General features: G+C 35.4%; 3 protein-coding genes, 1 long non-coding RNA gene and 1 other non-coding gene across 11 annotated transcripts; 2 read left to right on the top strand and 3 right to left on the bottom strand.

Annotated features, from left to right (window-relative positions):
* Positions 1 to 9,239: 9,239 nt before the first annotated feature.
* LOC128017312 (transcription factor E2F8) lies at positions 9,240 to 20,474 on the top strand. 4 transcript variants are annotated; one of them, XM_052602642.1, is made up of 15 exons: positions 9,240 to 9,511; positions 10,306 to 10,396; positions 11,386 to 11,622; positions 11,708 to 11,864; positions 11,943 to 12,254; positions 12,658 to 12,819; positions 14,239 to 14,382; positions 14,493 to 14,696; positions 14,963 to 15,047; positions 15,700 to 15,845; positions 15,948 to 16,156; positions 16,348 to 16,665; positions 16,815 to 16,950; positions 18,592 to 18,914; positions 19,698 to 20,474. In XM_052602642.1, the coding sequence occupies exons 2-15, from the start codon at positions 10,313 to 10,315 to the stop codon at positions 19,845 to 19,847; spliced, it is 2,667 nt and encodes an 888-aa protein (XP_052458602.1). In that variant the 5' UTR covers positions 9,240 to 9,511; positions 10,306 to 10,312; the 3' UTR covers positions 19,848 to 20,474. The 4 variants fall into 4 exon arrangements, with proteins under 4 accessions (XP_052458602.1, XP_052458600.1, XP_052458601.1 ...); XM_052602640.1 differs by having other exon boundaries at positions 15,700 to 16,156; XM_052602641.1 differs by having other exon boundaries at positions 14,239 to 14,376; positions 15,700 to 16,156.
* A 577-nt stretch (positions 20,475 to 21,051) lies between these two features.
* On the bottom strand, positions 21,052 to 21,124 carry trnar-ucg (transfer RNA arginine (anticodon UCG)). Its single transcript has one exon. It is a non-coding gene; the product is annotated as a tRNA-Arg (tRNA).
* Positions 21,125 to 22,313: 1,189 nt separating this feature from the next.
* LOC128017314 (cysteine and glycine-rich protein 3-like) lies at positions 22,314 to 27,867 on the top strand. 2 transcript variants are annotated; one of them, XM_052602645.1, is made up of 6 exons: positions 22,314 to 22,451; positions 23,867 to 23,998; positions 25,496 to 25,664; positions 26,320 to 26,452; positions 26,676 to 26,769; positions 27,621 to 27,867. In XM_052602645.1, exons 2-6 carry the CDS (start codon positions 23,887 to 23,889, stop codon positions 27,692 to 27,694), a joined length of 582 nt encoding a protein of 193 aa, XP_052458605.1. In that variant the 5' UTR covers positions 22,314 to 22,451; positions 23,867 to 23,886; the 3' UTR covers positions 27,695 to 27,867. The 2 variants fall into 2 exon arrangements, with proteins under 2 accessions (XP_052458605.1, XP_052458604.1); XM_052602644.1 differs by having other exon boundaries at positions 22,320 to 22,451; positions 23,814 to 23,998.
* A 766-nt stretch (positions 27,868 to 28,633) lies between these two features.
* On the bottom strand, positions 28,634 to 41,727 carry LOC128017315 (putative palmitoyltransferase ZDHHC13). Of its 2 annotated transcripts, none has more exons than XM_052602646.1 (17): positions 41,568 to 41,727; positions 39,901 to 40,112; positions 39,204 to 39,326; positions 38,338 to 38,415; positions 37,979 to 38,123; positions 37,817 to 37,881; positions 35,288 to 35,450; positions 34,312 to 34,437; positions 33,452 to 33,585; positions 32,279 to 32,381; positions 32,020 to 32,142; positions 31,846 to 31,908; positions 31,498 to 31,591; positions 31,288 to 31,371; positions 30,748 to 30,905; positions 29,984 to 30,081; positions 28,634 to 29,570 (listed from the first exon to the last, which is right to left on the bottom strand). In XM_052602646.1, the coding sequence occupies exons 1-17, from the start codon at positions 41,589 to 41,591 to the stop codon at positions 29,429 to 29,431; spliced, it is 1,935 nt and encodes a 644-aa protein (XP_052458606.1). In that variant the 5' UTR covers positions 41,592 to 41,727; the 3' UTR covers positions 28,634 to 29,428. The 2 variants fall into 2 exon arrangements, with proteins under 2 accessions (XP_052458606.1, XP_052458607.1); XM_052602647.1 differs by having other exon boundaries at positions 32,020 to 32,139; positions 32,276 to 32,381.
* A 21,549-nt stretch (positions 41,728 to 63,276) lies between these two features.
* On the bottom strand, positions 63,277 to 67,748 carry LOC128017316 (uncharacterized). 2 transcript variants are annotated; one of them, XR_008184421.1, is made up of 5 exons: positions 67,286 to 67,748; positions 66,933 to 67,032; positions 66,466 to 66,573; positions 64,027 to 64,489; positions 63,277 to 63,866 (listed from the first exon to the last, which is right to left on the bottom strand). It is a non-coding gene; the product is annotated as an uncharacterized LOC128017316 (long non-coding RNA). The 2 variants fall into 2 exon arrangements; XR_008184420.1 differs by having other exon boundaries at positions 63,277 to 64,489.
* Between the last annotated feature and the right edge of the window lie 4,341 nt (positions 67,749 to 72,089).

Raw genomic sequence — 72,089 nt, forward strand, 5'->3', positions numbered from 1 at the left:
AAAAAGATGTGTTTTGTGGTTAAAATGTATACATGTCTTTAATTTATTTTCGCCTAAGACCTCTATTCCTCGGGTGGGATCATGTAGAGCTCTTTGAAGCTGCAGTGAAAATTCAATTTGAACTTTCAACCGATTAGCTTCCATTTCAGTCCATTATATGGAGAAAATTTATGGAATTAAAAAGCTAACAGCAAATTGATTTCTAAATGAAATTCACAAGGCATGTTTAGCAAAAGTAAAGTTGTTGTTTTGTTTTTTTGTTGTTGTTTTTTTTTTGTACTGGAATTGTATTATCATCGAAGCTCAACAAGTATGCAATATCAACCATGACTGAATAGACAGTCATAGCACAAATCTTAATGAGCTACAATATGGACTTACTGGTTAAACGCCAATCAACATTTGTCCAAGTACTTCCTGACATTTACTACCATTCAGAAGTTAACAATCAGTCAAATTTGAATTGCAATTAATACTTTATTTAGCATTAAATTGATCATAAGTGATAGTAAAGACATAATGTTACAAAATGTTTATATTTCAAACAAATGCTGTTTCTTACTATTCACTAAATAAAGCTGAATAATTATCATGGTGTCCACAAATATATTACAAATTTGAATATTATCATCATTTTAATATTGATATTAAGAGAACTGAATATCGAAACAGCAAATTAGACTGAAGACTGGAGTAATGGAATAAACCACATGAATAAATTAAATTGTTAAATATATTAAAAATAAATAACTGCATATTTACTTATATATTAAAGTAAAAAATAGAAAACATTTATTGTAAAATGTAATAATACTTCACAATTAGGGATGCCAAAATTATCAATATATAGTACAACATCCACGGTTCAATAAGAACTTTGATTTTTCCTTTTTTTCCTTGTTTTGCGTCTGAATCATTTCCATACATCAAATTTTATAAGCACGGACTTATAACATACATTTGAAAAAGCATCACATGCAAAACATTTTCTCTTCTGATTACTTGCAATGAGAAGCGTTTCTACCTGCTGTCAACATCATGACATACTCCACAACATCAGTCGAGAGTTTTAAATGAACTTGCTGATATTGTGGCTTCTTACCACAGAATGAGACAGAAAATATATCACATAATGTAATAAAAGCTATGTCGAATAGCAATGGATTCTAAATCTACTTTTTTTATTATGAAAATACCCAAGAAGGCTTGAAGACCACAGATAAATCATATCCTGTTGCAGTCGTGTGAATATTGTCTTCCTGTTTCATCATTCAAAACATTTATATTAAATTTATTCCAGTCACAGCAAGAGCTGGATGCCTTTGTGCATAAGGATTTCCTGGAATGACATGAATTCTATTTCTTCTGTGATTCTGTGACATGTTTTCTAAATGTGGTTTCTTAGTGTCCCAAGTAAAAATAGTTCACAAACAAGTTCAAATTCATAACATCAAACAATACTTGTTTTAGCAAACAATAGTAATAGTATAATAATGATGATCTATACAAAAAACTATAGGACTACACATAATTTCTGTGTATGACACCCAAGAGAGGGACAAAAGCATGTAATGCCAACTAAAGTCCATTCACACCATCTCTTTTAAATTTTACATGGATTCTCTGTAAGTGGTTCATGCCATCTTAAAGGTACTGTGATGTGCAGACTATGCACATACAGATGGCATATGATAATCTAATTAATCCTGTAAGAACGTGCATAGCTTGTCAAGTCCATTATGTGCCTCCAGTATCCAGTATGTCCAAACGATGGCTCAAATCAGAGGCTTATAGCAGCACAGCGAGACTCTTGTAGGGTTGTATCCAAGGTTTAGGTGCAATTGGAGTTTAATTAAAAGACATGAATGAAACCTACAGATCCAAAACTGGTCATATATTCAGCTTCAACCTTCAAACTGGGCCTCCCCACCTGTCCCTTCGTGAGAAAGAAGAGGGGACTGACAGATGGTGCAAGTAAGAAGATGGTTTTTCTACTCTCCATCCTCATGTCACATTCATGGGCTCATCAGTACCACCTGCCCTGACCAACAAAAACACTTTCCCTCGACTGACATTGTTCATGGGGAATCCAACAGGCCAGGATGAAAGGATGAAAATTTTAAAAAGAAAAAAGCCCCTGCATGAGGTTTTTCCCTTATACATCATATGATGTATGTCACACAAGAAAAAGTGCTGTTTTTCTCAAATTGATTGCAATAGCAAATGTGATACTGATTTTATAAAACAATTGTTATTATTGTGAGTTAGATTTTAGAATGTTAAACTAATAAATGTGCATTTCTACAGAGCAAAGATGGATTTTACTGATACTGATTTCATTTGATTGGTAACAAACTTATAGTGTCTTCTAACTGAATTTATTGATTAAATGTAAGAATTTGACTTAAAATAAAAAATATTAAAAAATCCTTGTAAATTTAAAAATATCCTTGGAAATAAATTTTAGATTGATTTGAGAAATCAATTTAAGAGGGAAAATATTGCTTCTTAATGGAAAAGTAGCCTACATTTCTGTCACTGCTGTAAACTAACCACCACACAGAGTATGACAAATATGGAAAGCTTTGGGAGTCAATCGCTTTATCTGCAAAATCCTAGAAAAAATAAAAAGTTTGGACACACCTTCTCATTCAAAGAGTTTTCTTTATTTTCATGACTATGAAAATTGTAGATTCACACTGAAGACATCAAGGGCTATTTGACCAAGAAGGAGAGTGATGTGGTGCTGCGCCAGATGACCTGGCCTCCACAGTCACCGGACCTGAACCCAATCGAGATGGTTTAGGGGTGAGCTGGACCGCAGACATAAGGCAAAAGGGCCAACAAATGCTAAGCATCTCTCGGGGAACTCCTTCAAGACTGTTGGAAGACCATTTCAGGTGACTACCTCTTGAAGCTCATCAAGAGAATGCCAAGAGTGTGCAAAGCAGTAATCAAAGCAAAAGGTGGCTACTTTGAAGAACCTACAATATGACATATTTTCAGTTGTTTCACACTTTTTTGATATGTATATAATTCGATATATAATTCCACATGTGTTCATTCATAGTTTTGATGCCTTCAGTGTGAATCTACTATTTTCATAGTCATGAAAATAAAGAAAACTCTTTGAATGAGAAGGTGTGTCCAAACTTTTGGTCTGTACTGTATATATATATATATATATATATATATATATATATATATATATATATATATATATATATATATATGCTTTACTTTAAATTTTTACAATACAGCTGAACTACACTGTACAATGCTATATTAAACAATATACTGTAGTATACTAAATGTTCTATTATACTATACATAGCATTGCACTACTATGATCATAATACAGTGAACTGTACGGACTCATCATCAGTCAGAAACCTTATGTTTCCGCTCATATCTCTGCCGGCAGAGAGTAAGACCTTCCTCTGCGGATGAACAGTTCCTCACAGGGGTTACTGAGATGAATTGTCAAAGAGGTGTAAAGAGAGAGCCAAGCACACACTTCCTCTCATCTCCAGTGGAGAAACCATGGCGGGGGGGAGGGGAGGAAAACCTGATTCCAGTGATAATGGCTGGCTGTAAATAAAGAGGCTGTGCCAGTCACTTTTCAATGAGCTTTCCTGCCTCACTGATATTATGTTCAATTAGGCTCAGATATTTCTAGAATGGGCCAGAGGCAAATGATCAATCAGGGCTGTCAGCGGTCTCGCTCGCTCTCTTTGCATCTCTGGGAAGGAAGCCAGCATTACTAAATAAAGGTGCTCCGAGATATACTGTTCAAAATGGCAATTAACATCATTGATGCAGCTTTAGCACTCCAGTTAAATGTGTAACAGCCAGAACATTAATTGGAAATAGACTTCAATTAATTACAGAACAGTGAGGAAAAAGATAATGCTTGTTTGGCATATCCCATGCAATACAATATAACACCATGCATCACCAACATGGATTTTTTACAGTTGCAAATGTTTGTGTGTTAAATAAATCCTAAATTACATTTGAATTAATGTAATATATTATATGTTTAATCAACTAATAATATTAATATTTCATTAAGGACAAATGGGTCGGTATAAATAAAAAATGTAATGCATAGTTGCCGTTATCATCATGTTTGAGGTTATTTGGCATCAAAAGTTTTAAAAGCATGCCATCATTCTCTCTTTACTGTCAAAATGATCCCAAAGAGATTCAATCAAAGGAAAAGCAGTGGGCTTAAAAAGTCAAAACACATGCACTTTAACACCAGCACTTCACACAATATGACTCAAAGTGAAGAAGATCAAAACAAGCAGTCTTTCAGCTCAAGCACACACACACACACACACGCGCTTCTCATCCTGTTGAGAGAAATCTGATGTCCGAGATTTCACAGCCAAACAGTTTGATTTACAATTAGTGTCACTCTCCCATTCCCAATAGCACAAGGAATCTCTCCAAACAGGTTTCAGAAGAAACCACATGCAACTGCTGATCTGTGTCAAAGCTTTTGCCCTGATCTAGAACCTCCCATAGCAAAGAAGAACAACTGAAATACAATTAAAAACACATTTATTCATCATCATTTTTTCACCTGTTAACATTTCACAACATGTTTAAGCAGCATTTTGTTCCTTTAAAATGTGAGATATTCAACTGTGTCTTCAGTCAAAATACTGAAGGAAATATACAGTAATAGGGCTGGTAGGCTCTGTCTGTTTCAACTGTGTGTGTGGTCTTAATAAACACTTTGGTCTAGTGTACACTTCTGACACATTTGCCATGTCAGCCGAAAAGAGTTCAAATTCCAAAAGCAGACAAATTCAACATATTTAAAACTCTGCTCTTTTTATGCAAACATCAACAAAAGACCACAGTTTTTCATGGTGGCTTTTAAAATGGATAGGTTATGAATCAAAAGGGCAGAAATGGTGAAAAGAATAAAAACATTCTTCTGAGAACTGTCTGTTTGTGTGAATAACTGACCATCGCTTACGAAAAGAACCCAGGTTCATCAGTGGTCAGAGAGTCGGTAGGTTACAGCAGTAGATAAAACAAGCAAAAGATGAACATGAGATTTTGAAAAACCTATAATTTCACAGAGCTTGTTTGCTTTGCTTTCTAAATTATGAAATAAAAGTAAGAGGAAAAATAAAAAGTGGGTAAGCATGAATACATTAAGGCATGATCTGTTATTTAGCTAGGTTTATGCAAAAAGGCTTGGGGGTCTGAAAAATGCATATCCTTTTCTCAAAGCTTTCAAATGACATTTCAGTAACCACTAAAGTAAGATTACAAGAACGCTGAATAGATGCTGTGTTCACTTAATGTATGGTAAACAGAGTCTTTAGTGTATTATTCATTGACTCACCCTTCCTTCTGTCAATGAAGGGACTTCTATAGGCCCTAATCTAAAATTCATAGCCTCAGACTGGAAAAAAATTGTGTACATCAACGAACAATTCCACAGTGAAGTGCATTACCTGTGCCTCTCCCAGGAAATGTCATTTGATGAACACACATAATCAAACAATCAGGCCGAATACTGGGAGAAAATCCAATTACCCAAAGCAGGAGCAGCTCTCTCGGGAAAATCTATATAGCATGAGGTAATTGGGAAACACCTAGCGTCAGATCCAAGGAGACCCCTGTTATTCCACAAACAATGGACCGTAGCGGATGGATAGACCTATTCAAACCCACTGCTTGTGGTTAACAGAGACTATTGTGCAATATAAAATACAGTGCCATGTTAATATTGAACAAATTACTGATTCGTATCACCCTTTTGATAACTTGAATACGCAGTTAGTTACTTGTATTCTGTTTTTTAAAGCCAACGATCTTCTTTATGTCGCGGTGTGTTCATCTCGGTGAAGGCATAGTGTCCTAACAAGAGTTCACCATGCTGGAAAATTGGAAAACAGCAGCTGTGCTTTTTGCTACTTTAATTAATTCATGTTCTACTAGAATCCCAGGTGATCCGTTTTGCATATCTAATCGAGTCAAACCAAGAGGATGATGAAAAAAAAAAACCCATCCACCAAGAATTTCAGCAAAATGATTCTGTATATTTTAATAGCCCTCCAAAACTCTCCTTTAAAGTCTGGGTGGGAACCCAAAATGCCCCTGAAGGATCCAGCTGGGCAACCAGGAAGCCCAAGCCTCATCTATTCGCTGCACGCTAGGATTTACACCAAGCAAAAATTGTCATACTTGGACAGGCAAGCAAACGGATATCTGTTTACATGTAAAATCAGATTCCCAAAGACGGAAGTGAAACACGGGCGTTAAGGAATCTCTAAGCCAATTAGTTCAGCTCTTGATAGCAGGACGCGCCTGAAACTGAATCGGATGCAAAGAAGGCTTAGGTTTGTATGCCTTATTGTCATTTATTGTGCTGTTTATTCTAGCATAAAACTTGCATGAGTGGTAATCTGCACTGAGAGGCTTTGCTTTCAAATAAAACTAAACAAAGCAAATCACATTCTTCCAAAGCTCTGGCATTTTTCAAATGCTTCATTGCTATAAAGACTAAAATTATCCTCAAGCTTTGTGGTCAGCACATGCATTTGCACGCGGTCATAAAGTAGACACACAAATCTCAGCACAAGTCAATTAAGCAGCCATTGCACCTGGTGCTATGTTATTGGGCCATATGCCAGGGGACGTGCATGGCCTCAGCTGACCATAAATCACTGGATAATGTGCAGCATGGCTAAGGTGAAAGTGATCCAAGTTTCTACTTTAGCATGAAAATATACCTCTAAAAACATTATAGAGCTGCAAACAGCTAGTGAAGAATCAAACAGACACAGTCCTGTTTGAAAACTGAAATATTTGAAAGCAAATAAGGGGTGTTTAGGAGAAGATCAAGTACCTTTACATTTCGGAAACACTGTAGTCATGCATAAGACATTATGTTATCTGTCACCTCAAGTCAAAGCACCAACCTGTTTCTGATCTTCCAGACCGTGAATCACCTGCTTCCGCTTTTGGGGCTGAGTTGTAGACGCCTCAGCTCCCTTCTCAGACATCTTCCAAAAACACTCCTTGAAGTATCTGCTGCACTTCTTCAAAAAAAAATCCAGCGCTCTCTGACCGGTTCCAGTATTCCCAAATCCAAAGTCCCTATGCAAGCAAGCTAATTCCCTTTGCCACAGTAATGTCCGTTCATTGGTGCGATTCATTGAGTCTGGGGTAGGACAGACGTGTGCTCACACCATGGTGCATCCCTTCAGATGAAGCCCAGCATGGCTGCTCTGTGACAGGCATCGAGAAGGGGGGAAGGTTACCCCAACTTCATAATTACACATTTCTGTATTCATCTTCCTGATGATTTGAAAACTTCCAGATGACACAGTGGCATGTTCTTGCAGCTTTACATTGCGGTCTTGTAAAATCCTCAAAAATCACAAATCCAAAGAAGGTATTTTTGCTCCAGAATGGGTCTTTTTTTTACGTAAACAGGTGCACGTGGGTCAGAAGGAAATGAAACAAAGCAAATTACATTTCATTATGTGAAGGCAAAATAACTTTCACTTCAAAAGTAACTAAAAGTAGTACAGGCAACTTGTCATGTTGTCAGATACACATATGCAAATGCATTATATTTTGTTATAACTACAACTTGAATGAGAAAGACTGAGATGGTGCTAAACAAGCGTAACTGCATGCATTGATATTTATTCATTATACATTATATCAGAATTGATCTTAAAACATACAATAAACAGCTAATAAACAAAGGGGAAGCCGTCTAAATATAGTTTTCACTCTAAAATACAAATTCAACATTTGAGATCTTGTGCAAGTTTGATTTCCATAAATATTTGCTCCTAAGCGCCACACAAACAAATAATCTGAAGATTTGTTTTAAAGTACCTGAAAACATTATTCTGACGTTTGCCATTTTTATGCATGGATATGGATAAATACTCTTAATGTAAGTAGTCATGTATCTGCCATGCAGCCCTCCTTCATCCTAATACTCGAATTGTAGTCGAGATCCTTAGGTTCTTAAGTGATTCAATATAACAATGTAACATTGCACAACAATTCAGACCGTAGCAATTATAGATCAGAAGCAGCTATTTAATGACGACAGACCAGAGGATAAAAGAGACAACTCACCCTAAACAAGAGCGCAGAGTGTCCGCTGAGGGATGCGGAGCAGCAGAGGCAGGCAGTGCACGAAGAACCGGCGCTACAGCGGCTTCAGTCCATCACATTACGTCATTCCGCGCACACTAGTCTTTTCTCGGCGCCTCGTGCTTCTGAAAGACTCCATGGAAACGTCCTCAGCGAACGCGCACGCGCACAGCGCCACCTGGCGGCAGACAAGGGAGGAGTCGCTAGAGATATCTGATGCAGCAATACCGTGCTGCAAAAATGACATGATCAACAGTAACAACTCATACACTTTAACAGATCCCATATAGTTTAACGCTTAAAAATAAAGACCCTTGCTAGAAAGTCAATGCATCAAAACAATGTGTAGAAAAATATATAAAAAGTGATATATTTTAAAATGCATTTTATCTCTGTGATGAGGCTATTTTAGATTTTAATATTTCACTATATATATATATATATATATATATATATATATATATATATATATATATATATATATATATATATATATATATATATATATATATATATATATATATACCGTATATGCACATTTACTTAGACATTACAAATACTATTGTTTTTATATACAGATAGTTATACATTTTTAACCTAAACCCACCCCTAACCCTACCCTAAAACTTTTTGCACTTTTGGGGAGCTTGTGAAATAAAATATATGAAAAATAAATAAATAATAAAACTGTTTATTTTTTTATACCAGGTTTACACATGAAACTTTTCTATTTTTTTATTTTTTTTATTAGTTTTTTTTTTATTTTTTTCAGGTTTTGCTAACTTTTGGATTTAAAATATGGTTATATTTACATTACATAATACTTTTCTCTTATTTGAGTGCATTTGTCTTCAGAAATGAGAAGGAAGTCAAGAGGTATCCCAGCCCACACAACAGCTCGGTTCACGGAGTTTTCAACAAAGAGGAAGCTGATAATTTAAGTTAAATAAGTAGTCTATTATTTCTTAAGTTGATGGTTTTTACCTCCCGTGACCTGCTGAGTCTGACTCCGCCTCTTGTCTGGCTCCTGCAGCTGTGATTGGTGGACAGGAGAGGGGAGGCGGGGCGGCTGCAGCGCGCTGTGTCGAGGCGGGACAAATGGTCAGACTGATCAAATAAACTTTTTTTACTCTCTAGGAAACGACCACGTACAACTTTTCCTCCGCTATGCATCAAAACCTGTTTGTGTTCTATCGGTATTCGTTTTTTGGTTTTATTAGTGTGACTTTTAATTATTAAGAGTTAATGTACAGAAGTGCTGGATCCGATATTTTTGGAGAACTTACCTGTGCAGTGTTTCTACGGATTTAGGGGCACGACTGATATCGAGTAGCATGTGAAAGTGGTTTATTTCTCTTTTCGGGTGAGTATAGCTTTTAAATTTTTAATCATGTTCATCAGGCTCTTGGTAACAGTTTCAAATCCGCGCTAACTGGCTGTGAAAGCCCTATTTTGCAGTGTTATGAGCCAACGTGACTACAATATTGATCTAAGTACTCACGTACATTTATATAATTAGCTCTGGAGCGATAATAATGTACTTTATGCTCAAGAAACGCATTATACAGCACGTAACGTTAGCAAATGAGTTATTAGCTACCTCTGCTGGTACTCTGGTCATTTTAAAAACTACTCAATAGTTTCTATAGACTGTTGGAATTGTTCAAAGGGCACGACCATCGCGCAGCTAAACGATTTCTTTATAGTTGTATTAAAGTTAGCAACTTCCGGATTAACTCTTTTGCAGTCGGACACATTCCGCGCCAAGATTTCAAAGTGTGGAGGCGCGCGGGACGCACTGAAGTCCCGCCTCCCTGCGCCGCACATATTGGCTGATGTCAGCTGGGGGCGTGTTTTCGCACGAGTGCTGCGTAGCCATTCGATGGAACGTTTGTCAGTTATTGTTAAGCGCAAAAAAACAACACTGTAATTTGAAATAATAATACTTTTTTTAATTTATGCACATTATTCACATCATTTAAGTTTTTAAAAATAAGTTTTAGCTGTTGAACGTTATACCCGGTCTGATCTTCACAATGTTGTCTCCAAGAATGTATAATGCTGTTAAGAAACGGTAGGACTGCTTTATTAAATGTAAATAATAAAAAGTGAACGTTATTATTATTGTAACGTTGCCTCGTGTGTTCTTTTCTTTAGGTGGAAAATGTCCAGTACATTATCAGAAGGTCAAAAACTAATCAGCAAACCTTTAAGAAGTCCATTCAAGGAAAGATCAGCAAAAGACAAGGTCAGTTATAAATATTTTGACCTGGCAGATTTTATTGTCAGCAAAAGAATGATTTGAAAACCCTGTGCAATTAACACGTCATACTCTAGATTAGGGCTCTCCAAACTTGGTCCTGGAGGGCCACCGTCCTGCAGAGCTTAGCTCCAACTCTAATCAAACACACCTGAACTAGTTAATCAAGGTCTTACTAGGTAAGCTATACTTGAAACGAATAGGCAGATGTGTTGAGATAAACTCTGCAGGACACAGGCCCACCAGGATCAAGTTTGGAGACACTTGCTCTAGTGCAAACATGCCCAAACAAGGGCCTGCAGGACAAAGTTAGTCTGTGTTGACCTTTGCTTTGTCCTGCCATATCATATCATAAGAGGAGAGGAAAAATAGGCAGAAGAAAAAAAGCCATCAGTGCACATCTTCAACTTTCTCTGTTAATATTTTTTATATAATTTTTACACTGAAATGTAGAGACTAAAAATATCTTAAAGGGTTAGTTCACCCAAAAATGAAAATGATGTCATTAATGATGTCGTTCCAAACCCGTGAGACCTCCATTCATCTTCGGAACACAGTTTAAGATATTTTAGATTTAGTCCGAGAGCTTTCTGTCCCTCCATTGAAACTGTGTGTACGGTCTACTGTCCATGTCCAGAAAAGTAATAAAAACATCATCAAAGTAGTCCATGTGACATCAGAGGGTCAGTTAGAATTTGTTGAAGCATCGAAAATACATTTTGGTCCAAAAATGACGATCAATGGTCATTAATGACATAATTTTCATTTTTGGGCAAACTAACCCTTTAATGTAATATAGCTGAATATACTGCAACAGTTATTTTTGCCCCACAACGCTCATTCTAGTTTGGTTTCTGGCCCTTTGTAGTAAAAGGTTTGGGTTTAACTCTACTCCAGAAGTATTTATTCTAAAAAAAAAAATAAAAATAAAAAAGTGATTATGATCATCAAGACCTCATGTGTTTTCTATGAAATAGGGGCATGTTTTTGTGGAACCACAAACACCACTAAAAAACACAAGTAAGGCTTCAGAAGCTGCGTTACTGGAGAACATGGGGCCCCTAACAACACCTACTAAGGGTCTTGAGGCTCCGTCAAGCGAACCCTGGACACCCACCTCCAACCTGAAGATGCTCATCAGTGCAGCCAGCCCTGAGATTCGCAACCGCGAGAAAGAACGAGCCATAAACAGCAGTGAATCAGAGAACTCGCAGGTATCAGTAAAATCTGTGCATGACATGCATCGCCCACTGTATAGCTCAGATGTTTTGATATGTTTCTCGTTGTCGTGCCACACAGGAGCCTGAACAAGGAGAAGAAGTAGAAAAGCTCCAGATAAGTCGTAAAGACAAAAGTCTGGGTTTGCTGTGTTACAAATTTCTTGCAAGGTACCCAAACTACCCCAATCCCGCTGTAAACAACGACATCAGCCTCGACGATGTGGCGGGAGAACTAAGTAAGTCGTTCAGTGATCAAACAAATCTACCGATTTCAGTCATCAAGCCGTGTTTCATCAATCTCAATTGCTTCTCAGAAGTGGAACGACGCCGCATCTATGACATCATGAACGTTCTCGAGAGCCTAAACATGGTCAGCCGGCTGGCTAAGAACCGCTACACGTGGCATGGACGGGTGAAACTTGCGCAAACACTTGCCATGCTCAAGCGAGCTGGCAAAGAGAACTGCTACGGCCAACTGATGCAGCAGATCCGTCAAAGGAGCCTAGAGCGAGAAGACAGAGAGTTCGATTTGGACGGAGAGGAGAAGGAGAATGAAGAAATGTCTAGTTTTGAAACGGACGGAGACTCTGGTCAAGCAGAGCTTTCCGGAGCAGATCCTAAAGCTGGTAACATAATGTCCAACCATGTGCTTTAGCAAATACTGTGTTATTTCATCTATCTATCTATGCATGATAGAAAGCCGTTAGGTCTCATTTACAAATATAATTGGGTGGATTATTTTGCATTTGTACAAATTAGCAAAATTCCTAATTCATTGCATTCATGCATATGTTCTTAATTGCATCGTAATGTTTTATTCTTGAAACAAAAAAAAAAACAGTTGCATACAAGTAACATTTTATTAGACTGTCCAGAAATAATGTAAAATTGTGTGTTTTGCAAGCTTGACGCTAATTGCATCATTATATAAGTCACTTTGCAATGTAATTGCTTTCTCGTTTTATTTACAAAACATTTCATTATGAAAGAGACCCACTGATTCCCACTGACCTTGCTTTTTGTCTGCAGCTTCTGGGAACAGCCGTAAAGACAAATCTCTGAGAGTGATGAGTCAGAAGTTCGTCATGTTGTTCCTGGTGTCCAGCCCTCCTGTGGTCAGTCTCGAAATAGCCGCCAAGATCCTCATCGGTGAAGATCACGTGGTGGATCAGGACAAAAACAAGTTCAAAAGTGAGTGCTGCTCTCATTATACGTATAAAAACACTTTGAATTAGGGCTGCACGATTCTGGATAAATTGAGAATCACGATTTTTTGATCTCATATAGAGATCACGATTCTCCTACGATTCTTTATTATTATTATTACTATTAACATTATCATTATCACAAGTATATAAATTAATTATTTTATTTTGCAAGGATTCTTTAAATTGATCAAGTGTGACAAAGACATTTATAACAAAATATTTCTATTACACACAATTATTGTTCTTCTGAACTTTCTATAAAAGAAACCTGAAAAAAAATCTACTCATCTGTTTTCAACATAATAATAATAATAATAATAATAATAATAATAATGTTTTTTTTGAACGGCAAAACAGCATATTAGAATGATTTCTGAAGATCATGTGACACTGAAGACTGGAGTAATGATGCTGAAAATACAGCTGCACACCACAGACATAAATTACATTTTAAAATACATTCAAGTGAAAGCAGTTATTTTAAATGGTAAATATTTCAAAACTTTACTGTTTTTGCTGTACTTTGGATCAGATAAATATAGTTTGGTGAGCAGAAGAGACTTTAAAAAAACATTACACATCTTATGGTTCAAAAACTTTTGACTGGTAGTGTATATATAATATATTTAGAACCCCAGTTTTTTTAATATTAGAATGATGAAAAAGTTGTTTAGATCACTGATTCAACGACTCACTCATAAACCTACTACACTTGTTTCATTTCTGGATGAATCAGCGTTTTTGAACGATTCTCTTGAATGAAAAATTAATTCATTGACAAATAAATTAAGACACTTGTCGCCACCTATTGGTGAAACAATGCAATCGACACAAACGTTATTTAAAGCGCAGTACTTTCAAAAGGGGATTTGTTATATTTTGATCGCTGCCATATAGACATCAATGTTTATATTTAAACTATAAACTTTATCCCAGTATTTCTGTGATAATATAAATGACTGTAAGACAGATATAATACTGTGTAGTTGAAAAGACTGTTTGTGAAGATGTTTCTTAACCAAACATGGTAAGAGCTCTCTCTGTGTCAGCGGCAGTGCGCGCACGGATTTGAATGATCCGGTAAGACTTTGTCAAAGGTTTAACAGACTCGGGGAATCGTTGTCTTTTAGAAATGAGATCGAGAGGGTGTCTGAATCGAGATCGCGATCTTTTAACGATTAATCGTGCAGCTCTACTTTGAATCATTATTTAAAGTGGATGGCACGTATGTTATCCATTTCATTTGGTGGTTGAAAACAGATATAGATTTTGCAAAATGCATTATCAAGTGAAATAAACCGCTATGAAGAAACCTATTAATTAACACTCGAGTCTAAAACTCATCAGTGTCTGTACATTGAAGATGGAATTGATTATCTGATTCTCTCTTTTCTGATGGCAGCTAAGATCCGCAGACTTTATGACATTGCAAATGTTCTAAGCAGCCTAGAGCTGATAAAGAAAGTGCATGTGACTGAGGATAGAGGAAGAAAGCCTGCTTTCAAGTGGACTGGGCCAGACGACTTACCATCTCCAAAGAGTGAGGGTACCATGTTTCCCATGAAATCTTTCATGATCCTACTTGTAGTGGTTATTTTAAGCAGTCTGCATATGTTCTTATGTAATTTATTGCTATTAGTTATGTTTGTTTTACAGACCTGGGGACCTCAACTTTATCATCAGCATCACAACCTCTGGAGTCTCGTTCCTCTGTTGAAAACTGTGCTAAAAATCTCTTTTCCTCACCCGGAACAAAGCGAGGTTTTACTCGACATAATTCCTTAGTCAAGCTGGTAAAGAGCATACAAGATGACCGCAGAAAAATCAACTCTGCACCTTCTAGTCCAGTTAAAATGACAGGTGAGCCATAAATGTTTCATGGGGAGCAAGCAGCCAACTAATAGTCTTTTCGACTTTCAGATTTCATCTGGTTGAAATCTCAAGTCTGAAGTTTGCCAATATATATATATATTTTTGTATTTTAGATTAAATAAATGCTTTAGAATGAATTTACATGGACAAATGCAGTCTTTGTGAGCATAAGAGACTCCAAACCTTTATTAATTTTAGTAACATCCCTAGACCTTTACTGCACCTGAAAACTAATGTCTTATCTCGTGTTATAGGTGATTCTGCAAATGGTAACTTCTACACAAACAAAATGGCTCATCTGGCTGCTATCTGCAAAAAGCATCTAGATGAACAATCAACGTAAGAAAACTTGTGTTGCTTAAGGTTGGGACACATCAGGCCGATGGTTGGCCGACGTCAGGCCTCGGCGAGCATCTGTAATGCTAGTTTTTTCACATCATCAGCTTATGTTAGCGGCAGTCAGTGAAAGTGAGATCTCTGATTGAATGCTAGGTTTAGCAAATGTATCAATTTCTGTAATTAAAGTGAAAGTGAAGAAAACAAGCAAGTAAATGAAGGCAGTAATGTTAATGTTATTTAATGTTACGTGATCTTACCCAAGCATTCCAATATGCACATTTTTTCTTTACAACATGAACCATTTAAAATGAAGCAAGTTATCAATATGAATGATATTCAAAATGGTAAGCAAATACTGCTTTGTTTACATTTTATATATCTGCATATGTCTCGTATATTCTTGTTTTGGTTTATGACGAATATATGCTATTGATAGCTGCTGATATAGACAGTTAATTCCTCTCATGCAGGCAGAGAACGCCTGAGTTAGTTAGTTTGCAGTCGGCTGAAGTCTGAGCATTTTTATTTATTTTTTTGGTCTAGTCGCCACATGTTCTTCGAAGTCGGCTTGGTGTGTCCCGACCCTTAGAACAGTAAAAAAAGGCAATTAAATATCCATTTCAGACATAACACCTTTGTATTGGTCTTCCAGGGTCCATCGTATTCAGCCTAAGAATGAGGTTTCACTCGCTTTGAGTGGACGCACTTCACAAGTATCTGAACTACCTGACTCCACGTCTGCTAGCAATCATCAGTCTCACGGACCTTCGGGAATGCAGATCCCAGTTCTTCCCGCAGGTGCAATTCCATATCTTTCTACCAAGTGCTCCCCGATCATCCCGGTTCTGATACCTCGACACCAGGCAGGCGGGTCATATGCTGTTTACATGCACCCCTCAGCTCTCAGACCGCAGCCCACTAGCCTAGCAGTTCGTTCGATGACATTTGAGAGTCCAGGAAGTGCAAACACAAAGACATCTAGCAGTAACCAAACCAACCAACCATCATCAGACAGTAAAGAGCCGACGAGTCCCTCAACCCTTAAACGGGGATGTGGAGAAAAGAGCTTAGCAGGAAGTCCATCTAAATTACAGCGGACAGAGCCAAAGGTAAGATTACTTGTTTTTATTTATAGTCATATTTAATGATAAAAATAAGCATGATCACATAATGAATTAATTATTCGAACTGGCATTTTAAGTCTGAAATGTCTTAAAGGAACTGCCCAATACCTGCATTTAATGTGCTGATGTTACACGGAGAAACAGTTTTAACCTTCTGGTGTGCATTTGCTTTTAAGAGTGTTTCTCCAAAACTGTGTGAGATCCTACAAGCCCGCCTGAAGGCCCGTAGAGGGGATTTTGCCTCCACCCGGCCTTCCCCGAGAGCCCTGCACCTGGAGTTCTCCAAACCCTCTGAGAATCAGCCTCCCTCACTAATCACCGGCACAGCGTCTCTGGAGCACAGCTTGGAGACCTTCCTGGAGAAGGAGGAGAAGGTTCAGACCTCCGACAATGAGGCCAGACTGACGCCTGTCAGACCACCACAATCACCGGCCCAGAAGCCCAGCGTTCCCTTTCAGGATGTGGTCCGGCCATCTGGACCCATACACACAGAGGTAAGAGTGCTACATACTACACTCTGTGTGCACAGGAACACTACACGTGTGTAGGTCTGATCTTCAAAACTCCATCATGCTTGAATGTTTTTTGTTTTGTTTTTTCACATGAGTTGGGTCTTGACCCTAATTTCTCTCATTTGCATCAGACTTTGATCCCCGCGGGTTATTTGATTCCGATCTCCCAGCAGTCCTTTGTGAACTTCATAGATCCACAATACTCCACTGGAGAAAGCTCTAAAGCCTCCACACAAACGTACAACATCTATCACACCCCAACAGCAGGTATGCAAGCAACCAAGGTAACACATACGTGTATATATACTATAGGAGGAGAAAAGGTGCATTTTTCTAGCTCTCTTTTGTAGTTATATATCCTTTGGCTAAATATTGATTTTGGGTAGAGTAAACCCTATTTTTGAGATTCGATTTGTGAGTTTTAGGGGGTGTTTGCTTGACACCATTTTCAATTAAAAACTTTTTTTTTTTATGTGTTTCAGCAGTGTATTACTCATTAACAGTGTTTTGGGGGCCTGAAAACAGAAACTTTTGAAAACAGGTTTCAAAGTGCATGAAAACGGTACTGTTATTGTCTCTGTGTAAACTACTAAAATGTGAATTTGGGAATTACGGCAATGTCAAGTGTATGTGTATTACCAGGGGAAAATGTTTTTGTTGTATTTTGTATTTCTTTTTACAAAGTGACGACTACTGGCTCAGCATGCAAAATACAGTTTGTTTGGGGTTTTTTGTTTGTGTTTGTTTATTTTTTACTAGTTTTCGATGATCTGTGTGAACACGGATCTTTTGACAATGTTGTCATCTGTACATGAAACTTTTCAAAAATGTGAAAAAAAAATGTATTGCCAAAGCAGTTTATCTCAATGATTAGTTTCGTGAATCAGTCTGAATAAAAATTAAATATAAAATAAAATAACTAATAAAATAAAATAAAATAACTAATAACCAAACATCTGGAAATATCAGGGATATTCTCAAAAGTTTTGGAGACCTGTGAGAAGTCAATTCCAAAATGTTTTACAAAAATGCGTAAAAAAAATGTATGCAACTGACCACAATAAGCCCAAATGGAGAAAAAAAAAAAAAACAATAATAATAATTTTTGGCTTTTGACAAAATTGTTTTGAAGGACCAACAACATAGACCGAAAGTAACATTTAATGAAGTGATGCTCTGATGGTGTGCTTTTTTTTTTTTTTAGCAATATGTAAAATTTGTTCAGCTGAAATAACTTTAAACACGACTAGTTTAATCGATCACCTAAGATAATGACAACCTGAACCTGAAAAAATTATGGTGCATCACTTTGGTTCATTCATTACTATTCGTTGGTTACTATTATCAGTAAGTTGTACAGAGTGTGAGATTTCATCCAAAGTGAGTGCTGCACATGCTTGTTAGGTTTGTTAGCTTATGACCGTTTTCATGCACATTTTAAAGTATCACATCAGAAATGGATTATTGAAATGGCAAATTTCGAGAAAGAAAAAATTCCTTAATTCATAAAAAAAATTATTATTTTTTTGTTTGGTTGTTTGCTTGTGAACAATGGGAGATTGAAACGCATTTGCCGAATAAATTCTGAAGTAGCGAACATTAAACCCAAATGACTAATTGTTTGTTTTCAGTTAGTCTGATTGGATGGTGTATTTCTGTTTCGTTTAGATTTATTTACTGTTAGTTACATGGCTACTAATACCACCGTCAGCCACTCGCTCAATGTGAATGGAAATGGACCTAATTCACATTTGTTTGTTTGTTTTTCACATTTGGATGGAAATCCAGCTAGTGAGCATTAGTCGAGTCGCGAGGTTCCTGTGCGGAGCACTATTCGTGTGTCAGTGAATTGCAGGTAAACTTGCATGTGATGAATTGAATAATCACAGATGCATCCGTTCTTCCCAGGTTCCAGGCCTCCTCTTCCTCAAGAAATCACCCCCACCCGGCTCCCTCTAAACCGGATACCGTGCATCTCTCCCTTCCCTTCTCAAGGGCGTCACATCCACGGCCCCAGTCCTGCCATTCTCAACTTCACCCTGCAGAACCTGGGCCTTATCCCCGGCAGCACCACACCAAACTCCACTCCTGATCAGGCCAGCACGCTCCCGTCTCCCCACTCAGGGCTCCCTCCACAGGGCATGGTCTTTGTGAAGCCCATCTCACCTGCCCGAACTCTGCAGTCGGCCTCCATACACGGGCAGCACGTCACCCTCATCAGCATACCACAGGTACAGCCCCTGCCAACTATTCAACAATATGGAAAAAAGTATTGCGTCATGGGATAATGCAAAGCCAGCAATCCACTGTTGTAAAAACAAAACAAAAAAACACGGTTGTTCTTAACTGTTTTTAGGAAAATTGGAATAGAAAAAGACTTTTTTTTTGGCTTTGAAAAACACCAGTATTGGCCGATGATAAAATAACAAGGATTTCTTAAAAAAACAAACATTTTATTATGTTTGTAGTATATGCCCATTCAAGTCACATTAAAGTTAGTTTTCCTATAGCTTAAAAATTAAATTTAGTTTGACCTACATTTTCGTACAAAAGATTGGTGTAGGATTTTTTATTTCATGAATTTTTGAAGACATTAATACTTTTATTCAGTAAAACTGAATTAAAAGTGATTTGTATAATCTTACAAAAGATTGCTGTTTCACATAAAGACTGTTCTTTTCATGCACTTTTCTTTTAATCAAAGTATCCTGATGTATTGTGGTTTTCACTAAAATATTAAGCAGCAACACTGATAACAACTAAAATGTTTCTTAATCAGCAAATCAGCATAATAGAATGATTCCTAAAGGTGACACTGAAGACTGAAGAGTAATGATGCTGAAAATACAGCTTAGCTTCACAGGAATAAATTACATTTGAAAATATATTCAAATAACATTTCTTTAAACTGGTCTTTGAAACTGTAATAAGGAGCCTCCCAGGGTTTGTGTGAGTAGTTCTTTGTTGTTTACCCTCTCTCTCTCGCTCTCTTTCTCTCTCTCTCTCTCCTGCAGCCGTTAGTAGACACACCTAAAGGCGGTCAACACCTCCAGCAGAGTTTCTTTCACACCCCGGTCTCCTTCCCTACTGTAACCAGCAGCGCAGCTCCCAGAAACATCTACATCCCTCAGAGAAAGCTTGATGTGAGTCCAGAGGACAGCTAAGACCTTCAGACTGACGCTGCTAAAAACCACTGTTCTGTTTGAGCCATTGTGTGTGCTTGTTATTTGTCTTTGAGCGGTTTAATGTTTTTCTCTTTTTATATTGTTACTTTACTGTACGGTCTGCATTGAATTCATATGAATCTGTGGTGCTTCATTCTTTTTACTGCCGAGGCTCTCAAAGAAGGCAGGACAGTGGACATGGTGCTGTTTGACAAGACAGTTGAGGGTTTATTTACAAAATAAAAGCACAATGCAGGTTTTTTTTTTATTGTTTGTTTGTTTTAAATATGCTGTAAATCTAGGGTTAAGAATAAACAAACAAAAAAATGGTCAAAGACTGTATGAAATGTTAACAGGAAATCTGATTTCAGGGATTATAGGAATTGCCAAATTTGTAAGATTTTTTTTAATTATTATTAGTGTTGCTTTGGGCATTGCCTTTGAGTGTTGAAATACCACAGTATATGAAATTACCATAACTTGGCATTGTGTCATGATGTATTAATATGGGAGAATGTAAGATTAATGGTGTTATTCAGTATTGTAGATAATATTACTATCTGCACATCATTTATTTAAACTGCCTTTACAATCTGATTTCTATGTAATAAAGATAAATGAAGGCGCTCCACACTTGTTTTTACTCAGTAAACTGAATTGTTTACGGGAATTGCCTTCTAGTATTCGAATGTGCTTTTAGAAGTACTTTAGACTGGCACTTTATAATCTTAATCTATTTAGTTACAGAAATGCATTTTTTCATGTGTTTAACGGTATATACATATCGTATTGTCATATCAAAGTCAGTGGAATAACTAAGATTAAACTCGCCATCATCACTTTAACTACCTTTAAATATAATCAAGTAAATTTAAATAAATTTCAACAAAAATTTTTTTATCCAGCTTTAAATGAAGTGTTGGTCAATAATATAGTAACATCTATTATATGTATTATAATTTAGTAACATTTTGCAGTGTAAAAAAAAAACAGGGCAGTTAAAATTTGATATATATAGTATCTCTGCATGTATGTGTACTGCATGCCTGCCGGTAAATACTATATGATTTTTACTTTATATAGAGAGCTGTGCGATCCGAGTCAACAAGCTCATGTGAGTTAGATGTGTGTTGGGGATAAACTGCAGTAACGTCATTCTCCAGTTGGCTGTTTATATCGGCATTTAGCAATGTCCATAAAGATGCGACCCCGGCAGGACTCGAACCTGCAATCTTCTGATCCGAAGTCAGACGCCTTATCCATTAGGCCACGAGGCCAGTTGATGCAAATACAACTTCACAGAATCCAATCCATTTTCAGTCTTGCAATTGAATAATTTTTTTTTTTCATGTTTATATTTTTGACTAGACGGTCTTGTAATTGAAACAAAAAGTTCTGAAAAATAATTTTTGAAAATAATCTATTAAAACTTTTTTATTGAATTATAAAATGTCACAAAAAAAAAAAAAAATCCCACAAAGCATCCAAAAAGCATTTACCAAATAAAGTAAACAAAATAAGGAAGTGCAAGAACATAAAGCCCCTAATCATCACTAACTTCAGCATTTTGCGCCGTTTCTCCTCCCCCTTCTTCTCCTTATTTGGTATCAAGTGCGCTGCACTTCCGGCTGTTTGTAAATAAATTTACTTTTTTTTTTTTTCATCATCATCAGTTTTTTTAATTCAGTCACCCAGAACATTTAGTGTATATGCACATTATGCAGCAGCCCATGAAATTTCACAGTATTTCGGCTGTACAGCGAGTGAACTCACATTGTGAGTAGAGCCCCAGATACAGATCCCCTGTAAAGACCTCGTCTCAGAGGACCACCAGGACAAGACCACAGGAAACAGATGATTCTTCTGCACAATCTGACTTTGCTGCAGCCTGAAATTGAACTACTGGTTTCGTCTGGTCAGAGGAGAACTGGCCCCCCGACTGAGCCTGGTTTCTCCCAATGTTTTTTTCTCCATTCTGTCACCGATGGAGTTTCGGTTCTTTGCCGCTGTTGCCTCTGGCTTGCTTAGTTGGGGTCACTTCATCTACAGTGATATCATTGACTTGATTGCAAATAAATGCACAGACACTATTTAACTCAACAGAGATGACATCACTGAATTCAATGATGAACTGCCTTTAACTATCATTTTGCATTATTGAGACACTGTTTTCCTAATGAATGTTGTTCAGTTGCTTTGACGCAATGCATTTTGTTTAAAGCGCTATATAAATAAAGGTGAGTTGACTTGACTTGTGAACAGTTGTTAAACTGAGCTGAACACTCAAGCCTTTAAAGTGCTGAACAAATGTTGTGGTGCTTGTAGAATATCTGAGCTCAGGATCGGAGGCTGCTGCAACTACATTGCATTTGTGTATTGTCAGCAGTTAATTTAGGAGGATGCACTCATTTAAATGCCAGCCGGACCTCTTGGTCCTCTTGAAATTATGAGTGAGTGTGAGTGTGTGTGGAGGTGGGGGAGTGATGCCCACAATATAAAGACCCGCCAAAGAGGCTCAGAAATGGACATCATCAGGACCCTGAGCTGGACAGATGTTAAAGCAACATTTCCAGAAAAAAAATATATATATTTTATTTAACCTATGTAAGTACAATTCAAACATTTGCATTTTTATGTCTATCCGTGGCTTGATAATCTGTGTTGTAATGTAAATATTTTACATACTAGCATTCGTTGGAAATAGGCCTGTTTGCATTGTGATTTTAGAGGAATTATTTATTTATTTTTTTAAATAGGTATAAGTTTTATTTTATTTATTGAGTAATGGTGATGGGTAATTCTTATGGCTTTCATCAAGAAAAACAACAAAAATGAAATTACACCATTTACTAATTTCTAATATGAAAACATAATACTAAAAAATTCTAGTTCTAACATTCTAGAAAGATCATGAAATAATCTGATTGTACAGTGGTTATCTGATACACATGATCCCTGTTAATGACTTTTTAATAAGAGTGTATTTGAAATTGAAAGAGTTATTAATTAATATTTCTGGAATAGTCATGAAATTACTAAACCTGTCCTTCTTATATGTGTATAATAGATTATCAACATAAGATTAATAAAGTTACATGTCCAGTCAAATGTGTGGGCTTTTATTATTTAAAATAAATTACTATTATAAAAAAAAAAAAAAAACATTCCATTCATCAAAGAATCATGAAAAACTGTTTCATGGATTTCACAAAAAATATTAAGCAGCACAGCTGTTTTCAACATTGCTGATTCAATTCAATTCAAGTTTATTTGTATAGCGCTTTTTACGATACGAATCGTTACAAAGCAACTCTACAGAAAATTATGTTTCTACAATATTTAGTAGTAGCTTATGGTGGTGACTGTCAGTTTATGCACGTTTGACAGGATTTTTAGAAGCAATTAATACAAGACGCTGATAAAAATAACACTTAATGTTTCTTGAGCAGCAAATCAGCATATTAAAATGATTTCTGAAGGATCATGTGACACTGAAGACTGGAGGAATGATGCTGAAAATTCACAGGAATAAATTTAGTTTTAAAATAAATAAATTGTAGTGATATTCACAATATAATGCATTTAAAAATTACATAAATGCAGCCTTGGTGAACATAAGAAACATTTTACACCCAAATGAATGGTAATGTAAATATTCAAATAGATCTGACAGAATTGGTATATTTTAGTCACACTACAAAGCAGTCACTTCTTGTAAGCTGGCAGTGGCATGAATAAAAACCTATTTCTGGACCCTTATCATTGCATTCCACACTAGTGAGGTGATATTCTGCTGCCCAAAGAGATTAGATAGAAAAACACATATTACTTTGAGATCTATTTTTATATCTGACCTCTCACATACCATATTAACAAAGGAAGTCAGCTTTTCTCTCAGTGTTCAACAGATGCTAAAGATAAGACTGCGTTAGTTACTTAACCGATTTGAACACTCATTCTTTCTAGTCAGTGCTTTTGACAGTCCTGGTTAGATTGTCTCTCTTCTCTGCGAACGTCAGAGTCTCTGCCTGAGCTGAAGATGCCAAACTGGGGTGGAGGAGCCAAATGTGCGGCCTGTGAGAAGACAGTTTACCATGCTGAGGAGATCCAGTGCAACAGCCGCAGCTTCCACAAAACCTGCTTCATCTGCAGTAAGTCCACAAAACACCTGAAAGAAGAGAAGGGGGTATATTAAATATCAGAAGCAATAAGCTCAGAAAGGGTTAAGGTTTTCCATTTCTTACCAAATAATAAAAATAAGTGCATTATGAATAGAGCTGTTTTAGCTTGTTTAAGGTATGTTAAACAAACAATGCATAACAATGTAAAAAAAATACATAAAAAAATAGCAAATGAAAAACCATACTTAACTAAACAAAAGAATACATAAAAATAAATGATGAAAAAATATAATTTATAATCTGTGGTCCTTGGTTCCATTAGTATATTTGTCAATAATATCTACTCTTTAGCTGTATATGCTCTGTTCAATAGCATCAGTATATATTAGGACGAAGCAATAAGATCCAATGAGTGTTGTTTTATTATTTCAACTATTATACATTTTACATTAGATTTGAATTTAGTTAGTTTTAGATATTTGAGTACTTCAACTTAAACTAATGAAAATTAGAAATGCTGTCTTATGTTTTTAATTTTTATTAAAAATAGTTCATGTTTATTTTTTTATTTTTAAAAGTAATGTGTTTTTTTTAATAGTTAATACATGCCAATGGGGGGGCTAAACTAAAATGCCATCAAATGCAAAAGTACTGTTTGAAATGTTTCCCAGGGAGCAGACCGCATTCAGTGGCACAGCAATAACTCTTAAACACTTGAGTCGTGCCAGGAAGGGCAGTAATAGTCAGGCTGAGACACCCCTGCGGTTCGACACCATTCAAGGGCCTGTTTCCATCTGCTGCGGATGACATTGGCCGGGATGCTTCGGTCTCCCAGAGCCTCTGGTTCATCCAGGCCAAAATTAGACACAAAGACAAGCCCCCGTGAGTCTCTTGAGCCGCCCTGGCTAAAAGTGCAGCAGCTGACGAGCGCAGACAGGAGATGACAGACCTCTGGAGGAGCAATGAGATCACGCTCCAACTCTAGACTCCCTCTGTCTCTCACAACAAACTCAGCAGTACCAGAATTTATATTGCAAAACAAATTCCATTTCAAATAAATGCGGTTCTTTTGAACTTTTTTTGAACAAAGAATCTTAAATAACCAAATTGATCACAGTTTTTATAAGGAGTCCAACTGGTTTCATCACTGATAATAAGAAATGTTTCTTGAGCATCAATTCAGCATATAAGAATGATTTCTGAAGGATCATGTGACACTGAAGACTGAAGAGTAATGCTGAAAATACAGCTTTGCATCACAGGAATAAATTACAATTTAAAATATATTTCAATTGAATATATATATATATATATATATATATATATATATATATATATATATATATATATATATATATTTTTTTTTTTTTTTTTACATTGTAATAATACTTAAAAACATGACAGCTTTTACTGATTTTACTTTTACTTATTTCAAAAACAAATGTTTGAATTGTGTCTATTTAGTGTTTCATGCTTTTTCGATGTCTTTATTCTGTCATGTTTTACTGTCAACTTTCTGTTCTCTAGTGGCTTGCCGAAAAGGTTTAGACAGCACAACAGTCGCAGCACACGAGTCTGAGATTTACTGCAAATCCTGCTATGGCAAGAAATATGGCCCAAAAGGTTATGGGTATGGCCAGGGAGCTGGAGCGTTGAGTTCTGACCCCGTTAATAATGAAGAACGTCAGCCTCAGGAGTATGTCCTTAAAATATCTGTCAAATATATTCTTAAAGGAACAGTTCCCCCACAATGAACATTTGCTGAAAAAGTACTCGCCCTCAGGCCATTTAAGTTGCAGATGAGTTTGTTTCTTCATCAGAACAGATTTGGAGAAACTCCAGTTCAACAATTAACGTCTTTATGCAGTGAAAGGCTTCGGCGTGTTTGCTAATATAAATATAAATAACATGTTTAGAACTGTTTTTGGTTAGAAACTGTGCTTGATCTGTGCATATTTCTCTCCTAATATAGAGGAGATGACATTTTAATTGGAAAACGCAATATTAAGAGGACTCTTAAATTAGCCAGAAGCAATGGTTTAAAGTTAAAAACCCTTAGTGATTGATTTGTTTCTTACAAACACACAGATTTACATGACTTTTTTTTTTAATTCTGACGGCACCCATTCACTGCAGAGGATTAAACAGCGAGCATGTAATGTAATGCAAAATTTCCCAAAATCAGTTCTGTTGAAGAAGCTCATCTACATCATAAAAGGCCGGAGGGTGGTAAATTTCCAGCAGGTTTTCATTTTTGGGTGAACTATTCCTTTAAAGATAGCATTAAGAAGAATGTTATTATTATTGTTGTTGTTTTGTGATGCTTATGTGTATGTTTTTAACATGTTAAGGCCCAAAACTCCCCATCCTGCATCTGCTAACTCAAACCCAAGCAAGTTTGCACAGAAGTTTGGGAGTACGGATCGCTGTCCTCGCTGCTCCAAAGCCGTTTACGCAGCGGAGAAAGTCATGGGTGCTGGAAAGGTAAAATTAAAGCAAGAAGCTGACTCAAAAGTTTTAACACATTATACTGTGTTATGACATGAACTATATTAATATGAAACCATTCAAACACAAATATAAGCATATTTTGAGAAAGTCTTCCCTTCTCAGCATTTTTGCAGCATGCTGCTGTCACAGGTCAGCGCTGTGTAAAGCACATTTCACTGTAGTAATTTATCAGATGTGACTGGTTCTGATCCAACAGCCCTGGCACAAAACCTGCTTCCGCTGTTTACTGTGTGGGAAGAGCCTGGAGTCCACCACAGTGACGGATAAAGATGGAGAGCTCTACTGTAAAGGTAGAAACAATCACGAGGCTGCAATTGTTATTTGTTCAACAGCCATTAAAGCCCAACTGATGCAATCAATAGGAGAAATATTGAAGCGATTAAAGCATAATTGATGTCTATTTATTCTATTATGCTGAGCATTTTTGATCATGTTAACAGAAATGTTTGGAAGCTTGTTTCCACCAGGAGATAAAAAGAAAAAAGGAGATTATGACTCGAATCTTGCAGTTCTGAGATTTAATTTTTTTCTCAAAATTGCATGATGTAAACTCAGAATTCTAAGATAAAAAGCCATAACTCACTTTATTTTATTTAGTGCTGAACAAAAAAAGAAAAAACAAGATGTAAACTTAGAATTCGGAGGGAAAAAAGAATTGGAAAAAATAAACTTAGAGAGTTGTTAAATGTATACTCAGAGTTCCAAGAAGAAGAAGAGTAAAAAAGAAGTCGATACGTAAAAAAATACGTAAAAAAAAAAGGTCAGAATTTGTGCGATAAAACGTTGCAAGTACATTTTTTAGTCCCACGGAAGAAATGGGCTTCCATAGAAATTTGCATCAATTGTTCAAATAAAAATAAAATAAATAACACTAACTTTCTAAAATATCTCTGAATACTACACTATCAGAAAAAAAAAGAAAGAAAGAAGTACAAAGCTGTCACTGGGGTGGTATCGTAAAAGTTGAAAAAGCTAAAAGGTGCATATTTGTACCTTCTTTACCTCTTGATGGTATCGCCCCAGTGACAGTTTTGTACCTTTTATCCTGAGTGTGCAATTTAATATTAGCGGTGACATATTTTATTATCCAGAATTCACATTTGTCAACAGATTCCTCCAATTTTCTTTTTCTTTTTTTCAGTTTGCTATGCCAAAAACTTTGGTCCAAAGGGGCGTGGCCTGGGGAACCTGGGTGTGGTTGAGGACAATGAATGACAAGCTTAGAACAACCCATGGCACACAACAACCGAGTATGACTGTCAGAATTTGCCCCCTAGTGGCAGTCCTGATTCATTTCTTGCAGGTTCAGTAAAGGAGCGCAATAGCAAGAGCATTTAACCTCTAAACATTCCCCAAAGTGGAATAAATAAAAGTGTGCAAAAATGAAATGTTTCCTCAGTTAACTAAATGAACAATGTATTTCTTGTTTAGCAATAACTATGCATTTTGACAATGCATCCACATATCAATTTGGATCTGAAAAGCTGAAGTGTGTAAGTTCACATTTCATTTATTCATAACAGAATAAAAAACTCGGGTGCGGTTGAGCAGTATAATGGTGTAAAATATTTACACTTTTTGAGAACCTCAACCAACTGCTGACTTATCTCTTCATGAGAAGTTGGGAAGGGGGAAAGTATTTTAGGAAAAAAGTAATGTACACACTTCAGCTTTAAACATGATCTTATGTTAATTTTATGCTGCATAAAAGAAATGTATTACAATTATATGAATCCTAACTACTGTTACTGTATATCTTATGCCATTGCATAAAAACATAAATAAAGGATACAATTTGTGTTATTCAACAGACGATCTATTATTAGTCAAATTGTTTTAAAAATTCAGCCTTATAAATTCTGATTATTAAAATGGTTTCTGAAGGATCATGTGACACAAGACTGGAATAATGATGCTGGAAATTCAGCTTTGCATCACAGGAGTACATCATTTTATGAAAAAAATTAATAGAACAGAAAACTGCTATTGTAAATTGAAATTATATTTCACAATTATTCTGTTTTTACTGCATTTTTGATCAAGTAAATGCAGCCCTGTAATATAAGTTACTATTTTTTTTTGTTACCTAGGTTTGTATTTTGTTAGATCTGCAACAAATATACACTGAGCAGGAAAAATACTCTGACCAGCAAATTACAAAAGTCATCTGGTTTATTCCAAAGCAAAGAGCAGGATTCCAAAACAGCACTTTTCCCTTATAATGACATACTGCGCAATAAAGTAGAAAGAATAGAATTGAGATAAGGAGCAAGCTGATGCTATCAGACACAGCCCTGTACTAGTTTTTATTCAAGGCATACATAAAAGAACAACTGCCTTTGAAAACATTACTGATGAAAGGTAACGATACTAATGGCTTATGACATCTATTAATCATGACTCGTTCTGCATGTATAATGCTGTGGCTGTGCTACATCTGACAGTTGCGTAAAATGCATTTTGACACATCAAGGGATTTACGGTTCTCAAAATGACAAGAAATCTGATTCTGTGTTCAATATCAGCTCCTAAATTTGCTATTTTTGTAGAAATAAAATTGCTCTGATTTACAAATCTTTTCATGAAGACTATACATATAGTGGTCACTTCCTGTAAAAGGACTTAAAAACCAAAAACGTCATCTTACCGTACCTTACAAAACATTTCTGTTCAAAATATAGCAGTATGCTTATAAACACGTATTCCTCCTTATGTACAACTTAAGCTGCAAGGCAAAATCGAACCTTGAACGCACAGCACTTATATATATATATATATATATTTGCTCAAATAGAAAATGTGGATGTTCTTGCAAACAGAACAAAAGATTATCCAAACAAGCATTCAGTCAGTTCCTCATGTCCTTCACTAAAAAGGCATTCAAATCAAAACAATGGCTTCATAACTGGGGATGTCGCTCTCCCTGAGAGGGTGACTGATCGCTGGGGGTCAAACAGCATCGGGACCGCTGAACATGGGATGGTCTCGGACACCCATGGGATTCTGTTGAGTCCAGTCCAGCACCACTGGCTTACAGAGACCACAGCAGCGCCACTGGAAGAAGTTCACCAGGTTCCTCACCACTCCAAGACTGAGAGAAGAAACGAGGTTCAAAAAGAAGAACTTTATGAGTTTTACCGTCATTTTCGGACTATAAGTCGCACCTGAGTATAAGTTGCATCAGTCTAAAAATAGTCATGAAAAGGAAAAAACATATATAAGTCACATTTATTTGGCTGTAGACATTATCGTCTACAGCCACGAGAGGGCGCTCTATGTTTTCAGTGTAGGCTACAGGAGCACAGAGCAACCTAGATCGCCCTCTGGCGGCTGGAGACGGTAATGTTTTCTATTGGTTCATTTCTCTTGGTTCATGTCAAATTAATTTTGATAAATAAGTCGCACCTGATTATAAGTCGCAGGACCAGCCAAACTATGAAAAAAAGTGCAACTTATAGTCCGGAAAATACGGTAGTAACCCTAAACTAGTGAAAGCATCCTTACTTGAACGGGTTTTGTCTGAGAGAGAAGGCTTGAGGGAGTTTTCTCTGTCTGTGCATCAGGTTCGCTCTCTCTGCCGTCGTCAGCCCGAGGAACGTGATCTGTGAGGAAACAAAGCAAACTATTAAGGCTCTGCACACATTTTTTTTTTTTTTTTTTTTTTTACTAATATAGCTTTAATAAGTATATGCATTTATTAATGTTTTAATTTTTTATTTTTAGCATAAGTTTTAGTCATTTTGTTCTGTGATTTTTATAATATTTAACTTTATTTTTAATTCAGCTTTAGTTTTAACTTTCATTTAAAAAAATTAGAAACCTTGCCGACTAACTGAAATAAAGAGCGTTTAGTTTTATTTTAATTCAGAATTATTTCAATTTACCAACATTTTTTATTTTAATTATTTTTTTAAAGATTTTTAGAGTTTTAGTTCACAATACTGTAGTTAACAACATTTTATTCATAATTATTAATCATTTTAATATAAATGTGTTATTAAGACCGCTTATCAGTGTTTGCTTTTTCTCTATATGACAGGTCTTAAGTTTATATTAGGCAAATATAATATCATGGCATAATTCAAAAAGCATACTAGTTTTCACTGCAATATTCAACATTTTCCATTATATATTATACTAATATTTGTGTTATGCAAAATTCTAGGTAAAAGTGTAGGATATGCCATTGTATTTGTCAGCAGCCACCACAACAAAAATTATTTACTCTGGTTCTTATGTCCTAATAAGTGTTAATAATCATCACTCACCTGGTAGAGCTGCACCAAAAGCAGGATGAAGGCCCAGGAAGCGTTTAAGAAAGCAAAGCAGAAGATGTAGAGCACCCAGGGAGAGCAGCCCATCAGAGCGGTCGTCGCCCCCCAGACGCCCTCCTCTGTGTAGTGCAGCGGACAGTGTTTGGACCAGTCTACACACACAGAAACACACACATATGTTTTTAATGAACATTTTCTTGTAGAGTGACTAAAAATGCAAGATGTTGTATTTTAAAGGCATCAACTCTTAATATATACTGTACACTACCATGCATTTATCAGAGAATCATGTTTTTCACTATAATAAGCAGAATAACTGTTTTCAGCATGTGACATTGAAGACTGGAGTAATGATGCTGAAAATTCAGCTTTGCACCACAGGAATACATTTCATTTTAGCAGTAATGTAAATTTAAAAAAAAGTTTATTTAAAATAAAGATAAAATTTCACAAAATTATGTTACATTTTCAACCAAATCAATGCAGCGTTGGTGCGCTTAAAAGACGTACATAAGACTTAAAGTTGTGACTTACACGTGATACTGCCGTAGAACATCCACATGCACAAAAAGCTCAGAGCAACCAGGAAAAGCACAAAGTATGGGTGATTTCTGGCCCCTGTAAAATGAAAAAAAAAAAAAAAAAAAAAAAAAAAGAGGTTAGCATGAGTGATTTATAATTAGAGCAAAATCTGTGAGAGAAAGAAAGTCTATGCTATAAAGCATCTTAGTTTGTGCACGTTACCAATGCAGCCGTTGATCCAAATGGAGTGGTGGTCCTGTTTAGCCACACAGGCATTACAGGAAAAGCAGTGATTAGCTCTCATTGGCTTTCTCATCTGCAAAACAAGGTTTTGAAATAATGTGATTTTTAGGAAACCTTGTAGAATGTTTACAATATGTGGTCCTCCTGTCAGGGCAATATTATACCAGACTACATGAAGACTGTATGTTTCCAAACTCTGGCCTTGTGGAATCAGTCAGTCATAAGTCTCAAACAAGTCTGAATTTATCTTGTACAATTTCCCAACCTGGTTCTCATCTCTTTTCGGTGTCTTCTGTCACCCATCACTGAAAAGAGATAATAACTTACCATACAAGAGGTGCAAAATATCCTGGGATCCAGACAGCCCGCCTCTGCCAGGACCACGATATTCTACAGAGACAGATGAACCTGTTAAGGTCGTCAGACTAGAAAGTGTGTCACAGAACCTAAAAGAATCATTAGGTCAAGTAATCCTAAACAGACTCATCCGTCAGTTCTTACCTTCTTCTTCTCCTCCTCAGTTGCCTTGATGATGCCAGGGTCTGTCCTGCAGGAGCGGAGGTAGTAATACAGTAAGGCTGTGATGTTGACTGTGAACAGGATCTGAACCGTAGCGCTCGGGTCATGTGAACGACGCACGTTAAGGTCTCTACAAACACTCAAGACACATACAACTATAATAACTAGAGCATCAGGTGGATTCATAAAAGCCATCACGGCTGGTATAAACACATCTGCATGAAAGTTATATGTCAAGGATATCGGGCAGAAACCACAGGACCCAGGTGACCACCATCCAGAAGACAGAAGCCATGAGACCTGTGCAGGGAATCAAAGACCGCACCGCCACCGTCGCCAGCTGCCTACAGAAACAAACCACATCAACGGGACAGCATTGTTAAAACAGGATCAACAACTCTTCCACTAAATTCCATCTTTCTGTTCTAATCTCTTCCTGTGCCTATTCACCAGAGATATTTAAGTGGCACTCTCTGGCTGAATCAGTGGTTCTCAAACCTGGTCCCGGGGACCCACCGCTCTTATCTGAGAGACATACAGAAGAGTAGTGGGTGCCCGGGACCAGGATTGAAAACCATTGGGCTAAGCATGCTAATGTTTTACTGATCTTACAGTGCCCTCGTGAGGAACTCAGTATTATTGCACACACAGTAATTCTGTTCACATATTCGCATATTGCATTGCAAATTATATACAGTCATACAGTCTCTAGATCTATTTCTTTGCTTTTCTTTAAAATGTTTCATTACCAAACAATTCATTAAGCATTTGTTTCTGAGAATGTGCAGTATTCTGAATTATTTACTTAAAAATCTGAAATTATAAAAAATGTAAAATTTTATATTGACATACATAATTGTATTTTTAAATGCAAACATATTTATATTAGAGCAATCTTTAATCAGGGCAAATTAAAATCAGTACTACATATACATATACATATACATAAATATATATATATACACACACACACAAAGTGAAAAAAAGATATCATATTTTATGTATGAAAAAAAACATTATATATATATATATATATATATGTGTGAGTGTGTGTATATATATATATATATATCTCTATATCTATATTATCTATCTATATCTATATATCTATATATCTATATCTATATATCTATATCTATATCTATATATATATCTATATATATATATATACACACATATACACACACACACACACACACACACACACACACACACACACATATATATATATATATATATACACACACATATAAACAAATATGAAATGTTTCTTTTTTCACTTTAGACAGACAAACTGTCACATAATATACAAAGCAATAATTTGTTGTAGAAATGATTAGAGTGATATTGTAAATTTTAAATCCATTTGTTTAAGTCAGTAAAGTCAGAGTGTTTGTTGATGCTCAAACAGCACCTTGAAGTGAGGTTGATCAGAGCTGTGACGCAGACCAGCAGCACACCCTTCAATAACCAGGACTCTGTCTTCATGTCTAATATAGAACCGATGGCTCCCACCACAACAACACTGAAGACACACAGCAGAAAGACCTGGAACACACAATGAACTCTTTTCAACTGTGCTGAAAAATCAGGGTTACAGTAGAGGAATGTGTGTCAGAGAATAAGTGGAATGTTATTTGCTTGTTTAATAAAAGCCTAAAAATGGTGAATTCTCCAGGGCCAAACGCACATTATGTGAGAAATTAGCTGCTTTTGTTTCTGAAGGCTTAATTCAAGGTTAAATACAGCCCTGGGATTTCAAGTACTTGCCTCACGTCTTCTTTAATAAGGTTAGTGAGAGCGGTGTGTGTGTGTGTGTGTGTTTGTGATGCAAATCCAACCATTAAAACTGGGATTCATATGCAATGAAACCATTTTTACAACTAAATTTTACTTATTTGCTTTTGACACAATATCAGACTTTTAAAATAATAAAAAATACTTTTTTATGAATTAATATTAAGTTCATAAAATATAGATTATTAATTTTATAACTAAAACTATTTTTTTTTATTAGAGATCATATTCATACAACATCCACATGATTCAATAATAATAATGATAACATTATTATAATATCTATTATGAGTCTATTATATATTTTTTGTCATATCCATTGCACAAATGCATCTAATTTAACATGAGGTTAAATTAGAAATTTGCTCAGATTTAAAATAACAAATTGAATTCAAGTGAATTAAATCTAGATCACAAAGTGAAAAAAATTTTCTAAGCTGAATTTGTTGGCCTGAGTGTGTCTAAGCATGGGAGTACCTTGTATCTGTTGAACAGTTTAAGACACGAGGAGTTGGCTTTCATTCGTTCGGTCTTCACCACACTGAGTGTGTGAACGAGCAGAGGGCTGTGCACCTGGTGCGCCAGGTCAATGGGAGTGTGACCCTGAAAATAACACAAAAACACCAGTCAAAAACAATACAAGCTGAAGCTCAACTTTCAAACTGAACGGCCAGGTTAGTTAAGGGCACTGCTTTGGAGCCAGTTTTACAGCTATGGGGAACACTACTCTTTTGTTCTGCTGGTGTAAACTGCATCATTACGGCTTTAGAATTAGTGACTCACTGGACATGTAATAAAACTACAAGATGTTGAAAATTTATGTTGAATGAAGGGTAGCACTTTCAGAAAGTACACTGTTTTTAAGGCCAGCCTATGACTGCAGGCATTGTTATTGCACAAATAACAATATATAAATAAAACATCAAATCAAAGTTCATCCTATTTACTACATTAATAAAGATTTCTGGTCTTATTATGAACAGCTCACCAAAAAAAAAAAAAAAAAAATGTATAAATCGTCAAAATGTAATAACATTATCCTTCTTTATTTTCTGCTGACGCAAACAAGGTTAAAGTGATAGTTCACCCAAAAATGAAAATTCTGCCATCATTTTGTTCCAAACCTGCGTTACTCTCTTCTGTGAACCACAAAAGAAGATATTTGGAAGAATGTTGGTATCCAAACAGTTTCGGGTGGCTTTGACTTCCATTGTATTTTTTTTTTTCATACTAGTATGATGTCAATAGTAAGTCTATTTACTGATTGACTTGTGAATTTACAAGTAATTTACTAAGTTAATACTAACCAAAACTGTTTGGTTACCAACATTCTTCCAAATATCTTCTTTTGTAGTTCACAAAAGAGTGAAAGTCATGCAGGTTTGGATCAACAAATAACAGAATTTCCATTTTTGGATGGACTGTGTCTTTAAGGGCATCTGTGGTCACTTACATTGGCATTCTCCTGGTCAACGCTGGCTCCAGCCTCCAGCAGGATGTGGACCGAATCAACGTTCCCGGCCAGCACAGCGCAGTGCAGAGGTGAATTTCTGTTCAATTTATCAACCGCATTCACTGAAGCATTACACTTTATCAGGAAGTTTGTAGGCTCAGGTCTGTGTTTCAGAAAACCAAAACGACAAGGTGTGAAAAAAGAGAAACGGCAGGACAGAAAAGCCTCTAACCACAGCCTAGAGTTGACAAAAATCTGCTTTACTTTATGATAGCCAGACGTTTTGGAGAGGCTTACTTTAAAATTGCACACTTTAGGCACAACTGGCAGTAAAAGATGGCTACAAAATATAAATTATAGATATTAAATTTTACACATACTGTTCAAATGTTTGGAATTGGTGAAATGTTTTAAGTTTTTTGAAAGAAATCTCTTGTTTATGCTCACCAAGGCTGCATTTATTTGATCAGAAATACAGGAAAACAGTAATATTGTGAAATATTACTACAGTTTAAAACAACTTTTCTATTGTAATATATTTGAAAAACAAATATGAAGCATTGAAATACTGAAGTATTTATTTTTCAGAAATTATACTGACTATTTGGAGTGAGTACTCTATCAACTGTATCTTTTTTCTACCCACTGTTAATGTCAGATGCATAAACCCAAAGAGAAATATTTTTAGTTCATTTTTACTTCAACCAGAAATATACGAAATAAGAAACATTATTATAAATGCATGCATGCTTAAATTTTCGTACTTTTCTTAATATAATGTTAATATATATTTAATATGATCTATACAGATTTTTTTATATAAAGTACAGTGTTATGGTGGGTTGAATCACAACTGGCAGTTCTAGTAAAAACTTAATTTGAGATTTCAGATTGAGCTGATTGGTCATCTGAGGCCGGGTTCACACCGCAAGTTTCAGCAGAGCAGAAGCAGCGCGTTAGCAGCAGGTAGGCAGAGCAGAAGCAGCGCGCGCCTATTTTGCTTTCACACCGGCAGCGCGCAACTGAACAGCAGATTTTGGTCAGAGTGCTCATGGGTACGTTCGCATTGCTTTATTTCCCATTTAAAATACATTTAAATAAAAAGACTAGGCAAGAAGCTTTTTTTAATTAATAATTTAATTGTTACTTTTGTTGGATCTTTGTTTTGTTGTCTTTGTTTTCCGTGCAGTAGCTACGTGTTGTTGATAGAAGAAAGGCCATCGCGCTATATTTGTTATTAAGGAGACTAAAAAGACCCAGACTTTGGGTTCATCCCATTAACCGACGTAGGAGAGAACATGGTGCATATTACCATCTTGTCACGGGGTTTGTTTGCAATCAAATTTACCAAAAAACTCCCTGAAAACCAATTTAATAAATGGTTTTAAATTATGTGTATTGTAAATGGTTCACAGCCTTGACTTCCTGCTCATCTTGAAATCAGCATTTACTTGTTTATTATAAATGCATGTATCACCTGCTTTTGTTATTTGTGTGCTTATGTGTAATTTAGAAATTGTAAATAAATGGTTCCAATTGAATCAATTTTGAATCAAATATTGAGTTGTTTGCTCGTGTGCCAGCGAAAGCGTCAAAAACACTATAAAATTAATTACCATCTGCAATAAGAGCCGCTGCAACTTCATCCCATGCTTTTTCCTTCTCCTGCAAGTCTTTATAAAGTACATTGTGTGGATCATAAAGAACTTGATATTTCTCAACTTCCACAATGAGACGAGTGTCATCCATTATTGTCTTTCCAGGTGCACTCTGAAGACCACCGCCTGTGACACCACGTGCTGTTGTTTATGATTGTTAGCACGACATCCGTTCTTCTGCCAATACATAGGCCTAGTTAAAAGAATAGGACAACTACTAATAATAAATAAATAAAAGGCTAAGCTAGCAATATAAATTATTTAAAGTTGTTTTTGTATTTCGGCAAAAAAGTCTATTTTTGGATAGAACTGTAAGTACTTTAACAGATTTTGTAAAAAGAAAATATTAAAAATAAAATTATAATAAAAAATAGAAAAATATGTGGTTTTAAATATCATACATTTTTTATGTAATTTGCTAAGAACACAGTAGATATCATTAATGCAAATTTTGGGCAAATTTTGGTTTAAGTACGTGTATTTTGGCCATGATCATGATCATTTTGGCCATGGTCACTTTATCTTCTATACATATTTTTTTATATTAATTTCCTTTTCGTAACATACTCTAGTTCTTGTTAAAACACCCTAGATGTGCTTTTTTTGTGCAGTTAGAGCACTTTTTGTGTGAAATCATATTTATTTTGTCCATCAAAGGTGTACTTTCACTTTAACTGAGCGTCAGCAGCGCTGCAAAAATAGACCCAGCGCCGAAACGATCGCGGCACTGCTGCTTCTGCTCTGCTTCTGCAACGCTCTGCCGCGCAGCTTCTGCGTGCGGTGTGAACGCTCTCATCTGTTAACATAGGCACCGAAAAAAATACGCGCTGCTTCTGCTCTGCTGCAGCTTGCGGTGTGAACCCGGCCTTACCCGATGATTTTTTGTGCTGCCAACATCAGCGGAGTCTGCCCATTTACGTCCGGCGAATCCACTTCCTACAACACAGGAACAAGAAGAGTATTCAGCTGCTTTACTCCGTATTCAAACCCTCCACCGTTATTTAAAATGTCACTGTGTGTGTTTGTGTCACACCTGTCCTTTGGCCATAAGGTATGCAGCGATGGGCATATGCTGGAAGAGCACAGCCAGATGAAGACCTCGATACCCTTCACCATCCGCTAATGACGGATCGGCTCCATATCGCATCAGCTGAATGACCATAGACAAATGACCCTGTCTGTTCAGAGATGACCAGGAACAACATCAGCAGATATAAAACACGCTCAAGAGGCACTTGCAAGCAAATGCTGCTAGAACCAATATTTTTGCATTTTACTTTTTGCATATTTTTGACTTTTAATTAACTGCACTTTGGTGATTTGAGTGGATGCGGATGCGGATGTCAGTTCTTCATCATTGCATGTGTAGTGCTGCATGCATCTGAAATGTACCGTATGGCCCAGTGGAGTGGTGTTGAATTCAGGTCTCCGCCTAGTTGGTCAATGACAGCACCTTTAGATATGTAGTATCTATGAAACACAGCAGAACATACACAAATACAAAGAAGAATAGGTTGAATGAGTGAAATTATTTAAATGTTGTAACTGTTTAAAACGAATGTACACGTGCAGAAAAAACTTTGGAATTATAATTTTTTATAATAATAATAATAACCTCTTATGCTCACCAAGGCTGTATTTATTTGATCAAAAACACAGTAGATGTAGTAATACTGTGAAATATTATTACAGTTCATAATAATGGTTTTCTATTTATATATTTTAAAATGTCATTTATTCATGTGATGACAAATTAATTGATTAAAAGTGACAGTAAAGAAGAAATTTATATTGTTACAAAAAATATATATATTTTAAATAAATGCTGTTTAATTAACTTTTTATTAATCCAAGAATTCTGAAAAAATGTTTAAGGTGTACCACAAAAATTTTATGCAGCAAAAACTGTTTTTCATATTGTTAATAATAATAACAATTATTAATTGAGCACTAATAATAGTTGAGTGCAAAATCAATTGCTTTTTGAATGAACATGGGACACTGAAGACTGGCGTAATGATGCTGAAAATTCAGCTTTACATCACAGGAATAAATTACATATTAAAATATATTCAGACAGAAAACAGCTATTTTAAATTGTATTAATTTTTCACAATATTACTGTTTTTTTTTCTGGATATTAACTAAATGCAGCCTTGGTGAGAATAGAGCGATTATTACAAAAACATTTTAAATATTTCAAACCGTATAGCTCCTTAAAAAAAAAGCTGTGAAACACACAAAGAGACCATTCTTACTTGACCATATCTGCTCGATTATTGATGGCGGCCCAATGGAGCAGTGTAACGTTCTCTTTGTCCGGCTGCCTGACGTCATAACCAGCCTCGATAAGCTCTTTACACCTCTCAAGAGCACCAAACCTACAATTTTTTAAACAATCAAGAGGAAGAGCCAGTTAATTTTTTAGCATCAGAATTGACTTGAACGAACATGTATACCCACATAAACTGCGGGTTTTCTGCATGAACAAGCGATAAAAAGATCTGCATCGTGGAATGGAAATGAACTATTTGAGCAGTGTGAAGCATGCAGGTGACACAACAGATAAGAACGCAGCTTGAGCTAATAGAAACCCAGATAAATAACAGCACGACAGTATCCTGTAGTTGTATTCCACATCACTTATGGTTTGTCGGCAACAGCTAGATCTCAGAGTAAGATCAAGTGAGACCCTATGTGAAATATTTACTGGATGATTCGGGAAATTGCACAAAGACTCTCAATAACACTTTTAATTTATTTAGGGATGAAAAGTGGCCTGAGCATCATTTTTGTGAGATGCACGCTTAAACTGATTCCTAAAATCACACAGATATTTTCAGTATACAGCGGTGACCTGGTATATCCATCACCATCGACTAAACAATCCTCTCTGATTATTAAGTAAAGTGTAATCCCAGTGTGTTTATTGCATATCAAGGGAATGAATCTCACTGTGTGGCTTTGATGATATCCCAGGAACTGCTGTCCTCCGGGTGCGTGGCCTTCCTCGGCTGCTGCGTTGGATCAAGAGGTCCCGGGACCAGCTGGCCGTGGAAGCCGCCGGGCATGAAACCGCCAAATCCAGGTCCTCCGTGACCGTGGCTGTGGGAGTGGCCACCGCCGTGTCCATGACAACTGTCACCCATGTGACCGTGGGAGTGGCCCTGTAAAATATATTTATATTTAGTCATTTATCAGACGCTTTTATCCAAAGCGACTTGCAAATGTGGACAACAGAAGCAATCAAAAGTGAAAGTGAGTGAAGTGACATTCAGCCAAGTATGGTGACCCATACTCAGAATTTGTGCTCTGCATTTAACCCATCCGAAATGCACACACACAGAGCAGTGAACACACATACACACACACAGAGCAGTGGGCAGCCATTTATGCTGCGGCGCCCGGGGAGCAGTTGGGGGTTCGATGCCTTGCTCAAGGCCACCTAAGTCGTGTTATTGAAGGTGGAGAGAGAGCTGTTCATGCACTACCCCCGCCCACAATTCCATCCGGCCCGAGACTAGAACCCACAACCCTTCGATTGGGAGTCCAACCCTCTAACCATTAGGCCACCATTAGTATTCCCCACCCTATACATAAATACTATACACATTTTAAAAATTCCAAAAAAATTAATAAAAAATGACAAATGCATTCAACAAAATTAAAACCTAAAGCTACAACAATTCAAATTATTAAAGAATAAAAGGTAAAAGAGAATCAAACATAAGTATAAAAGCCTACAATGTATTTAAAAATAAAAACAGACACAGTTGTGGTACCCATAGATATATCTATCTACAATATATACATGTATGCATGTATGTATGTATGTATATATACACATATATATACAATTAAATTATATATTAAAATAAATTTATGCATTTAGCATTTTATCCAAAGTGACTTACAGTGCATTCAGGCTATCAATTTTTACCTATCATATACACACACACACACACACACACACACACAAAATACATCTTATCTAAAATATTACAACACGAGTTATTTTCTGACTGATTTAAAAAAGTTAACAACAAATGCGACTGGTTTTGATAATTAACTGGTTTTGTTTTAATAATCTCAAACTACACATCCATTGAAGGAAAGCACAAACTTATTACTATTATTATTATTCATATAAATATTAATAATAGTAATAGTAACTTGGAACAAGTGCATGGCAAGGCTGACCATGTGACGTCAGTTTTTAACTGAAATGAGTGCACATTTAAATAAAAGACAGAAATTCGGTTCAGCTCGGTACATGTTGTTAGTAAACAGTTGGTTTGCTTCCGTCTAGTGATGGACGGAACTTTAGATTTGGCAATTTAATCTTCCAATTAACGTTATCTGTAAACTGTAGGGGAACCATAACCATATTCAAAATTCTGCTCATATTTATGGTCATTAATATCTAATTAAAGGCAATAATCATGGCAGGGCTAGTTTAACGAGATTAATGTAATAAGTGCATGTATAAAATTTACAGTGATACTTGAAAAATGTATCGATTAGCACGTACACACAGTTAGCAAGAGATGCTAAATTAGCTTAACCGGTCTTATGAATCCGTTTAACGACGAAACCAAAGAGAATATAAAACAATTTCTTACTCCGTCTCCTTCTGACCAGTCCATCACTTCTGTGCGAGGTTATCCCAGATTGATCTTGAAGAATTTAAACTGACAGAAACTGAAGACGGGCGTGCGTCCGACGCATCTTCCACTTCCTGGATACGAGTGAGAAACTCTGCGCTCTGATTGGCCGCTTTGTCTCGTCGACGTTGCTTTGGGTTACCTTCTTTGCATTTCCGAGAGCGAACGTCGAAAATGCAGATTATCTTTACATCAAGTTTTACGAATACCAGTTAAGCCAGTTAAACATGGTGTTCTGGTTCAGTTTGTGAAACATTGTGAAAACCAAATCACGTGAATGAGATTGTCTTTAAGTTATTTATAAGCATTGTGTAAAACTATTATAATAATAAATTTTATTATCGCACTATTCCAGGGGCCTGCAGAGCTAACACAAATAAATAAATAATTTAATAAAAATAAAAAACCTTTCATGGTAATATTATTTTAGAACATGATATTATAACAATACTGTTTTTGGACATGTGGCAATGCAATGCTAAATTGCATTGTCTATCTACACAAACCCTAATACTTTAGGCTACTTTTTTTATTAATCGTTTTTCTAAATGTGTCCTCTATATGTCCCCAAAGTATAAACGTACCTACAGAGACCCTTTATTTGCCTACATTTTACATACTAGTCACTCTTGCATTTGCATTGTTGTCGTTAAAGGGAGAAAAATGTAAATGTAAGATTTTTTGTATTATATAATATTATGATGCGGAATGAATCCAGTATAACAGGGCTGCTGCAGTGATGTCAGCAATGTGCTGTGACAGCTTCTATAGCCCAATCAAACCCATAAAACCACAGCACCATTTTTAAAAGAACAATCATGAGAAACACTGATGTTTCATTAAAAAACTGATCTTTTTGAGATCATATAACCCACAGTATGAGTTTGAAGTACAATTTTGAAGTGCTTACTATTTTTGAATGGGTGTTAAGAGAGTTAGTTTAAAGCTGCAGTAGGTAACTTTTGTAAAAAAATATATATATATTTTTTACATATTTGTTAAACCTGTCATTATGTCCTGGCAGTAGAATATGAGACATATAATCTGTTAAAAAATTAACCTCTTCTGGCTCCTCCCAGTGGTCCTATTGCCATTTGCAGAAATACATCGCTCCCGTTAAGAAACAACCAATCAAAGCTGCAGTCCGTAACTTTGTTTGTGTTCAAAATGTAGAAAAATGTATATAATAAGCGAGTACACCATGAATCCATTTTCCAAACCGTGTTTTTAGCTTGTCCTGAATCACTAGGGTGCACCTATAATAAGTGTTTATATTCGGACTATTTTAGATTGCTTCGGGGGTACCGCGGCGGAGTAAGTACCTTTGTGATTCTTCATAGACATAAACAGAGATAAGTAGTTCCGGCTACGATGTTCTTCCGCAAGACGCAAGCAGTTCTGTTTGTTAACCGCTACAGCGTCAAAAGTTACCGACTGCAGCTTTAATTCACTGTGTACCGTGTATATTGATCACCAGATGGCAGCATATCCTGTAAATAACTAATGTAATCTCCTCAGCCAGGAAAAAACCCTCACATGATTTTGTTACCATTACAGAACTATACGTCTATCTGTCTAGCTTTCTGTCTGTCACCATTCTATCTGTCTGTCTATCTATCTATCTATCTATCTATCTATCTATCTATCTATCTATCTATCTATCTATCTATCTATCTATCTATCTATCTATCTATCTATCTATCTATCTATCTATCTGTTCGTCTATCTTGATGTGCTCTTATGGAAACATAAAAAAGTATTGATATTTAAATTGAAATATCTAATTTGAACACTGAATAAACCAGCATCTTCAGAAACCTGTTTATGTGTTTGATTTCGGAGCTGGAGTAAGAATAATAGTCACTCTACAGCTCATTAATACATACCTGTGGGAGACCAACAGTTTATTAGCATAATTAATTTAATCAGCAGGGGCTCCGTGTAATCTCTCTCTTTTTTATTCAAGGGTTGAGAGAACATAATTACATTGACGAGATTGATGTATTTGCATTGTTCTCTAGCCTCATTAAGAGTGATGCATGCAACCCAGCGCTCAAACAATTGTGAAATATCTCTGAAGTCAAGGCCCTTTTGTCATAAAGGATATATGTATTATGGATTTATGAGAGCCTTAGAAGAGCAGCCGTTCTTAAATGACAAAACACACAAGTATGAATGACATCAATGTAGCTACTCACAACTTGTGCATAACAAAATCATATTAGTTTCCTGCAGCAGACATATTCCTCCAATCCTCACAAAACCAGCAGAGCTCATCCAGTCTCATTAGTATGTAATGGCAGTACAGAGGGGTTAAAGATGTCTGCAGGCATGATGCTGAGCTTTTTCTCCATCTGCCTCGTGTGTGTTTACTGTTTAGGGCTCTTACATGAGCCTGGCGCACGGTGGACATCGTGAACTAATGAGCTAAAAAATGGTGCGCCACCAAACTTTGAACTTCCTGTTGCATCACTTTAAGCTTACAAAATATGCTGTGCTTATTAATATGCTTGATATTGATTTGTGAAGGTGTAAACATGCTAATATAAACACTGATAGATTTCAAACGGAATGCATGAGAAAATCAAGAGCTATATATATATATAAATCCACACGGCTCATGTAAACAAACAAACCAATGAACGAACAGATATACTCGCATTCACACACAACCATCCGTCTCGGTTTAGTGTTTGTGTTCATCTGTATCCACGATGGCTGATGTATCATCCCTCTTCATTCATACTTCACCATAATCAGTCCGGTGATCCATTTTATGTGGAATGGAGTTTTGTGTGGGCTGTGCTGGTTTGATAAAAGGGGACACACATAACTCTGGGCAATTTGCCCAGACATCAAAATCAATATTTGAAGGCCATTTGCCATGGACTTGAGAATAAAGAATGCCAAGGCCTCCCAAAGCTGCAATAACGGTTCAAGAGATTTTTCTTTCACCAAGTTCTTCTCAAGTTCAAATGCCTTTTTTTTTTTTATTAAAAAAGTGAAGTTGTTTCTAATGATTCCCCCACTCATTAACACATTATAAAATAAACTGATTATCATACACATGGGGAGTCAAGGTCACCTCAAGACCAAACAAATCCGAATTGAATTTATAAGGGGAAAAATCTTATAGAAACATGCTTCTTCCTGAGATATTGTATAAAAAAAAAATAAAAAAAAATGTAACAAGATTTCTAATAAAGATTCATAAGAAATAAAAATGAGACTGGATTCTTTCTTTTAAAGAATTTGAAAAACAAAAAGATTTTTTTTTTGTTGTTTGTTTTTTTACAATGCATTTTTCAGGTCTCCATCAACTATTAGTTATACAAGTACACTACATACAAAAATATATGTCCTGTTCAAAACACTAAAATACTTACTTACTATAGTCCATAATAAAAGCTACTTGGACACAATGTATTTTTTTATTCAGTCTTTTTTTTTTTTTTAATAATTGACTAATTTCTTTACAAAAATATATAGGTGATCATTGAAAAGTATACAGGCAAAATTATGAATTTCCCCCAGTTAAATGTTTAAAATATATTCTCTTTTATATAAGCCTCCTTCAGTGCAAGTATATGAGATTTCTTCCATTTATTGTTATAAGTCCCACTGAGTTGAAAAGTATAACAGTGAACATCTTCTCCACAATTTAGAGCATTATTCATGTCTGCAGCACATTTGGTGTAGGATGAGTTATATGCTAAACTGTGATACTTCAGGATAGGGCTTTGTTCTAACCCTAACCCCAAACAGCCCTAATAAGAAACACATCCAGCAGAATGTTTAATGAATGAATGAATGTATACCATCAGCATTCACTGCTATCCAGACATGCTTGTGTGGAGTGAAGCTCATTCATCAATCCATTAAAGAAGGTAGTATTCCCTGGTATTTCAGCATGTCTGTCAAGAAGACATCAACTCCCAGAGGACGACCGCTCTCCTTCTCTTTTGACTTGGGAAGAAGCCCTTGACTCTTAAAGGTTCCAGTATGCCAAAAATTACTATTGACATTTCAATTTGGGCTAGATTTTTCAGTCCGTCCCCCAAAACCTCCCACACTCCTCCACACCGTCAGAGAAAGGAAGGAAATTTACATCTGAATAAGCCAGACAAAACATGGAAAGACATTTGCGTGTGCGGCACTTTAGGCCATCCATTCATCTGCTGCAATCTCTGACTGTCAGTGTCAAGGAATACCGATGCCTAAACATCGCTATATAATATATCGTGTGCTGTGCTATTCCTTCCCTTCTATCTGTCATATAACTGTATATTTTCCAAAAATCACCAAAAGCACTGTAAAAGCAGTTAAGCACCATTTCTGATCAAGTCAACATTATAAAAATTTGTCAAAAGGATCATATTATTGAAGCTAAAAGAAAGAAAAGAAACCCTCTAGTACACTAAAATGACATTTCTCCCTATATTTATCTCCATATTGATTTGAAGTACAAGTGAGAGTGTTTTCTGAGCTTTTTTTGGAGAAAGAAAACCTTAGCCAGACATGCAAATAGTCTGCTATGAGACCTCTCGGTGGGAGAGATGGAAAAAAAAGCAACGTTGATATATGGGTGAAATGTCACGTTAACAGTTTTTGAAATTTCAGGGCACATTTACATTTAGACATTTAGCAGATGCTTTTATTGAAAGCGTCTTAAAGATGAGAGACATCACATGAACTCAATATAAGAAAGAACATCATATAGGTTTGGAATAAATTAAGACAGACTTTTGGGTGAATGCTATTTTGCGATTTGACTTGATTTTGAGTCCTTGTTCTTTTGTAACTTTTACAAATGTGAATATTCAGGAAGGTTTTTTATGGCGAATGTATTTACTTATTCAGTGGCACTTTGATTCCCAATAGATCTAAACCCTTTAACCAAATGAAAACATGCCTACACTTGCATGAGGTTAAAGCAAGTATCTTTGCCAAAGCTAACAGGCTTTCATGCATGCTAATAAGGAATGGCTATGAGAAGTTAGCCTGCTAAACCACAGGACACACTCGCTGGATTCAGACACCTGTTTGAATAATAAATAATGGCTAATGCTTATGTACAGTAATCTCCTTGTGGACTGCAGACAGAAAGTTTAAGGTATAGACACTGAATTTCTTCTTCTCATTCTTCTCTGGCCAAGGGTAAGTACTGTACACTGTAAAAATGAATCATGGGTCTTGTAATTTTCATTAATAAAATTAATAAAAACCAAGATATATGTAATACAATTTTGTTTTTTTAAAGGAAACTTAAGCAGTTTTGAGGCTTGAATTGAGAAACTGATTAAGCTGATAAAATGTAGGAAAGGTGCCTATACCTATTTATTTTCAGGGAAATAATTCAAATATCTTAATATTTAATGTTCAGTTATGTTTGACATTTGAAAGAGTTTCTGTTATGTTGAATTTCTATCATTTCGATCTATAGATTTGACATGATTAATTCTGGTAAGTCCCATTAAATAAATCAAGCCTTAAAAACTACTCAAAACATTACGTATTGTTAACATAATTTTTTTTTTTAAGTAGATATCACATGCAATCATTTTTAAGTGTAGGCCTATGTGTGCGCAGAAGCCAATGCAAGTGAAATGTTCACACATCTTCACTGATGCTCTTCTCCTGTTATTTCAGCACAGAATATTAAGAAACTCATGTTATGCATTCAGTATACTAGACAAAAAAAGTTCATTTTGACTAATTTATGAATTTTGCAAAATGCATGATTTAGCTTGTGATACAGGCCTTTTATTAGAACATTGTTTTTGAACAGTTATAATAACTGAGCAAATCCTGCACACACGAGGCTAAAAACTGCCATTTTCTTCAAGCTAAAGACTTAAAATACTTGCTTGTATATCTTTCAACTGAATGCACAAGTGGAATGTTAAACCGACCAGATTTATAATTAACCTTAATCTTTCTGTTTTCAGGTTTAATGTTGCAAATATGCCACAATTCTTAAATAACTGAGAGATGCAACTTCTTAAAGAGTGTTTTAGCATGTTTTATATAAAAACACAGTAAAAAAAAAAAAAAAAACGAGAATTGTACGTTAAATGTTATTACAGTTTAAAATTACATAATATTTCGTAAAATGTAATTTATATCTGTGATGCAAAGCTGAATTTTCAGTGATTTCATATTTTTGTGGAAACGTGATTCATATATATTGTTTTTTAAAATAAAAATCCCCCCAAAAAAACAGCATTTATGTAAAACAGAAATCTTTTGTAACACTATAAATGTCACTACTGTCACTTTTGATCAAGTAAGTTAATGCATCTTTGATGAATACTGTATATTAAAGAAATCTTACTGCTTCCAAACTTTTGAATGGCAGGTTATAGATAGCTACATTTTACCATTAGCAGAAGCCAGAGCCACAAAGACAGGGGAAGAAAAGAAAGAGTAGTGATCTTTAAAGTTTTACACAGCATCTCAAGGTTTAAAGTGCTTCTTTCCATTATGAAGATGCATTAATGCTCTGCGTGTGGGTAATTAGCAGAAAGTCAATTCCCATTACTGGTTAGGCACATTGACCAGCTGCTTACTTTAATAAAAAGGCAGGTTCCCTACATTTAGAGTTGGAAAGAATCAATACCCTGGATGCATTAAAAGAACCTGCTTCCTGACAACCCATAACACAAGAACCTTGCACTCTCAGAGATTCATCTATTCAAAACTCACCTCTCCTCTTCTGAGCAAGTCAACTCTCCTCTCAGGCTTTCATGAATCTATTTATTTTTTTATATTTTCTTGCTTTTTAAAAAACCTACCTTATATGTGCCATTTTATTGCTCCTATATTATATCCTATAGTAAGGATGTGTGAAGAATGAATGTCATTGCCATGTGACCTACCAGTGTCAGCTGCGTCGTTTCACCGCTATTAACAAATCCTCTCCAGTGACCTCATGGGACAGTAAAGTATCCATTGCATGCACACTTCACAGTCTTGCCAGAAGTTGTAGTAGTCATCCAGAGAGTCTCTGACTACTGTTTTATGAACACTTTGGATTTGGACATACTACTCTTTTTGTTTTATTTTTTAACCACTACAGTTTTTCACCTAATATATAGAGAAGTGTATTTGGATGCCACCTTTGTCTAGCTAGAATACTTGATTCTGATTGTGCCGAATTGTGCCATTTAGTGGTTTGATATTTCCTTATATTCAGTGTCATGGCATCACTGTTTATCCGGGTAACTTTATTCACTCTCTCATTTACTACAAATGCAACTGACTGAATTCTGCTCTCTGGCGAATTCTCTCATCAGACACAATGAAGTGCAGATGTGCGTACAATGTAAGTTTTTAAAGTGTGCCTAGCTCTTTCTCTCAGTCTGGAGTGTGAGTGTGTTTCACCCCATATCTTTTATCAGTCAAACAGGTCGGTGGACACTGGATTACAGCTTTGAGATCAGCCAACCTTTTTTTTTTACTGCCTTTCTGTGGCTCAAGCATTTCTGATTTTCTGCCACCTCCCAAAATGTATACATGTATTTGCTCCCTCCCAGTCTCTGGAATCAGACGATATATGCGGCTGTCTTTGCAGTTACAGTAGCATTCCAGAGGGTTAAATTGTTAAAGAGATTTTAGTATTTCTACAAACTTGTTTTGAAGTTGGGCTGAAGTGAGCAGCTGGCATATCAAAGAGTCTCATCTCATTGCTTCCTGGATCCCCTGCAATGATTCTAGTGTAAAAGATTAATACAGAGGAAATGTAGTTCAATACAAATGTCACTTTACTACCACAGAGATGAAAGAGAGAGGGGACGGGAGCGAGAATGAGGGAGAGAACTCTTGGTGTAACTTTAATCGCATGTGCATGATGAGCAGCTCTTACAAATGAAGGAAAGCATCTCCTGCTGTTTTGCCCCTCTCTTTCTCTCTCCCCTCATCAACAGCCTTGATTAGCAGTGCTTTAATTAGACCGAGAACAAAAGGAACGATACCCATCTGTGGACTGATCCCCCATCACTCCCTTCTCCCTACCAGCAGAAAACCTTGACGTCCAACGAACCGCAGAAATCAGTGTTAACATAAACCCTACACAACAACACTGAAACACCAACACGTTAATCATCAAACTTGTTCAATGGGCTAGTTGCATATCTCCGCCATCTTGGATTTCCGGTCTTGCGAGTGTGTGCGTAGGTATTTCCGGCTGTGCTTAAAGTCAGTGCAGAGAACCAGAGAAGTCCAAATATTACCTTCTATATGTTTACAGGATTTATAATATCACTTCATATGCAAATAAGATATACACTGCTATTATCACTATACTACAAATGTTAACTGAGCCAGTGGATTTGAAACCTGTGTATGTTTTGGTCCTGTTGAATTAAATACACTAATGTTCACTATTGTTCACGAGATGAAAGTTTAACTCATGGTGTGTATACACAGCTATATAATGTATTTTATCTTACCAAATATGTAAATGTACAAATTACTTATTTCTCGAAGATGTTTGCATTGTTATTATTATTTTTATATTAAATATTTACCTTGTGAGACGTGGGCTGCGATTTATCTTCATAAGTATCCATTTCTCAATTGTACACATACATCAGTCCGTTTTATCGTTATTTTCACAAGATTATTTTACACAGTAAAAAATACGTGACTTTTAAAATCGGTTTAATCTGATAATTAATGCAAAACAATAACAATGGCTACTCGTAGACAGATAATGATTTATGCTGCAGATCTTTCACAAAACAAATAACCAGATAAAAACACACATGAATGCAAACAGCGATCTTTTATTTAAGGCAAACCTACCATAATTATACTACGTTTAATTGTACAGTTAGTTATAAATTATGTTATCAAATAAAGTTAATAAAACGCTTTATCAGAAATCTCTGTGCGTCTTGTTTGACAGTCAGAAACAATTATCTTACATAACAGAACAAAACCAGCTCTTCGAAAATGAAAAGTATTGCATATTTGAGAGGTTTGTGTTTGAAAAAAGAAATCCCTGTGGACCTGACCTGACGCTGATCCACATAATCAACAGAAGAATAAAGCAATCTCCGCGTTGTATCTTGATGAATTTCCACACAGAGGTACGCAAAATATAGGGAGGATGTTTCCCCATGTTTTTGATATACCACTATGGGCTGTTAAATTTGAAAATCTTTAATTATATACATCTAGCCAAGTTTCATATGTAAGTTTCCCTTACAGTCAATGCGAGCGTCGCAAGACCGGAAATAAGTACGCACACACTCGCGTCGCTGAAGCTCACCGGCGCCATCTTGTGCAACTAGCCCATACACAATACACCAGAGAGGGTTTGAGGATCTCAAAGCATGTCTTACTGTATTTTTAACAGGTTCATCTATAGAATGAAAATAGATATTTTTTTTCTTCAAATGTGAACAGCTAAAGGAAGTTAAAGTCTAGCTGAACTAGAAAAATTGAGCATGTTTTCAAACAACCTTTGCAAAAGCTCTTTTCGCACGTCACGATTTAAACAAACACAGCTCTTATGTATGGAGGGCAGACAGGGCCACAATCCTTTTAACAGAGCATGTGAAGTTTGACCACCAACACGCACTGGTCATACGTGTTAACACAATTTTATAATGCATTTCTTTTGTATGTGTAGACAAGAACATTATGGCCATGTTAAGGTATCAATTTTTGCCTTAATGATTAAAGCAGTTTGTACAGAAAGCTTTTTAATAAGGTATACTTGAGTAGGCCACTGTTGACTCAAAATAATTAGTTATGTTAATTTCTTATTTACGGAGCCCCGCACATGACATGCAAGAAAAAATAAATAAATTGTGCGCACGATTTATTAATTCGTTCCCTCAATGTACTAAAACGTGCACGATTGCTATTGCATTCCCTTGATTTGTTTGCTCCGTACTTATTAGTGTTCATATTACTTGCAAAATATTAGGAAACAGATTTCCTTAAAATTATAAACTAACCTATTCTAAAAACATGAAGTAAAGATGAAAAGAAAAGAAAAAAGTTAATAGTACCATGTACCATACAGTGTCATTCAAGCACAGCCAAATTCTAAACACTGTTTTTTTTTTCAAACATAGTCTTAATTAATTAATTTTATTTTTGAAGAAAATAAAAAAATAACATATTCAAAGCAAGTGCATTTATATAAAATAAACTATATCAAGGATCCTAACTGTCTGACAATCTTTGAGCTGAAACTAACTGAGCAGTTGAACTTTTACAATAATCGACATTATCTTAATGCAAAACTAAATTTAAAAAAAAAAAAAAAAAAAAAAAAAAAACAGGTTCAACATTCTATAAATTAAATTTAAAAGAATTTTAAAATGTTTGTACAACTACAAGCTTAAAGTGATAGTTCACCCAAAACTGAAAAATCTGTCATTCCAAACTCACAAGATTATCTTTGTCTTTTAATGAAACCCATGAGACTTCTGTTCCTTCACTGGGGGTCCAAGTAAACAAAAGATCCACAAATGCCATGCCATAAAGAATAAATGGAATTAATAAAGGTGCATTAAGCAGATTTGTAAAGTTTGGTTAGCTGGACTGTATACAGAGGGACAGAAACCTGTCAGATTTAATTAAAAATGACCTGATTTGTGCTTCAAAGACCAGAAAGTCAACTCAACTCAAACCAACATCTTATGGGTTTGGAATGACATGAGGGTGAGCAAAATGATGACAGAATTAACATTTTCGGGTGAATTATCCCGGTCTACATCTCAAAAATCCTTGACTTACATCTGCCGCAAGAGATTTGTGTCCAAGGGAAACAACGACTGTTTGAATAAATTCAAAGGTGTACTTGAGCTGTGCAAACCAACCTGTCGAGAAGAAACTCACCAAGTTTGTCATGTTGATCAAAACCCAAACATTCCATCAAATTCCTCCATCGTGTTAAAGGCTACCATTGTTTACTCTTGTTTTACACCATTCCTGTTGTCTGTCTCTGTGTATTTTGGCAAGCCTTCAAATTTTGGCTTGCACTTCTGTAATGGAATCTGAATTTCTTTGTCCACATGGGCAAAACACCCTCTGGCTGGCCCTGCTACAGTATAGCCACGCCCCAAACTCTCACTATTGGCTGCTCGGAGTGCACACAAAAAATGCATGGGTTGACAGGCAGGTAGTACATGCCATAGTATCATTGCATTCAGACAGAATAGTGATATTTCATGATATTGTTGCAGAATTAATCAAGCTCTTGGGGTTATTCATGGTATTTTGAATGTAACCTGTTAATGCGTACACCTTTAAATTTCCTTTAAATGATCGATGGTTGAAGAGTGAGTAGAATAATTTCACATCATTGTATCCAGTTTTTTAAAATGCTTCTTACTGCATTCATAGAGATAACTTTTTGCTGATTGTTTATAGTGTAACAAAGTTTCTCCCATGATACGCACAATTTTGGTAGTACGAAAAGGTGGATTGGGTTTGTTCAAATCGCTAACCCTACAAATGATCATTAGTTATAGCGAGGATTTTGCAAACACCACTGACAATTACCCACATAGCCCTTTTAGAGGACAAAGATGAGCAGCAAAAAAGAAAAGACACTATGCTGTCACTTTACATTCATGATAACTACAATTACAGTGAGGTTCAGTCAATAAAATAAGGCCCCATTTATGCTGATAATAAATGAATACTAATTAAGCAAATGGACCTTCATCCATTAAGAGAAAAGGAAAGACAAAGGCATATGAGAGCAGACAGCGTAAAAGCATCAAAATGCAATTAATGTATCTTTCTAATGCACTACGACCAAACATTTTAAATAGATTTATTAATTAAAAGAACATTTTTAGTAACTTAATTTTGGGTTCAGGAATAAATGCATTTCAACTCTTATTATGCTCACAAAGTTTAAAATATTTTGCATGAACTCTGAAAGTTGCTTTTGTGAGAATGCTACTATGTGTGATCTACTATGTACAATGGTGCAATACCAGCACCAGCAATAGCTCAATAGAAAAGTTTTGGAAGACTTCTGTATATTCTCCTGATGCACACAACGCATTCTCCACAGTGAATGTATTTCATTTGGACATCTCGATTATCTCCGTGGATGGTGCCAACTACAGCAGCTGTGGGGATGGGAAACCAGAGGATGAGATGTCGTGGTGGTGCCACTTAATCGTCATATGCTTGGCACTAATTCGCAAATCAACAGCAGCTATTAAATCAACTGATTTGCACCTGTGTTCTGCTGTGAGATGCAAGTGCCGTGATTTATACCACACAAGTGTTGCAGATAATACAGGATTTTGCATTCTGGAAGCGTACAATAGTTTAAAATGCGTCAGTAACACTGATATGGTTTGAACTTCTGCTAAAAAAGGTAAAAAATGTTTTATACTGATGCTAATGGCCTATTTTTACCTATTTGTATGTATCTCTCAATCAGATCACAAGTGGACAGTATAAAACCGATCGTGCAGAAAAGGTGCATTTGGGTTCAACAAAGACTTTTTATTTAATTCTTTGTGCATGAAAACATGGAGTAACTCACTGACACAGTGTAGTCACGAAATCAGAGACCCTCCTCTTGACAAAATCTAATCACAAGAGGTCACAGGAGACGCGTTTGAGAAGGATGATAATACCAGGTGTAAACGAGGCCAAAGTGTCTATTGATTTTACCCAACACAATCTGAGAAATTAACATCTCTGGAAAGAAAACATGTTTTTTTTTTTTTTTTTCTCAATCCTTCTATCTTTCAATCCTCATATAATGTAACCTTTCCTATCAAGTAACTATTAACATGCTCAGCATTGGTTATGTATGTTAAAATAAACGTCATACAATTACTTGTATATATTTTATTCAATATATATATAAAATACATAATATATATATATATATATATATATATATATATATATATATATATATACATTTATATAATATATAATCAAGGCAGGGTCTTGAGACTACAAAATAATTTTAGTTTTTCAAATTACAAATGTTTTATGTTCAGTGAGTATTTTTGCACATACGATCACTTCAAAAGCTAATATTTATTTAGCTGTTATCTGTAATTGTTGACACACCAGTTCAAACTGAGCTTTTTTCATATTAATTGATCAATTAAGGGTCTATTCAATCTAACAACAAGGCGTTGATGTAAGATGTTCATAATTAAGACCATTTGTTTCAGATTTTTTTTTTAGTGGGGTGGAAATTAATGTCAGTTGAATAAGTGCCAGTTATCATCCAATCTGTACAAACCAACATGATGAATTCAAATTAGATTCACACATGTTCCAGAATTCCAAAGAAGTTGTGATTATCCCTCATCTTAATCTTCACACAGTCCTGGATTTCAGCCTGTCGTCTCATAATCAACCTGTAATGTCAGATTGAGCTATTGTTGGTGCATCGCAGGTTTTCATGTGATGTTTGTGATTACAGCTTCATTGAAAACAACTATAAAGCCCCTTTCACACTGCACGTCGGACCCGCAGTATTTCCGGAACATAGCCGGGTCGCCTTCTGTGTGAAAGCAACCACGTCCCGGAATTGATTACCGAATTGAACCCGGGTCAGGGACCTAGTAACATTGGGGGGTTCAACCCGGGACGAGCGCTGTGTGAACAAAAGCCAGATCTAATTCCATGTCGAAGTGACTCTTTTACCGGCTGTTTTGAAGGAAGATCAACATTCGCGACGAAAACATATGTGCAAACTCTAATGAAGCAGAGATCAGTTAGTTCCTCACTTTCCGTGCTGACGCTGAGATCGTTTGCTTGCTTCAGTTAAAGTATAACGTGCCTAGCGTTGTCGACTCGTACATTACACATCACGCGCTGATGTCACGTGTCGTTACAGGATCTTCAAGGGTTGTGTGTGAAAGCACGCACATATACCGGGACATCACTGGCAGTGTGAAAGTGCAAAATCTAGCGACCAGGGAACAATTGCAGGAACACTCTACCCCTGTATTTGCCGGAATGGCAGTGTGAAAGGGGTTTTAGACTCATCAAATCACCAATCATGCAGCATTTCTGTGTTAAATGGAATTCCATGTGAAATATGAAAAAACGTTGCATATGTAAAAATGTTTAATTTATACTTATCAACTGGGCAAGCATGATTTCACCAGGTACAACATGTTGCTGGATCAACATCCTTGTTGATCCTGGAACAACATTCCAATCAACCAATCAGAATAGAGATATGACTTTTCAGGAAATATCTGTTTTAGGCTTGCAATCAGGTTTAGGTGCTTCAAACACCCTTGTTAATTAGCTACCATTTCCCACTGATTTTAGGAATAAAGTATGGGTAAATTTAAGTTTCGGGGTAGGGGTTGGGTTGGGTTAAGGCTATATTTTTAGACAATAATGTTGATCCAAGATCATCAAAAGAAGTTGATCCATGAACATGTCTAACATGGCAAAATCACGGCAATCATCTGAACTACAATAAACCTAATATATGTGTGATATAATAGCTGAAATGTAAGACACACACACACACACACACAAATATTTACATGCACATATAAAGTGTATATATATTTGAAATAAAAATATATCTGAAATAAAAAAAACAACAACATTTATACAAACCAAATATATATAACCAAATATATATATATATATAAGTGTTCCTGTAGCTCAACTGGTAGAGCGTTGCGTTAGCAAGCAAGGTTGGGGGTTCGATTCCCCGGGAACACAGGATAGGTTAAAATTGATAGCCTGAATGCACTGTAAGTCGCTTTGGATAAAAGCGTCTGCTAAATGCATAAATTTTATATATATATATATATATATATATATATATATATATATATATATAAAGCAAGAAGAAAAAAATAAGTTAGTTAAACAATAAGGAAAACAAAGAACATTGATGTCATAGTCATTTCTTGTGTTTCTAATGTACTAAGAGTAAATGCCATTCAGCTCTTTGTTGTGTGTGGATGAGTGTATGAGGAAAAAAGGGTGAATAGTTCATCTTGACACACCAAGAGAAAAATATACTGTCGCTCAAAATAGTGAAGCATTTATCATGGAAATCCTTGGAGAGTCATTTTTCTAATGTAATGAGGCCATGCAATGTCTCTTAGCCTTAGAGAGGATGTGCGTTTTTAAGTGAACAGGACAGTCATGAGCTGGTGGTGTTTTCATTTTTCTAGCCAAGATATGGCTAATCTTTTAATAGTAATTGAAACAATAAAATAATATTGCAGTGATTTCTTTGATAATTCACAACACATGGGCAACGAGGAAATGGGTAACAAAAGGACCCAACACTTCTCTTTTTACCCCAGATTTTTTACTTCATTATTTCTTGGGTTGAGCCGGGCCCAAATGACATCCAGATTACAATAACGGTAGGGCTGGGTTCAATTAGGAGAGCGTAAACACTCCATACTGAGCTCCTGGCAGCACAGTCAGACTTCTGAAGCCTGTTTTATACACGTTTACACACACACACACACACACACACACACACACACACACACATACACGTCTATGTTACTAAGAGGGGACTATCGCTCTACACTGACCAAGAGGGGACCAGTGTTTCTGGTCATTTTTAAGAAACAAAAATTACATACAAAATTTTCATTTGAGGTCTTTTTTCATAATATAACTGAAAAAATGCATTTTTAATTTTTTTTTAAAAACATGCCAAGTGGGGACCTGAGTGGCGTCTACCTATCCAACAGAGGACCTCCATAGACTGCAATGCAACTGTGTGTGGAAACACAAGGGCAATTGTACCAAGTCTTTCTTTACAATCTAACTGTATTTAAATGCAACTCTAAACTTTGAAACATTCACACTATATCTCCATTGAAGAAATATTCTAATAGAAATCCAAAATGTTTAATAAATTAGTATGACATGCAGATATTTTTGGGGCTTGAGACTAATACAAATACACTTCTCAATATATGAATGCAATCACACAGATAATAAGACAAAACAAGCAAGACACTATAGTTAATTTGAGGATAGCAAAAATAAAGTAAAATAAAGAGCTCTTTAAGGTAACAATTGCATGTCAATACTTTTGTCAGTAAAGAGTGCATGTGTTAGATAAAATGAGTTTGGTCCCGAGATGGTGACGTGTGACGCCTGTTAGACTGAATCACCTCTTCTTACATCACAGACAGATTAACATTATATGTTAAGAAACAACATTATATGTTAACTTAAGAAACTACATTATATGTTAACTTAAGAAACAATATTATATGTTAACTTAAGAAACTACATTATATGTTAACTTAAGAAACTACATTATATGTTAACTTAAACAATATTATATGTTAACTTGCTGCATTGAAAAATTTCAGTTGAGTTCAGTAAAACACCTTTTAACTATGCCACTTTAGCTGTTTAACACTGACATTTTCCAGAGGCTCAATTGTTTTATGGTATTATCAACATTGCCATTATATTCAAAAATAAATAAATAAATAAATGTAATTTGTTAAATGTAAAGGCAACCAAACAGATCACGTCATACTTCACCATCTAACTGGGGACCGGTTTGATCTTGGAGGCCAATTTTTTTTTTTTTTTTTTTGATAGATAGATAGATAGATGGATAGATGGATAGATGGATGGATGGATGGATGGATGGATGGATGGATGGATGGATGGAATAATGCTAATGTTGATCTGAACACTTAGGTCCCCTGTTAAATGGTAAACTGCGACATCTCTTTGGTTGCTTTGACATTTCTTGAAGATTTCATGTTAACTTTGAAAATATTCAATTGGCTAAATTTCTAAATCAATGTTACAATCAACATATATGGTAACATTATATTATCATCCTTGCCATAGCATTCAGAGATGGTGAGAATGTGAAATATTGTTAAATGTAAGGTCAGCCGATCAGGCGTCACACTTCACCATCTAACAGGGGACCAGTGTGCTTTTTTTTTAATGCAACAATCAATATATAATTTTGAATATATATTCAATATATATTTTTGAATATACATATTATAACCAAAAATTCCTCATAAAGTAGACTACCAGTAAATTTGATAAAAACTATTCTGCCAATAGACCTGACCATTTTTTGTTTAAGTGCTATCTGATATTATCAAGATGAATTTGTTCTGACAGGTTAACTCTGAGTTCTTGTCATCTTTTATTACCATTATCTAAACTATAGCAAATAAACTGTGATTGCGTTTGAAATGTTCAAGGTGTCTGAATAAATGTAGTTTTTACTGTATACAGTTTTGTTCAAAATAATAGCAGTACAATGTGACTAACCAGAATAATCAAGGTTTTTCGTATATTTTTTTATTGCTACGTGGCAAACAAGTTACCAGTAGGTTCAGTAGATTCTCAGAAAACAAATGAGACCCAGCATTCATGATATGCACGCTCTTAAGGCTGTGCAATTGGGCAATTAGTTGAATTAGTTGAAAGGGGTGTGTTCAAAAAAATAGCAGTGTGGCATTCAATCACTGAGGTCACCAATTTTGTGAAGAAACAGGTGTGAATCAGGTGGCCCCTATTTAAGGATGAAGCCAACACTTGTTGAACATGCATTTGAAAGCTGAGGAAAATGGGTCGTTCAAGACATTGTTCAGAAGAACAGCGTACTTTGATTAAAAAGTTGATTAGAGAGGGGAAAACCTATAAAGAGGTGCAAAAAATGATAGGCTGTTCAGCTAAAATGATCTCCAATGCCTTAAAATGGAGAGCAAAACCAGAGAGACGTGGAAGAAAACGGAAGACAACCATCAAAATGGATAGAAGAATAACCAGAATGGCAAAGGCTCAGCCAATGATCACCTCCAGGATGATCAAAGACAGTCTGGAGTTACCTGTAAGTACTGTGACAGTTAGAAGACGTCTGTGTGAAGCTAATCTATTTTCAAGAATCCCCCGCAAAGTCCCTCTGTTAAAAAAAAGGCATGTGCAGAAGAGGTTACAATTTGCCAAAGAACACATCAACTGGCCTAAAGAGAAATGGAGGAACATTTTGTGGACTGATGAGAGTAAAATTGTTCTTTTTGGGTCCAAGGGCCACAGGCAGTTTGTGAGACGACCCCCAAACTCTGAATTCAAGCCACAGTACACAGTGAAGACAGTGAAGCATGGAGGTGCAAGCATCATGATATGGGCATGTTTCTCCTACTATGGTGTTGGGCCTATTTATCGCATACCAGGGATCATGGATCAGTTTGCATATGTTAAAATACTTGAAGAGGTCATGTTGCCCTATGCTGAAGAGGACATGCCCTTGAAATGGTTGTTTCAACAAGACAATGACCCAAAACACACTAGTAAACGGGCAAAGTCTTGGTTCCAAACCAACAAAATTAATGTTATGGAGTGGCCAGCCCAATCTCCAGACCTTAATCCAATTGAGAACTTGTGGGGTGATATCAAAAATGCTGTTTCTGAAGCAAAACCAAGAAATGTGAATGAATTGTGGAATGTTGTTAAAGAATCATGGAGTGGAATAACAGCTGAGAGGTGCCACAAGTTGGTTGACTCCATGCCACACAGATGTCAAGCAGTTTTAAAAAACTGTGGTCGTACAACTAAATATTAGTTTAGTGATTCACAGGATTGCTAAATCCCAGAAAAAAAAAATGTTTGTACAAAATAGTTTTGAGTTTGTACAGTCAAAGGTAGACACTGCTATTTTTTTGAACACACCCCTTTCAACTAATTGCCCAATTGCACAGCCTTAAGAGCGTGCATATCATGAATGCTGGGTCTTGTTTGTTTTCTGACAATCTACTGAACCTACTGGTAACTTGTTTGCCACGTAGCAATAAAAAATATACTAAAAACCTTGATTATTCTGGTTAGTCACATTGTACTGCTATTATTTTGAACAATACTGTACATACACAATATACGTATATGTACTTATAATACTGATACATTGAGAAGTGTCATTATAGTTAGTTTGTTAGTACTTAGTTTCTTTATTTTTCAAATAATAATAATAGTAATAAAAAGTAGTAATATAATTAGAGTCAGCCAGCTGTCAACATTTCAAGGGCAGAGGTAATGCCTCTTATAATTAACTATATATATATATATATATATATATATATAATTATTTTTTTTTTTTTTACATTTATTTGACATTTTCTTGGCTTAACCCCAATACACTTCTCAACGTATGAATGCAATCAAAACCCATTCCTGAGAAGGTCCTATCAGTGATGATAATTTGATCAGACAGATAGACAGATGGATGGATGGATGGATAGATGGATAGATAGAACAGATAGATGGAATAGTGCTAATGTTGATCTGAACACTTATTTCCCCTGTTAAATGGTAAACTGCGACGTCTCTTTGGTTGCTTTGACATTTCTTGCCAATTTCATGTTAACTTTGAAAATATTCAATTGGCAAAATTTCTAAATCAATGTTACAATCAACATATATTGTAACATTATATTATCATCCTTGCCATAACATTCAGAGATGGTGAGAATGTGAATTATTACAGCCAATCAGGCGTCACACTTCACCATCTAACAGGGAACCAGTGTGCTTTAGTCTAGTGAAATCACCACTACATGCACAGACCTGTTGCTGTGTATGTTTAGTATGTACAGTTTAGCCTGTGTGGAATTGTTTTTATTATTTGACTTTTTTCTGTTCAACACAAAAAAAATGTCCCTCATTGGCCGATTAGAAACATCAAAGGAGGATTCGTTGTAGAGTGTCTGACAAAATTAATGTCTTGTAATGTATAATGTACGCTCAGCACCGTTGAGTGTTCCCGCGATCATTAAATCGAAACATGTACGCGTATTTAAAAGCAATTTTAATACCCCGCATTTTGAGAGTGACTCCCTGATGCTCGCAAGTTAGGCTTCATAACATATCTAGACTGTTATTAGATGTAGGCTATAACAGGTTTTGTAGTTGTCTATAGATCTGTTATCTTTCTCTATTTGAACTTTGAATATATAGAGAGCACTTATTGTTTCTACTTAATACGACTATTATGTTATTTGTTATGTGTTTATTTGTATGTTCAGTTTGTGAAAAGGAGTTCACTTTCAGTCGGTCACTCTCAACGTCACATCGGTGATGACTGACACATTGTGATCCTACTTCTAGAAGCTCATAATTCATGACCGGTTCCAATGTCTAAAGAGACTCACATAAAATCATGCAGGAGAGAATCCAGTCAGTTGAACAAAACCTTTTACAGAGCTTGAGTGTTGTTGTTTTTACTGCATATGATAATTCATACTCAGAAAGTAGAACTGAAATTATATTGATTACAAGATGATTTTTCCAGTCAAACATTTTTAGACCAGAAGTTGGTCATTAAGATTCATTTTTTTTTTATCTGTAAAAATCTTGTCTTGTGGCTTGAGTTAAGTGTTGGCATTAATGCTAATCAAACAATAAAAGGCGAGAAGAAAAATAATTACATTAATTTCTCAAGTAAAGCATTATTAGTTTGTTTAATTTACATCAACAAAACAAATTTATGGGTTAAAAAGAGCAGAAAGAGCTCTTTAAGATAACAATTGCATGTCAATACTTCTGTCAGTAAAGAGTGCATGTGTTGGATAAAATGAGTTTGGTCCCCAGTTAGATGGTGACGTGTGACGCCTGTTAGACTGAATCACCTCTTCTTACATCACAGACACATTAACATTATATGTTAAGTTAAAAAACAACATTATATGTTAACTTAAGAAACAAAATTATATGTTAACTTAAGAAACAACATTATATGTTAACTTAAGAAACAAAATTATATGTTAACTTAAACAATATTATATGTTAACTTAAGAAACTACATTATATGTTAGCTTGCTGCATTGAAAAATTTCAATTGAGTTCAGTAAAACACCTTTTAACTATGCCACTTTAGCTGTTTAACACTGACATTTTTCAGAGGCTCCATTTTTTTGTAGGGTATTATCAACATTGCCATTATATTCAGAAATAAATAAATAAATAAATAAATGTAATTTGTTAAATGTAAAGGCAACCAAACAGATCACGTCATACTTCACCATCTAACTGGGGACCGGTTTGATCTTGGAGGCCAATTTGTGCATTTTTTTAATAGATAGATAGATAGATAGATAGATAGATGGATGGATGGATGGATAGATGGATGGATGGATGGATGGATGGATGGATGGATGGAATAATGCTAATGTTGATCTGAACACTTAGGTCCCCTGTTAAATGGTAAACTGCGACATCTCTTTGGTTGCTTTGACATTTCTTGCCAATTTCATGTTAACTTTGAAAATATTCAATTGGCTAAATTTCTAAATCAATGTTACAATCAACATATATTGTAACATTATATTATCATCCTTGCCATAGCATTCAGAGATGGTGAGAATGTGAAATATTGTTAAATGTAAGGTCAGCCGATCAGGCGTCACACTTCACCATCTAACAGGGGACCAGTGTGCTTTTATTTTTTTTATTTACTGCATTAAAATCTTCAGTTGGCTCCAGTAAATTAAATGAACTGAATGTCTTTTAACATTTACACATTTGTAGATCCAACTGAAAATTCTCAATGCAACAATCAATAAATAATTTTGAGTTTTGACCTCCATGTGTGTATCAGTGTCAGGTGTTGTATGGACAGCTACAATAAAATACTTTAAGCATTGGCACTTTAGTCGTTTAACACACTACCATTTTTCAGAGCAGCACTTGATTTAGGGGCTCCATTTTTATTATCAACATTGCCATTACATTCAGAAATAGGCAGAATATTCTAAACATTCATGTGAAATGTAAATTGTTAAATGTAAAGGCAAGAAAACAGATAACCATTTGGATCTTTGGAGGTAATACATACATACATACATACATACATACATACATACATATATATATATATATATATATATATATATATATATATATATATATATATATATATATATATATATGCAGACTTCCTGCATTGAAAAGGATATTGTGAAAAAACAAAACAGCATTTTGAATGAAATCAAGTCAAACTTTATTCTCATGATCTCTCTAAAAATAGCTCTCAGGGTTTATGGGCTCAGTACTGTTGACCCAAACTTCTCTTAACTGAAATTATTCTGTTGAGCACAAAGTATTTAACTGTTTTCCAGTCTCTTCCATTATCCTTTAGAATCCTGTTTGCATTCATGCATCTTTCACAGTCCACTTTTCCAGGAGCCTTCATTTCCTCCAAGTAGATCTTGAAACAGTGTTCTATGACTTTCCTCTCTGTTTCTGACCAGGGCTTTCTGGCTCTTGCTATTTAACAAAATTAAAAGATAAAAAATACATATAGTGAATAAATATATGAATGAATGAAAAAAATGTAATGTCAGTAATACATACTTTACAAAGTTGAAAACATGAAAAGACAATGATCTTCAGCTCTTCAGTATTGTTTATGGTTAATGGAACATACCGTTTTGATTTAATGGCGCTAGTGATTTACTGATGTATCCGAGACTGAAGACTGAAGTCTTTTCTGAGCTGGCAGCCCTTATTTCAGAAAGATCATAATTTGTGTCACTATTCCCTGAAACCACATGGACATTGCTGTAGCTGTTTTTGGTTCATATTTGAGAAGACCAGTGATCAAATTCACACCAGTATTTATATCTAATCATTTTAATGCTTATTGTAAACTCTACAATATGTCTTTGCACATAGTTTTGACTTCCTGAAGGCATTCCTCAATAGTAGGATGCTCTTCCACTGATTTGCTCAGCATTCTGCTTAAGATATGTTTAGTCTTTCATCCCATTGAAGACTGAAGTTACTCGTTCTGACATGTAGAGACAGACCAAGTGGATCCTGGGTGTAGGGTGTAGTGGTCTGATGAGGGTGTTGCCCATCCGTCTGTAATGGACCAAGCATCCTGCTACCTGTAATATAGAAGATTCATTTATAACAATGTCTAGTAATGGCCACCTGACTAAGCTGTACAGAATTAATAATGATATTGTTATGAACGCTGAAAGTGACATGCAGAACATTTCAACAAGTGCTCTTTTTTGTAAAACTGATTTTAATTAATGCTTTAATTGATTATTTTAATCATATTTGTTACAGACTAAACTTTTATTATTGCATACATTAAACTTTTTGACTTGCATCCCCTTTTATACTCAAACCCAGACCCAAATTAAAAGATGTAATTCATGTAATAACACACTAGTAATTCATGATTAACCTAAAATTTTAAGGATCCAGAATTGTGCATTAGTTAAGAATAAACAAACCAGTAATTAATTATTAACTTTTTCACAATTATTGAGTGGCACTTACTAAGTGATATTCAAGTTTATTGACCAGAATAAGCCAATAATTATTGATTAACTAATGCATTATTCTGGATTACTAATGCATTATTCCCTTAAAATAAAGTGTTTTTTGTTAAGTGTAAAGTTTCACTTTATAATAAGTCAGGTCAATTCAATTTCTATTTATAGAGCACAACATTAACACAACCATCATTGATCCAACGTGCTTTACAAGAAAAGGTTACTTTAAAAGCAACAGAGATCAAAAATTAAAATAAAAAATATGTATATATACACATTTAAAAAAATAAAAACATACATCAAAAGAACTGTTCACAGCATCACTGAAATGCAAGGGTGTAAAAATGAGTCTTTAAGTTTGATTTAAAAACACTGAGCGATGGACATTAACTAACAATGAGAAATACATTTGTTTAAATATTTAAGCTTTGTTAACATTAAAAAAATACAACTGTTTATTTTTTGTTAATGTTAGCTCAACTACATTAAATAATATTTATTAATACATTATTAAAATCAAACATTGTTTTTGTTAATGATGAAAGTAATGTTTACTAACATTAATAAACACTTTAAAAGTGATTTTCATGTTAACTAGTGTTAACCAATGACATCTTATGGGAAAGTGATACTATTTTATGAAATATAGTAAAGACCATACCAGTGCGGATTGTTTTTTCTTCACTTTGATCAGTAATCTCTATTGTGTTGTAGTGCTATCAGCTCTGTTCATGCTCTCTCTCTCCCCCACAAACATTCACACCTCTCACAGGAACAACACACCTAACCAGTGAGTTTGGGATCAGGAAGACTGGTTTAATGTTTTTAAAAGAAGACTTTTCTGCTAATCAAGGCTGCATTTACCTGATCAGAAATATTGTAAAATGAATTTAAAATTGTGAAATAGTATTACAATTTGAAATAACTGTTTTCTTATCGAATGTTCTTTAAACTGTAATGTATTTCTGTGAAGTGCAGCTGTATTTTCAGCATCATTACTCTAGTCTTCAGTGTCAAATGATCTTCAGAAATAATTTGAATTAGCTGAATTGATGTTCTTTTATGATCAATTATTATTGGTTCTCAATCATTAATAAGGATTCTTATATTATCAATGTTGAAAGCATCTTTTCCGTCTTCATAGTTTTGTGGAAACTGTGATATATAGTACTTTTTAGGATTATTTAATGAAAATAAAGTTCAAAATTACAGCATTTATTTAAAATAAACTGAATAGACCTATATAGAGATATCTATAGATATATTGTCTATATATACAGTATACGTATAGAGAGAGAGAGAGAGAGAGAGAGAGAGAACTGTTACTTTAAACTGTGATAATATATCACTATTATATAGTTTTCACTGTACTTTTTATTATTAAATAAATGAAGACTTGGTGAGCAGACATTTAAAAAATCGTACTGATCCCAAACTGATTTAACATTGTTTGTAACAAGTTTGCCAGGTTAATTCCATTATTTTACATTAAAACTCAAAGGAAGTTTGATTACTACAAATAAATAACAATTCATGAAATAACTCAGAAATATGAGCTAATTGAAATAGAAATGTACCTGTCTCCATGAGCTGTCAGGATCTCCGCAGTCGAACATCATTTCTCCTGTAGTGATGTTTGTGGTCCCAAATGCACACAAATGTGCTCTTTTCTGTTCATCAACAATCTGTTGGTCACAAACACATACACATATTAGCTTTAGAGAATACATACATTTATGATACAAGTTTAATATGTGTCCCAGTTGTTTTCGAGTTCCAATGATTATCAATATTTTATATTTTATCAAGTATGATTATCAGTACATTACAATCTTTATAACTGTGCATCAAAATTAAAATACACATAATATTCAAGCCACTGATTATCTATAATTTCTGTTGTTATTTTTTCACACTGCACACTATGAACAAGTAATAACATTGCACAGTGCACTTCTTGAAATTCATAAGCTACTATGCCAAGTATTTAATTAATATTTGCAGTCATACAGTATTGGAGACAGAGTCTTAAATGATAACTTACCTTTCTCTTGACTCTTGACTGAAATGTGTCTTTATCTTTCCCAGATGCGATGAATTTCAAAGCTTCCTTTTCAGGACAGACTCTTCTGGGTCTCATTTTCCTGTGAAATATTCAAGATCTTTTTAGGGTACACTGCATTTGCCAAAATGAAAAACAATATTTAGAAACAACCACAAAAAAATCTATCAACAAATGAACAAATATATACAGCAAATAGAGATTAAACAGCACTAACATTTACTAAGAGACTACATGCAAATTTTAACAGTCTGCATGCATTTTTGGCAGACATTTATTTTTTAAGGCTACCATTTACATGTTATCAGAATCTAAATTCAGAATGTATAACTTACCTTTTCAGTCTTGAATGGAAAAAAGAGATGAGAAATGGCCTTAGTAGGCTTTGTTGTATGTGGTCCCTTGTAGGCAATGTAGGAATCTCAAAAAGCAGTTTGTCCTTTAAGGTTTTGGAATTTTATTTCACAAAAAAAAACTAAAAAAATCAATGTAGATTCTGTCAGGAAAACAGTATATATATAACCCCACCCAGATATCTGGAGCGTGATTGGATGAGACTCAGTTAGCCCAGATACTGTTGGTACTGTTGCTGTGTAGGGCAGGTGATAATGTGGAGGCATTAGTGTTATTAGCATAAGAAGAGAGCACAATCAGTTTACCAGACACTGCTGGGGGAATTGGGGGATGTGGGGATTCTTTAAAACAAGTCACTTTGACTGGGATTGGTTTGCTTTTAGATTATGTAGCTTGAAAAATAATCAGGGAATTTTTTTTTTTTTTTTTTACACTCAAGGGCATTTAGTGCTAGAAAGATTATAAAAGTATTAAAAACTATTTGTGTTGTATTCAAAGTCTTCTGAAGTCATACAATAAGTTTGTGAAAAGTTTCAACATTGAGGTATTAATAACTGAAAATGATTCCACTCCATAAACACAGTCATCATAAAATACAGCTGAATTTGAGTTTGAGATAAAAGACATCAAAACTGACGTGATAAATGTCCCTGTCCACAGCGTTTGTCTGTTGATGAAAAGGTATCTTAATGAAACCAGTGAAATACCCTGCACATGGAAAACCTGCACTAAATGGACAAACTAAATATTTACGCCAAGGGCTCCTGACCAAGAGTCAAGGATTGAGAAAGAGTAAAAGACGGTCCCCAATGAGACTGTGTATTGTGATGCCTGTTTGGTTGCCTTACATTTATCAGTATTTAATATTCTGTTTATCTATGAAACAACAATGTTGATAATAACACTAAAACAGCCATTCTTGCCATCAGAAATAGTTAAACTTAAGTAAAAACATAAGACATAGAGTGACTCGTCAGGTCGAGATGCAATGCATAAGAGAATGGCCAGCATGCTGATGACTGGTCATACAGAAGCTGATCATACAGATGACCGGTCATACAGACCGCATCATACAGACAGTGATCACATCCTGATGTAACCAATCGCTCTCCAGCTGGAGGAAGTGCTGATTTATAATCACAGAACATTCACTCACTATTAAAATGATTCTGGCTGCTAGAAAGGAGAACATATCCTACAACATGAGTAAGTTCTACATTTTCTAATCACTTATTCTACAAATGTTGCAACTATGTTTAAACATGTTTAACAAAACTGTCTTTCCTTTTTTCTTTTAAGAAAAGTCAAGTCAACAGTTCACATTGTTCACTCTAAACAAGAATTTCACTTCATCAGAAAGTTCAGTCCTCAAAAAAAAGGTATGTTGCTACTCAACATATTTTGAATATAAAATGTTCTGAATTCAAAAATATATACTCCCAAAAATGGAATTGCCACAATCAACAAGAATAATAGATGTCAATCTCATTTCAAGACAAGTAAACCTCTTAGTGTAAGTGTATATTGATTTGAATATCTTTCAGTTTCAGGGATCAACTGAACAAATGAAGATTATGCTTTCTTCAATCGACCCGAGGCACCACTGGAGGAAAGGTGGACAAAGTCAGGAAGTTTGTGAACAATGTGATGGCCAAGTTTGTTCTCTGTGTTAATGGAGCATTGTCCATCATCCACACATAGTGTTTGACAAACCTGAGCTATATTTAAATGATGAGGTTCATTTAAGCCCTAAGGGAAATGATATATATTTTTTTACTGATATTATCCAGTGTTTGAGAGACCACAGACCATAAGCCTGATGCCGGATTGGTGCATGTTTTGGGAAAGAAGGTCTCCTGTATTTTTAAAAAGTACCCAGCAGTGTGTTCAACAAATGCCTGACTTAATAAAAGTGTTCCCCTGACTTACTGCTATGATCTTATTTTATTTATCTAGCATTTAAAAATAAAATAATATACAATGCCTAAAATATAAACAGCTTCTTTGCAAAAATGTTGAGTTTCAACCTAAATTTAATAATAATAAATTAATATCTGGTATTATTAAATACTATTTGTATCATTTCATTTATAAAATACACTTAAATAGACCTGCTTTCTTTTCTGGGCTTTGCTTGTATGTCCAAATACCTGCTCGCTGTGAGAGGGCAGGTGATAATGTGGAGGCATCAGTGTTATTAGCATATGAAGAGAGGAGACAATCAGTTTACCAGACGCTGCTGGGGGAACTGGGGGATGTGGGGATTCTTTAAAACAAGTCACTTTGATTCGGATTGATCTGATTTAAGATTATGTAGCTTGAAAAATAATCAGATTTTATTTTACTTTTTTATAATGCACTAGCCAGGAAAGACCATACACATTGTAGATACTGATATATATACAGTATATGTTTCAATGTTTAGGTCTCCATTTTGTTCACTACTGCATGGTCATTTCTACACAGACTAAACTGTAAATGCTAAACTTACACAGCAACAGGTCTGAACCTGAACTCTACTACTAACTTAAAAAGATTAAGAACACCGCATTTAAAGTCTTTTAAATCATTGATGCAACTTATAAAAATTACATTTTCTGAATGAGGAATTGTTTTATTTTTTTGTGTGGCTTAACGTCGGGTTTTGAGTAGACTTTTCTATTGAAATTATTAATTTTAAGTTTACTCCGTGACGTCACGTTGTTGTTCTAATCGACGTTCAGAAGAATCCATTCAACACGGCGGATAATCACAAGCGACTGGAGCAAACTTATGGAACAACTTGTAAGTACATCAAGACAATTGTGAAAATGTCTTATTGAATATCACGATAAAGGGATGTTTTTATTTTTGGGAAATGCTGTTTTTACACAGCGCCCAAGTGCTTTTGAATGTGCATTGATTTGGATTGTATTTCAGCATCACTGCTTACAGTATGATGTTAACGTCTAAGAAGGACACTAATCTTAATGTTAGCTGGCATTTCGTCACTAAACGATTTGAATGTCACTGATGTTAACTGTGATGTTTAGGACCTCGTTCTCAAAAGCATTATGAGCAAGTCGATTGTTGAGACCATTTGGTGTCAAATGTTTCTACGCTCATCTTAGCCATACAGTGCTCTTTTGGGGAAATATCCTGGTAAACGTGTGTTTGTTTGTTTTTTGGTCTGTTTTTAAACAACTAGCTTCTAAGAGTACTAATCCAAAATTACGTTTAAGCTTATACACAGACATGAATATTGTAATATATTAAAATTACTAAAGAAATGTACAAACTTGTAGTAAACCTTTACAAATCTTTCTTAAACTGCAGGCTGAGCTGGATGCTGAATATAACAGAGTTATCTCAACACTTCAGGTAACTTCTGTTGAGCTGAAGAGCAAACCTAACATAACAGGACACAGACTTGGCTTTCTCTTTTCCAGTGTCGGTTAAACACTTTACGTTTTTGTGGTTTTCTAGGTTTCACCATATCAGAGACCTGCAGGATTTCACAGACATTCATCACATTCTAAACGTCTGTTCTTCATGTGAGGGCAAATCACAAACACTAACTGCCTCCATCACCGTTTTTTTATTATTATAGTTTTTTTTTTACATGATGTCAACATTAAGGAGCCCTTCATGCTTTCCCAGTGTACATGTGTGAGAATAAATGTTCTTTAGGATATGAAATGTAAGAATTAAGTGCCATAATAGATCTGAAATAAGAGTGGTGGAATTATGACGTCAGAGCTGTGCGTTGCATTGAGATTTTCATATGTTTTTTTTCATGGAGTTTTTCAATTTATGAATAAAATAGTGCCTGTGGTAAACATAACTTGACAATGCCTCTATTTATTTTCTACAGTGTAAACTGCACACACTCACAGCCTAAAACTTTCTTATTTAAATTAAAATTAAATTAAAAATTAAATTTATGCATTTAGCAGACGCTTTTATCCAAAGCGACTTACAGTGCATTCAGGCTATCAATTTTTACATATCATGTGTTCCCGGGGAATCAAACCCCCAAACTTGCGCTTGCTTGCTTATTTTTATTATTTTTTGCTTATTTAGCTATTTATTAAAAACATGGTTTTTCAAAAATGAACATAACTGCTTCAATATTTGTGTCTGATGTTGTCTACACTGGATGTGACACGATCCCCATCAGGAAATGATGCTTGTTCTGTTTATGATCAAATTTACTGACACTACGTTCAGATGATTTGACAATATAGTGTGATGTCATCAACTCTAGACACACTTTCAGCTCAGCAGGGCACGGCACAACTCTCACGTTCGCTGTAGACATGGTTAGACAGTGTCTGCTCTATTACAAATAATTTATATTTAAATCAATCAATAAAAAACCTAAACCTGTGGCATTACAAGATGGAAAATATAGCCTAGAAAATATATTTCCACTTGCTCTGTCCTCCGTCCATGACACTGTTTCACTGCGGAGCTGCAGTTTAATCTGAACAGCTCTGAACGCTGAGTGGATGGTTAGATGCATGATGGGCTAGTATAAAAAACAATAAGGTCTTTCCAGCTTTAAGGTAATTCTGCCTTATATATATATATATATATATATATATATATATATATATATATATATATATATATATATATATATATATATATATATATATATATAAAATCTTGTCTCAGTTTTAAATTTGACTGTTAAATTATAAAGAATGACATTTTAACTGCTTTGGAACTACTTCTTTGTCATCTGAATATTGATTTTAAGTAGGGGGAAAATCAATTAAAATTGTAAATCAGATTTTTTTA

Source organism: Carassius gibelio, chromosome A7, assembly GCF_023724105.1.
Source record: "Carassius gibelio isolate Cgi1373 ecotype wild population from Czech Republic chromosome A7, carGib1.2-hapl.c, whole genome shotgun sequence".
Taxonomy (NCBI): domain Eukaryota; kingdom Metazoa; phylum Chordata; class Actinopteri; order Cypriniformes; family Cyprinidae; genus Carassius; species Carassius gibelio.

Excerpts from the sequence above, each read along its gene's own strand:
- LOC128017312 (XM_052602640.1), top strand. The coding sequence starts at position 10,313 with ATGTCCAGTACATTATCAGAAGGTCAAAAACTAATCAGCAAACCTTTA. Across the intron at positions 11,865-11,942 it reads CGATGTGGCGGGAGAACTAA|AAGTGGAACGACGCCGCATC; the intron begins GTAAGTCGTTCA and ends ATTGCTTCTCAG. Across the intron at positions 16,951-18,591 it reads CTATCACACCCCAACAGCAG|GTTCCAGGCCTCCTCTTCCT; the intron begins GTATGCAAGCAA and ends CGTTCTTCCCAG.
- LOC128017314 (XM_052602645.1), top strand. The coding sequence starts at position 23,887 with ATGCCAAACTGGGGTGGAGGAGCCAAATGTGCGGCCTGTGAGAAGACA. Across the intron at positions 25,665-26,319 it reads GAAGAACGTCAGCCTCAGGA|GCCCAAAACTCCCCATCCTG; the intron begins GTATGTCCTTAA and ends TAACATGTTAAG. Across the intron at positions 26,770-27,620 it reads TGGAGAGCTCTACTGTAAAG|TTTGCTATGCCAAAAACTTT; the intron begins GTAGAAACAATC and ends TCTTTTTTTCAG.
- LOC128017315 (XM_052602646.1), bottom strand. The coding sequence starts at position 41,591 with ATGGACTGGTCAGAAGGAGACGGA. Across the intron at positions 39,327-39,900 it reads GATATCATCAAAGCCACACA|GTTTGGTGCTCTTGAGAGGT; the intron begins GTGAGATTCATT and ends AAAAAATTGTAG. Across the intron at positions 35,451-37,816 it reads GCAGCACAAAAAATCATCGG|ACCTGAGCCTACAAACTTCC; the intron begins GTAAGGCCGGGT and ends TCTGAAACACAG.